At 41.3% G+C, this 69,300-nt stretch overlaps 1 pseudogene across 1 annotated transcript; it reads right to left on the bottom strand.

Moving 5' to 3' along the window:
- Nucleotides 1-21,902: 21,902 nt before the first annotated feature.
- Nucleotides 21,903-49,124, bottom strand: LOC308280710 (LON peptidase N-terminal domain and RING finger protein 1-like; annotated as a pseudogene). The gene is made up of 13 exons: nt 48,398-49,124; nt 41,310-41,431; nt 40,215-40,337; nt 35,337-35,522; nt 28,179-28,405; nt 27,943-28,012; nt 27,691-27,805; nt 27,397-27,518; nt 27,095-27,253; nt 26,337-26,499; nt 25,897-26,049; nt 23,701-23,860; nt 21,903-21,973 (listed from the first exon to the last, which is right to left on the bottom strand). The product of its transcript is annotated as an LON peptidase N-terminal domain and RING finger protein 1-like (transcript).
- Nucleotides 49,125-69,300: the final 20,176 nt, after the last annotated feature.

The following is a 69,300-nucleotide window of genomic DNA, read 5'->3' as shown; positions in this document are numbered from 1 at the left end:
CATGCCATGATCGCCTAAACTCCTCTGTCTGCCTCTATTTGTGTCTGTCTGTCTGTTCCTTCACACCCTCCCCTCCTCCCCCCTCGAAGTATTGACTTTGACCAGGCCTTCCATGACCCCGGACTCTTCTCTTTGTCAATTCTTTGATGTATTTTGTCACCTCTAATTATCCCCCCCCCATTTCTTTTTCTCCATACTATGCAGTGGTGGAAAAAGTACTCACATATTTTACTTAAGTAAAAGTATCAATACTGCAATATAGAAATACTCGTAAAAGTCCAGAATTCAAAGTATGAAAGTGTTGGCATCAAAATGTACTTCAAGTATCAAAAGTAAAAGTACAAAATGTTTGAAAATAGCTCGTAGCTTGTAGATCTGCTTTTTTCAAATAGCCAAGGTATAAAATAGGGCTAAAGTGGTTTATGTATGTTTTTTAATATTATAATTTATACCTGCAAAGTAACTAGTAACTAAAGTTTTCAAATAAATGTAGTGAAGTAAAAGTGCAATATTTGGATCCGAGATGTAGTGGAGTAGAAGTAAAAGTATTGGAAATACTCAAGTAAAGTACAAATATCTCAAAATTGTACTTAAGTACATTACTTAAGTAAATGTACTTAGTTACTTTACACCACTGATACTATGTTCCGGTCACCATGACTTTTCATCCTTGTTCTCTCTCTCTCTCTCAGTTTGACTCTAACGGTGATGGAAAGATCACGCTAGAGGAGATGAAGGAGGCCATGAAGACACTCCTAGGGGAGAAACTGAAGAAAGGCGAGTTGGAGGAGGTCCACGCCGACATGGACTTCAATAAGGACGGCACCATCGACTTTGACGGTGAGCACACTGGGATAATGACCAAGAGAAGTGGTGAGGGGTGTCGCACCAAATTCTGGGCCCTGGGTAGGCCTACTTTAAAGAGGTGGTGCCATGATTCCCCCCCCCCTATAAAACATGATTATCAGGTATTATTATTAGGGCTGGGATGCGATTAAAATTTTTAATCTAATTAATTACAGGCTCTGTGATTAATTAATCGCAATTAATCACATTTTAATCGCACATCGATATTTGACCTGAGAAGCATTTTTTTTCAAGTAAAACACATTTTGTTGTACGAGTGAATCAACGAGTGAGTTTTTTAAATCTAAATTTCGCATCCACTGGGCCAAGCAAAGCACTCTGATCGGCTACTTCTTCCTTTGAGTTTGTTGTCTCTTCTTGGTTAGTGCATCGCTATGATCAGTATGCCCGAAACTGAAGGTTCTGTGGTGCAAAAACTAAGTGCGATTAAAATGAGTTAATTTTTTTAATCGCGTTAATTTTCTGTAATTAATTAATCGCAATTAATCAGTTAAAGTCCCAGCCTTAATTATTATTATACCAGGAGGAAGATTTTTTCCAAAAAAGTATACAGAAAGAGTTAGAATTGGGTTTTTATGTGGACACCCCCCCAGTTCATTAAGTATGCATGGATGGCATGGTGGGTGGTGACCCAGCTGATATAGCCACAACCCACAGTGTTGGGTGAATGGTAAATAGGGGAGGAGTTGATTCTGTGATGTCATCTTATCTGTGTTTTTTAACTGACACTTTTCACCACAAGGTGGCAGCCTCCAAGAGAAAACAAACAAATACTAAGAGAATAATCATTTCTAAAAAAAAAAACACATAAGGGGGTCTAATGAAGTACTTTCAACCTCCTAGACACATGAAAAACAGAAAAAGTACAAAACTATGGCACCACCTCTTTAACTATTGAAAAATAGCAGATATACAAGCTCATGCAAGCTTGTAGATCTGCTATTTTTCAGTATAAAATAATTAAGGCCCCTCCACCTTGGGCCCTAGTAACTCAGTCCCACTTTCGCCCCCTTGTGACGCCCAAGGTGATAAGCAAAGGGCACATCGTAGGGCAAAGCTGATCTACAAGCTCACAAGGCGGCATCATGCGACGCATTGTGAGCTTGTAGTTCTGCAATTTTTTGCATGTTTACAGAATTCTTTACCATAATGATGCCAGGTTGTAAGTGGATAAACGTTATTTATCCAGGTTATCCACAGACCACAAAAGCAGTTTTTCAGCAACGCCCTGATTCAAAATCTATACAGTATACAGTTAGACATATTCAAACCTGGGAGCTGCCAAGTACAAGATAGATAGATATAGATAGATAGATAGATAGATAGATAGATAGATAGATAGATAGATAGATAGATAGATAGATAGATACCTTTATTATCCCACGGGGGAAATTCAGTTGCCCAGAGGCAGCACAGCAGTTAAGGTTACAAGTTACAGAGAAGTAAGAAAAAGAAAAAGAGTACTTTAGTGTACAGTCCAAAGAGCAAGCACAAAAAAAGATAAATAAAACATAAATTGTCGAAAGCTATTGCATAAAAAAAGAAGAATATATACATAAAGTGACCACGAAACATTCAATGCTCATAAGTGACACATCACACACACAAAAAATCTATACTCAAAGCATAACTTAACAAACAGTGCCAAACAAATAAAAGTGCACTGTGCACATAACAGTCACTGCTAGTCAATGCAGTCATGCAACACAAGTATCACACCGCCATATCAACACCGCAATAGTACACAGTACAACCGACACAACCCAATAGTGCAGGTTCAGAAAATAAGTATCCAAAGTCAGTGCAAATAAGTCAAGAATATATATATATAAAAAAATGTATGCAATAATGGGAGCCACAGCAAGACGCCACAGCAACCCTCTCAGGGAAAAGTATGTTAGAGGTCAGAGTCAGTACAACTTTTGTTCCAGTAGTGCACGGTAACAGTTGTCCTAGGTAATCCTATTAGGCCTAGGCAAGCGACCATCATGAGTCTCGTTGTATTGCTTGAGAGCAACCGGCACAAAGGACTTTCCAAGTCTTTCGCACCTCCGTCCTGGGTAGCGGAAACGGTTGTTTCCTCTCATACTCCAGTAACCAAAGATCTCAGGGTGGAGGGGATGGGAGGAGTTCTCCAAGATGGCGACCAGCTTCCTAGCTGTACGCACCCTGGCTATTTCCTCCACCCCCTGTAAGGAGGACCCAACGACAGAGCCCGCCTTCCTCACCAGTCTGTTGAGGTTGGCAGTGTCACCCGCTCACCCAGCAAGATATTCCAAAAAAGAGAACACTAGCCATAACTGACTGGTAGAACATCTGAAGCATCTTGTTGCACACGCCAAACAATCTCAGTGTCTCAACGTCTTATACCGTTGGCCACTGAACAATTAAATGTAGTAGTTGGGGTTAAGTGCCTTGCTCAAGGACACAACACCGGCAGGTATTGAGGGGTAGGTGAATGTTGCTTATTCACTTCCCCAACCTGATATTTTCCTGCCTGTCTGGATGTTTGAACCGGCCATCTTCTGGCAACAAGGACACTCCTTTGAATGTCAGGCCACCACTAACGCAACTGTTACTAACTTCTTCAGTCAACAAACTTGAAGACAGAGAGGCTATAGATATAGGTATAGAGTATAGGTATAGATATTTTCATTACAGAGAGATATAAAGTCATTTGCTGACAAATAGTCTCTAAATGAAAAGCCAGTCAAAAGTCAGTCAAGGTAAATATGTTAAGTATCTTAAGTTATCTTAAGATAGACAAAATATGAGTGAATGTGAGGGGACAGGGAGAAATAGCGAGAGTAGAGGTGTGGAGATGCTGGGGCCGGGATGTATGACAGAGAGCTGGATCCTTCTGCATGTGTCAAAGAGGGTGTGAATACAGAGTGGAGGAGTGAGAACAGACAGAAGGGGCCAGGCATACCCTGAATGATTTTTTAATGGATGAATGAATGAGAGGGGACAGGAGGAGAGATAATTGCGTTAACCACATAAACCCTGGTATTGTCCTTATTCTGGGGTGACATTCAGCAAAAAATCTGATCTAGAAGCTCACAATGTGTTGCGTTGTGTTGCGATGCGAGCTTGTAGATTGGCTATTTTTGGCCAGGATATTTCGTGTACAGGGGGGAAAAGGAAGGAACTGTTTATAGAGCCTGGCTGGGGGACTCCTGCCAACTAGGTATATAAGAGTTTAAGTGGTCCAGTAAGACGAGCAGTTGAAGAGTGCTGAAGAAAAGGTCAACAAATGTCATTGGAGAATGAGTTGGGTTGATAGACAGAACAGGAGACACCGAGGGATGATATGAAGCAAAAAAGGTGCAAGATGGGATGGGATGTCAAGGTGGGTTTGAAGGGCCAATCCAATCAGCAGCACATTAAGGCAATCAATACACATGCCTGGACGCCCGAGGCATGACACCCACCGCTGGACGGTTCAAGGACGTCCGTCGTTTTACAGAAATTAAACTAACACATATAACCACAGGGAGGACATTAATAATTCATCAGCACATGCATAGTGGGACAGATGACTGCATGCCAACACACATACAGTACACACGCGCGCACGCACGTGCGGCCGCGCGCAATCATGCCCACCCGCACGAGTGGCAGAATGGGGCAGTGATTACAGGCAGCAGACCATCGAGGGCTGAATGATGTGATCCTGTAAACTCTGGAGATCTGATCCTCTTCGCCTTGTCCCATTGATCCAATCCATTACAATTATCAGAAACACACAAATGGGCGTGCCAGTTTGAGCAGGGATCAATAAGCCTATGCCCCACATTATCTCCAATTAGCCCCCAGGGCTACACAGCTGGCTTATCCATCTAGCTTAGCTGCACGGCTGGAATGCCAAACACTGCTCCACATGGCTAACAGGCATTCAACTGAAGCCAGCAGATAAGCGAGGAAACGGAACCTTTGTGAAAGATATTCAATCACAAGCTCAACATCAAGGATTCCTATGATATGAGGCTGGTTGGTTTATCTCTTGTTAACCTGGATATGTGCAGCAGTGCTTTGAGGAGAGTGGGTTAGTGTGGAATTAAGTTTTAGAGCTGGATCAATCAATGGCTTCACTCCTACAGCCGCAGGCGTCTTTCACAGCAGTTTCACTGTTATCTCAGGGAAAAGAATGGGGAATGAAACAAGTGACTGACTGAATGGCCTTGATTAATCTGCCTCAAGCAACAAGCAGTTAGCACAGCAACGTTCTCATTGACTAGGAGATCAATAGCTATCTTTTATTTCTAGATAGGTAGGTCATCATACTAACTAACTTACTTTTTTTTTTTTTTTTTTTTGCTTTGAGAATCTGACTGTTTTGATTCAAGTATAGACAGATGTGCTCAACTCTGGCGATACTATCACAGCAGTGTGTGTGTATGTAGGCCTACAGTACATTAAAAGGAAAGTAGCCTATATGTGGCCCATAGCAGGGCAGGAGCACACATCTCCTGTTTCTGTAGTGTGAGACAGCGCGGTATACAAGTACACCCCATGGACAGGATGCATGTATGTTGCAGGGACTTATATTACCCCCAGTCCAACCCTTGATGCTTAGTGACAAGCAGGGAAGCATTGGGTTCCATTCCATTTTTGAAAGACAGCGAGATCCATACATTTTACAGTCTTTGTTATGACCTGGTCCGGCGGCAGGGGGATTGACCCCTGACCTCCCAATCCCCGGGCGGACACTCTTAACCACGAGGCCACTGAGCTGAACATTAAGGAGTCGATAACTTTCAAAGTTGATTGAATTGAAAAATCTGTCATTTAATTATACACTTTTCTGTGCTTGTATTTATAGCCCACTCCCTTCTTGCATTTAGTTTTATTATCTTGGTATGAAAGAAAAGAGCATTGTAAAACGAGCTATATATATCAATGTGATCTTTATTGGTTCCGAGTGCAATAGAATTCAGGCAGGTTATGCCTATGTTAAATTAGGGATATTGGAATAATATGCTAAAATCTTAAATAATGGTTCAGCATTCGTCTCTGTCTCCCCCTACAGAGTTCATCATGATGCTGTCTACACGGTGACCTTATCATTCAAATACAATGGAGGAGCATACAGTATGTGTGTACATGTAGACTACTGTGATTCATTCATAAGCGAGTTGTCTTCTTGTTGTTCTGTGATACGGTACTTTGTGAAATGGCTGCATGTTTTAAGATAAGCTAAACAAACAGATGTGTTTATTTTTCGTAATAAAAGTGGTTGAGTAACTGCAGAGGGCAAAGGGTGAGTTATGAAACCTTTGTTACATACTTAGCAACAATGTGGAAGTACTGCCGCCCAGTGGTTACAAGCTGCACAGCAATGTCAGAACACACTGTTCTGAGGAGACTGGTGACATAATGTCATGTTACTTAACTCTTAACATTGCATTACTTAAACAATGAATACATTGAGACTTAAGTTGAAAAAGAGGATTTATTATTCAAAAATTGATAACTTAAAACATGTAGGCAAAAAGAGAAGCTCAAAAAAGTGTTTTTCTTTTCTTTTCTTTTTTTTACAAATGATTTACATGAAACAGCGTTTGTCATCGATTTGTCTTTTTTTTTTTTTTTACATTGAACAGTTTGTGCGCTGAACTAGGTGAACTGACTGAACGAACAAAACATACTCATTTCTATGGCAAGAGGAATGGTAACCAACCTAACGAGTTGTGCTGTTTAAATAAAATAATTCAAAAATGATATAAGGCAAAAATGACCCACTGGCTGTAGTGTCTTTGTTCTCCAAGTAGTGTACCTTCTAATGAAATATAGCAGAGTGGTTTCCTGAACTGATGTACAGTACAATAGTATATTAGTTATTTCCTTTTGATTTGTCATAGTATTGCAAGTTCCCCTTCGTTTATTATTTACACACAATTTATTGAGACAAAAAAAAGAAAAAGAAAAGAGAAAAATCTTAAATTACTTCTATTAACATTGGATTAAGAGCTAGCTGGAACTTTTGGCTTCAAACACAGATGGTTAATACATGTTTAGAGCTCTCTCAAATCTGTAATACCTGCATTTCCACTGCAAAAATCATCAAGCTTTAATGTACAATACCTTTTTAGAGGATCTACATTACAACAAAAAAAGGAAGTGTAAATTACAAGTCATGACCGGTTGTTAGCATCATCTCACATATTTTGAGGCCACTACTATTCCTTAAACAGTAGGTTCATTAGAGACACAATGGCTTCCATGAGGGTCTTCAACGTTTTTTCAGGCCAGGGACCCCTTAGCTGAGAGAGAGATGAAGCAGGGACCCCCACTACACATTGTATTAGTGTGTCGCAGATTCAACTTTTTCAAAGATTTCCAAGAGACTTGTTTACTATCAATGTACAAGCGCTGTTTGATTCATGTTAATGTGTATTTTCAGACAATTAAACCCTCAATACTACAGTACATGTACTTGATCTGCTCTCTGATGCGTCGTCCTATATCCTAAATAGTCCAGTTATGAGACGTTTACACAGGAGCACAGTTCAGCTATTAAACCTCAGCATAGTTTAATGATTACACAGGGTAGATTCCCCACATGAATATATATAAACATATGAACAGCAAATGCATGAAAGTAAACAGAATACAAGCCTGATATTTCACAACATAAAGTTGCATCCACAGCAAGCTAGAAGACAGCGTCCAACTGAAACCAACAAGTTTCAGCTGCACTCCGGAGAGATCTCTGAAGGACCCCTTATCTGCAACTCTATACATCATTCTACCAGCAGCGGCCCTCCTTTCTCTGATTGGCCAGCAGTGCTCAAGGAACACTCTAAAGAAAGATAGTTGTTTTAGCTTAAAGGAATAGTTCACACATTTTCACATTAATCCCTCCTTGATCACTCTTTAGTGATCACTCAGTTAAAGAAATGTTGAACACAGTTTTTAATCATTTCATGCAACATGCTGAGTTTTGAACAACAACAAATCAAGGTCCATTATTTATGAGCTAGGTGAGCAGAGGAAACCATTTTAGGCGAAACTCTTACACTAGGGGTTTTTTGTTTGTTTATTTCTTTTTCCCCTACCATTCGGACGCTGCTCACATTATTTGGACCATTATTGACATTCATGGAAATTCATACAACAAGCTTTACTGAATACAATGGCATAAAAATGTGTAACATTGAATATATTTCTTTATTGCAATTCTTCTGAGAGACGGGTCTTTTGCTGCGTCCCAGGAATTGATTCCGTACCCCGACAATCCAAATTTCACCCACTGCCAATTAATAGTTCACATGGCAATGAGATAAAAGGACTATCGGGAGGTTACTCTTCCAAGACACAGCCAGACTCGCCCCTCCTATTTGTATCCTTCACCCTCTATCGGACTTGATGGAGTGGTGATGCATGCGATCTTGAGGTCAAGTTGTGGGTCAAGGAATGCTCTAAAGGGGCCTTCTGTGTATAGCTATTCATTTAATCACATTCTGTGTGCCAAGGGAGTGTTGGGCGTAATGTGCCAAAAAATGTCTAAGGAGATAAGGATATCCCTGGGAAGATATCAGTTGTTTCTTGACATACATCTATCCCATAAAAATGTTGCATCTGTTTATTATACATAATTGTGTTATGCCCCTCCTAGATAAAAATGAACATGTGTAGAATTGTAAAGAGTGTTCGATCCCAAGTTTTGTTCAGTGAAATCTGGACTAAATGTCATGTGATGAGTGAGGGGTGTCACCATGTTAAACTACGGCAGTAGACTGTGCACTTGAACTATGAATATTTAATTCCAAAAAGCCTGTGTGTGAACATAGGGACACAGCTGTCTCTACTATCTACTGAGAATCAGGAGTAGAGATTTGACAGGAAAGCAGAACGTTAACCCCCTCCTTTTATGACTCACATAAAAGCGAATAACTAGACTTGTTATTCTTTACCCCAATTAAAATCTTATAGCTGGGGAATATACATATAATATATTTATACCTCCCTCCTTGACATGCCAGTAATGGCATGGCACATGTATAAATATAGTACTTAGTTTAAACCATAGGGCACACAGTTTTGTTCCTCTTGGCATCGAATAAACAACAACGGGGAAACACAGCAGCATATAACACTAAAGTACCGGGAGACACCGCACCATGGGTAAAATTACTGACAGGGTCACGAACACACCCATCAATAACAACATTATCAATTATTGTCCCCAATGTGAAAATAGTACAAATCCAAGTTTACTATAGGCAACCATCACAATGTTGCACCACAAACCTGGGACCCTTCAGGATTTATCCGTAAGCTGGAGGTCTTTTTTATGATTAGACCTGTAGGCCCGCTGTATTCTCTGAGAGACCCACCGCACACCCACACAACCAAGGCGTATATCCCTTATCAAATTGCACTTAAGTACTTTAACTTACGCTGTACACTTGAGTCCTCAGAGCGTACGTTACGCCTCAAGCAGTTGTTGGGACTTTTTTGGCTCCCAGAAAGAAGAATGGCACGGTGACCATAGCCAGACAACAGCAACCCCCACCAGCTTTTCTCCGCTCAACCAGAATAACGGCAGCATCAAACAGCCTGATAATTTGAATAATAGTTGGCTGCCAAGTGAAACTACAATTTGTACTGTTACACCTATCGGACAAAATACTAACAATAATTTAGAATAACCCAACATGGTGTGCGCCCACGTAATCCTCCAGATCTGCCTACAAATAAATTACTACAACTAGAATTATACCAGAGGTAGGCAACCTTAGAGCATGCTTTCATTACAGTTCCGGAATTGTTTTCTGAAAAAATAACTAACATAACTTACAGGAAATGGGTGTTGTCACTTGCCCTCATTGGCATCAACAACACAAGTATAAAAGACAGTTTCCCTAGACCCATTCTAGTGGCAAGCAATACAGTAAAGACCAGTGTTGCCAGATTCTGAGAGAAATAAGTAACAATGTGTACAAAAATAACACTAACGGGAGAAATCTCAGAGGTGTCAAAAGATAAACTGGAAATAAATATCACTCAAAGAACACAATAAAGTAACACTGGCATGGCAACGTTTTGACCGGGTACACTATACAAATCAGCGTATACAACACCCTTTCTTTCTTATAGAAATGCGTACAACAAAATACCGCACTTAAAACCTAGCAGATCACATAAATTTCTCAATACACGACCCTCCTTGTCAAGCAAAGTAAAATCAAACAATAAAAAATAACAAAGACCTTTCTAACTGTGGGTCATGACATTTCAGTTATATATAAAATAAACTTCCCCATTCAAACATCTTATTTTTTCCTCAGTATTGTTCATGTAACCTGGTGTGGTTCGGCTTATCCATTATAATTATAAATTCAAAATGATTTATCACACATTTTCCACCGCGGATCACTTCCTCATTTACTCAAAGCAGACCTGCAGAGGACTGGAGATGAGATTTATGGCTCTTTAAGTGAGCCAGAGCTCTGGGATCCGTTCCTTTCAAAGATCCGTTCAAAAGACACACTCATTCCAGTTATTTAGTTACTTTAGTTATTCACCTCTACATTGCAATAAAATAATGTTTGTACTTTTTCCACAACTACTCATTAGAAAAGAGTGGCCCCCTCTGCTGCGAACCAGATCCCATCACTCGCAAAAAAACCTTTCAGGAGCACGTGGTGAAATTTCCCGGGGGCATAGAATGTCAATAAAACCCTGACCTCTGTCCGGGGACTGGGGAGGGAGTTGGGTGGGTTATTGCTCCGAGTCTAATGATCATTATAACACTGTCCCGACATCAAAACATGAGAGATTTTTTACTATGGGGTGTCATTAAAACTTTGTTGACACGGCACATCTGAAAAAGAAAAAGATGGCCCTACTTTTTCAAAAAGGTTACAGACACCCTCCTTTATAAAATTCAATGAACTTAAATTCTCAACTGGGTTACAAAAACAAACAACAACAACAAAAAAATAAAACAATAATAATAATAATAAAACTTAAAACTATAAAAGAAATATCGTGTCATTGTCATTAGCAGATCTATGCATATACTGTAGTTGTAATCATCATAGGGAGAGAGAGCTTTTGCAACATCTACAGGGGGGGGGGGGGGGGGGGGGGGGGGTCATATAGCCTAAGAGTGGGCATTTTTACCATGTTCCCTCCAATGTCCGAGGCTGATTAAATGACACAAGCTGAAAAGTTGGGAGACAGCAAACCCATGGATAACTGTCCACTTAAGTTGAATAACTTCTACAAAACGGTTAGGGCTCATAAAAACACAAACAAAATGAAACAAAATACAACAATACAACTATTGCCAAACAAAAACAAACCAACCTAGTCATGTGGTCTAACCAGGAATGTGTATGGAGCTTACTCATGTCAAACACACAGGACATTTCACTATAAGCCCCTTGGCTTCTACACTTTTTTTTTTTTTTTTTTTTTATAGATATCCATTTGCATTTGTTATATTGTTGATGATGTACTGACATATTATCTTGTTTATTATTGCGACGTTATCTGCTTATTGTAAGTCGCTTTGGATTAAAAGCGTCTGCTAAATGCCTAAACTGTAAACTGTAAACTGTACACTCTTCTGCACCATAATGGTACATATAACCCCTCCGATTGCCCTGCCATGGACAAACACAAGTACATAGATGAAATAAAAATAACAATAAAACCTTGTATATGATAGTAAAGAACCACAGTAAGCAACATAGGTATAGCCCTACAATACAGTACAGTCACTGCTGCGCACAGGACTTGTCTTCATAGCAGTCGTAAGCGCGTCTCCCCTATTCTAACCTATCTGCCCGTACACTGTGGAATGCAGGAGATGTGTGCGGGAACACAAACAGGAAGGAAAAAATAAAAAAAATAAAATAAAAAGGTGATTGCCCTCAACAATACAGCTCTGTTTGCATCGTGGGATTTATATAACACTTGACTGACAATCAGATACACACAGTACAAAAAAAAAAAAAAAAAAAAGCATAGAATGTCACTAAATAACTCAATACAATACAGAATAATAAACCGGCATAAAGCCTTCAATCTAGGCTGGGGCCTTTACACGTTAAAAACTATATGTTGTTGAATCATATGAGTTATTTTCTCATCATTATGGGGAATGACACTACACATAACCTGAGCAAGTGGTTATAATGACGGGGGGGGGGGGGGAGGTCACTTATATAAGTACCACTACAAGATTTCAAAACACATAAAGCTCATTGGCTTGTTTGCATTGGGGTCCCTTTGTACTCAAATCATAAAATAAAATAAAATAAAATAAATAAATAAAATCTATTATTAACAAGGCCACACGCAGTATTGTGCTGAAAGTTTCCATGGCATTTCTACAAGCATTCTAACTCTTCTGCCTGCACTGTTAGCTGGAATTTAGGGAGTACACGCTTGTGTGGGGGAAATAAAAAGGGAGGGACAAGTCCCACAAACCAAGCACTGTGGGAAGCCCACTGACCATGAAGCGCTGAAGTAACAGAGTTCTGCACCTATGCACAGATTATTACTCTTACTTGTGTACATTTCCAAGACAAAATATTGTACTGGAGTAAATTTCTAGGAAGGCTGAAAAGTACTGAGTACATTTTGGTTAGCTGTTGTTTCCAAAAAGCAACAAGGCTTCTCAATCTAGTTCCAACTACCGGTATATATGTTTTTTAATAATATCAGACACATTCGTGCACTCAATTCCTCTATTGTTTTCAACATAACTATCAAATTACTTGTGGAGAGGGTTTTGCCCTACATCAATTTTGCTTCTGAATGATTTCATAAATTATTAGGTGGGACACCTAATAATTGCAGTCCCCAACAACACCCTCCATTCAATCTATAAGTATAACAGTACTGTTATGCTGTTTGAATTTCACTCAATCATACTCACATACAGGGTAGTTCCTTTCGTTAAGGAGAGGAATAGAGGAATGCAGAGGAGTCTTACTCTCTTATCTCACTCACACACACGTGCGCCATGTGCACACACACGCTCACACTGATGAATCTCTCTCTCTCTCCCTCTCTCTCTCTCTCTCTCTCTCTTCACTCACTCACTCTGCACACACTCAAACACAAATACACACTCTGTAGGCCTACACACACAAACATTTAACACTTAACAAGACTTTTACATGACAGAGACATGTATTGTGTGTTCACCGATCTTCGAGATTCACATGTGAATTTCAGTTCAGATACCCATTTCAACCATTTTCAAAACGCAACACAACAGATCCGGTGGCATTTGACCTTGTTCTGGATTAAAGCACCCTTTACTGCCTTTCTCTTTCTATATTAAAAAACATTCCATTACAGTCATGTTATAAGAGTATCTGTTCTTCAAAAAGTATGTTTGTTCTCACCATAAGGGTGGTGACGTAGAAATCCTACATAATTTCTCGCCTTTACGACTAGAACGCAGCGGAATTGAAGACTCACAAAAAATCTGTTCACTTTGCTTCAGATGCAATATAAAATGACACAAAAAGGTTCATTTACACACATGTTGCTGTAGCAAGGCAAAAAGATAGTTCGCCCTGCCCCCCTCACAATTCATTATTAAGTTACTAAAACTCTCCTTTTCTCCTGCGCTCATTAACTGCCAAAGACCTTATCTCTTACCACAGCAATAAAACAAAGGGTCCACTATGCCCTCCTTGCCTGTCCTCCCCTTCCACCAGCAGCTGTCTCAGGACCATGCACCTACGGTACAGTCTACAAGAAAAAAGGAAATCACACCCAATGTGACGTGAGCGGTGGTCGTGCCTGCATAACATCCTCAGACTTGGATCCAAGTCTAGGATGCACACACACACATTTTGCTATGGCAAAACGCTGAGGAAAAAAGCTACAGGCCACAGACATACACACAGCCACCCATTATGCCTAATGGCTGCTGTTGTACCAAACATGTGACTATGGGTGGCTGTCAAGGTGAGAATATTGGTCCCATTAGTCCGGCGGGGCAACAGTCCGACGGTGGTTAGGGTTATCGTTAGTGTTAGCGTTAGGGTTAGGTTCACAAAAAATGTAAACAATCTGGAATCATCTTGTGGTCCCTGGTTGGCACAAAATATTTTGAAAATATGCCTACATATCAATTTGGGAGTCCTGTACAGGGTTACCGGAAAAGTCCTCCTCCTCAGGACCTCCATTCACAGGTCCTACTGGTGACCACCCTAGTGGACACGAATGATGGAGGTGACCATCACTGTCAACATGCACTCAGCAAAGGCTGCATCTTGGGCAGCTGTGTGAAGTTTTTTCTTCTTTCGCTCTACTTCCTGTAGTTGTAAGAGTGCTATTTTATGCGTAATTTCCGTTGTGCTCTCTGATTTTGTGTTATTTTCCTTGATGTATCTGTTGTAGTGGTGAAGCACAACAGCTTGCCATTCAGCCTGGGGTTCGACACTTAGTCCAGCGACATCCGCTAGGGTGTCACATAATTTGTCAGGGAGGCCTGTAAGAACCATGTCACGAAAGATTTGAACATGGGTATCATCTCGGTCATAATGTGAGCACATTGTATGGAAGTAATGGCTCTGGGCACGCGTAATATAGTCGTGAATGTTCTCATCAGGTTTCATTTTAAGCGTACGCATTAAGGCCACATCCGTCTTCATGGGAAACTCTAAACGGAGTGCATCCCAAAATCGTGTGCAGACTTGGGCAAGCAAAGATGTGTCTGCTATCTGCATGGTTCCTGCAGTATTTTCAAATCGAGTTAACCACATAGTACCTTTGATTCGACCCAAAATGGCCCGAAGATCTCTCACTGCAACTTCCTCATGGGCTGTCAAGCGGTTTAATTCTGTTATCCACACATTAACACCACTAGACAGAGAGGGTAACTTGCACACGTAGGCTTCAAGATCTAGGAGTGACCATGGCTCATAAACCTGTCTGCCTATGTGATGGTCAAAGTTTACTGGAAACTGGCCACTGGGTACTTTGGTGTTTTCGTCAAAGGACAGTTTGTGCTCTGCATCACCATGGCTCAACATTGCTGGTATCTCATGCAAGCTGGACTGTGAGCTAAGGACAGATTTATGCCTTGGCATGCTTGGAATCTGCACACCAGAGCTGAACTCCTGCAGTATGTCAGCCTGTTGTGGTGATGTTATAGGGATTCTCAAGCCCTCAATCATATTCCCTGCAGCAGGAAGGCGAAGCAGATTTTGACACACTTCCTGCACCATGCTACTGGCTCGCTGCAAGATCTGTTGCTGTTCTAGAATGTGCTTGAACAGCTCAGGGATGGTTAACCCAACCGTAATGTGTGTGGTACTCACACTGTCACTGCCTATGTCCACCTCATTGTTTGTCACTTCGACAGGATTTGTAACAACAAAGTCCTGACACTGTAAGTTAGATTGTGCATCATCGAAAATAGCCATGGGTGTGCGAGGGGAAGCAGAAGCATAAGGCGGGGGAGGCGGACCCAGTTCAGACAGATCCTGATAAAGCACTTCACATGTCAGCTGTGCTTTAGATTTTTTCTCAGGAGAAGTCAATAACAGTCTTTGATAGAAAAGGTTGGAGACTTGATAGCGCTTCTCAACGTATTCCTCTGTACTGCTAGAAAATACAGTTTTCTTCGTTCCTTCTTTGGCAAACCGCCAACGCTCCTCCTCGAATTTATGTATTTGGCATATTTGATCTCTTGTGACAGGCCAATGGTGGGGGTCAGTCTGTACACAGCCACATTCACGAGGGTGTAAGGTTAAGATCAGAATTCCTTCATTCTTCCATTCTGTCAATAAGCGATTGGTCCAATGGAGAAGGGAAATAGCCTTTGTCCCATGTGTGGAGTCAATGCTCCTTCCATATAAAATGAACTGCTGTTCAAACGTAGTGGCCATGTTTAAGATTTCATCAAAAGTAGTGGCCATGTTGAAGATTTCAAAGGATTGGAGAGAGGTTCTTCCTGATTTTTTCCTAAGTGTCTGCTGTCTGTCAATCGTTTTTATTTCTTATTTTTTACAACTGCAAATCTCTTCCACCCCGTCAAAACCCTATGTTTGCCTGCTGTCACAGGACTTACGTCGCTACACGCCGCTAGCTCAAAATAAATTAATAAACAAATATTAATTTATTTCGGAGCGAATATGAGTTGTCAAACAACTTCGTCCTCAAATCCTACGATTTGTGGCATGTTTGACCTGTCATACCCACGGAAAACAGTATCAGTATTTCCCTACAAACCCCACCCCAATCACATCAGCTTTGTGTTTTGCGGCAAACCTGATAAAATATAATGACTCAAAAACGGACTGTACTAAGACACAAACGATTGAGAGCCATTTATGGAACCGTGTTTGCCACAGCCTATGAATTATAAGTGGGTGCGCCTACCCAGTCTATCCTATAGAATCTAACCCATAAACCTTTCCCTCGTCACTTACCCCTCAAAGGGACCACACCCTAAACTGGTTCTTTTCACAAGGACAGGAACTCAGCAGCACTCAACAGCAGCCATGTGCTTGTCTGAAAGTTGGAGGAAGGAAAACAAAAACATATACATATAGTATCAAAACCTGTCACTTATCTTTTTACTTCGAGGCTGAGCGACTAGCAGTCTCACCGTTCGTACTTCATCTCCAACGTAAAGAGCATTTAACATTTGTTTTTGATCGAGACTACAAGTCTCACCGCTGCCACCTCTCCAGCGTACAGAGCTATATTTTTTGATCGAGACGATAAATCTCACCGCTGCCACCTCTCCAGCGTACAGAGCTATATTTTTGATCGAGACAACAGTCTCACCGTTCGCACCTCTCCAACGTACAGAGCAATATTTTTTTTATCTCCTGTTGTTAACTATTATTAAAATCGATTCAAAAGAGCTAATAAACATACAGACAAAAGTCTCTCATACAGTTCTCAATATAATATGGTGCAAGGAGATTAAAAGACTTAAGTTTGCACAGAAATTATTCAAATGCTGTAAAAAAAATCTATACCACACCTTGTCTAAGCATTTAACTCAAATTTGACCTTTATCTCAGACTTCACCAGGCAAATCTACACCCTATGACCTCAAAGCATTACTGGTAAATGTGATCTCAAACGTCACCATCCAAATCCACACAAGAAATCAGATGCTGTTCATAATTCATGTCATTATCTCTACACTCTAAAAACAATACTATCATTGACCTAAATTTGGTATAATGCAGTTTTCGTACAATACTTTACATGGTACAATTAACTATACTAAGCATATAACATGCATTTTTTTTTCAGGGATCCCTAAATTGTACCATCAAATATTGCTAAAAAACCTGCGGATGGGTCCCCAATGGACCGAAAAGTCTCCTGGACTGGACGCCTGGACTCCAGACAGGATAGACGTCGAGGGTCACCAGCTGATGCGTCGTCCTATATCCTAAATAGTCCAGTTATGAGACGTTTACACAGGAGCACAGTTCAGCTATTAAACCTCAGCATAGTTTAATGATTACACAGGGTAGATTCCCCACATGAATATATATAAACATATGAACAGCAAATGCATGAAAGTAAACAGAATACAAGCCTGATATTTCACAACATAAAGTTGCATCCACAGCAAGCTAGAAGACAGCGTCCAACTGAAACCAACAAGTTTCAGCTGCACTCCGGAGAGATCTCTGAAGGACCCCTTATCTGCAACTCTATATATCATTCTACCAGCAGCGGCCCTCCTTTCTCTGATTGGCCAGCAGTGCTCAAGGAACACTCTAAAGAAAGATAGTTGTTTTAGCTTAAAGGAATAGTTCACACATTTTCACATTATCTCCCCCCATAATACAGTATCTGGCTTAAAGTCCTGTTCGCAATTTGGTGTTAGGGGAGTTTCTCACCTGAACTGAGTCAGTGGGTCCCTAGACATGAAAAATCACTGAGGTGCTCGTCCGCCATAGTGCCACGAATGGCGCAATGGCCAAATCAAATATGGCTGCCATCGGCTATGATGAAAATCCAACTTTTCTGTATATGCACATGTAATACCTCCATTTGGACTAATTGGGGTATGGGGAATTCATTTCTGATATTGTTTTGACCATTTTGGGTGATTTGGACCTCAAAAGGTCATGGTCAAGGTCATTTTGCTATTCCGAAGACCGTGGGCCATAACTTGGCCATTGTTAGGAGTAAAAACAGGTGCAGTAGGTCTAAATCAACTAATGCTGACATGTATAATTCATTTCTGACATTGTTTTGACCATTAAGGATCATCTTGTCTTTGAAATATCAATGTCAATGCCATTTTCCAAAAACGATTTTGTTCATTACTTGCACTTTTATAGTATTTTTTGTAAGTTTGTTACTATTTTATAGTAAGTTTGTTTTGTTTATAACAAAATACATACTAGTGAGAAATACAACAAGTAAACATCCACATTTAACTTTAAAGGGGGGTTTTAAATGGGTGTTTAAATGAGCAGATAAGACTATTTACGAATAAAAGTGACAAATAAAATTACACAACAAAATCACACACAACATTAAATAACAATTTACCTCAAAGTGCACCATATTGTGATTGTGTGCATGCAAGTTAGTATGAGGTGTTTTTACAGGATGGATTTGTCATTGTTCCATGGCAAAATATGATGCACAGAACTCCATCAGTGTCGAGTGTCTTGCTTCAGACATGGCAGGAGTGTACAAAGGTCAAAGTGCTCCTTCCATCCATCAGAGCTTGACATTGACTTTTTGAGGCAGTTGTCCTTTGGACAAGTATATTTCCCATTCACTTGTCCGGGGACAAAAGTCACTTGTCCGGATAAAAATGTCATACATTGAAATAATAACAAAAGGACGGCTAAAATGAACCCCCTTGCTCCCTCCACTCCATAGTATGGGCACTTGTCCCAGACAACAGGACAAGCCTTTATGTCATGTCCTGTTCCATGTTCCATTGGTTCTAGTCTTTCCTCAGGTTCCTTGGCTGTTGCAAGCAGGTGGCAAGAAATGCGCTAGAAAGGTGCCTTGTTGGTCTCAGCAGTTGTACTTCTCTGCTACCAATGCTGTGTCTTGTTCTGTCAAGGTCTTTGCCTCTCCAAAGTGTGTTAGATATTGTATTCAGTCAGAAGCCATAACTACATGTTTAATCCTCACCTGGCCCATGCAGTCATCTCCTGTATCCAAGGCATATGTGCCTTGATCACTGTCTTGGCTAGTGGTGCTCCAAGATCAGACTGCTTGATGCAGTAGAAGTGAGTCTCACCAGAGCCATACTGCTGCCAGATCTCCTTCATCCCCAGTGCTTGGAAATATGGGGTGTAATATAGCAGTAATGTGAAGGAGACAACAACTCTCTGGGGTCCGCTCATAGTTACGACATCTCATTATTCTGACCATTAGGTTAGTGAAGGTTAGGGATAGGCTTAGTTATAATGGAGGCTGAACATGCACCAGGTGTCAGCCTCCTCAATCCTATTCAAGATGTCTGGGATCTCTTCTCCACTAGCGACATCATCAACAGAGACAACAGAGCTGATAATGGTAAATGGACTGCATTTACAGTATATAGCGCTCTTCTCCAAAGCACTGTACAATGTATTTCACCTTTGCCCATTAACACACACATTCACACATACATTCACACCATGAAACCATGCAAGGTGCTCACCGGGAGCAGTTAGGGGTTCAGTGTCTTGCTTAAGGACACTTCGACAAATAAGCAGGAGGAGCCAGAAATCGACCCTGGAACCTTCAGATTCCAAGGCAGCCGTTCTACCTACATCGCCACAAGCTTGAATGGACACCATATTCCGAACACACAGCTGGAGAGCTGTGTGTTCTCCTCAGACACCCAGAATTTGTAAGTTGATGAGGGATGGGTGCGTCTGTTATCTCTGATGATGATGAGTGGCTCCCTGCAAAAGGGGCTGGAGGTGAAGAGATCCCAAAGATTGAACTAGATTGAGGAGGCTGTCACCAAGCTGCTGGTACATGTGGATTGTGGAGTCAACTGGCCCTATTATAACTAAACCTACCCATAACCGTAACCTAATGGAGGGAATAATGGGTCGCCAGGATTATGAGTGGACCCCAGAGAGTTGTCGTAGTGATACTTCCCAAGCACTGGGGATTAAGTAGATCTGGTAGCAGTATGGCACTAGGTGTGCAGCGGCACATGCTTCTACAGCATCAAGCAGTCTCTCATCTTGGAGCACCACTAGCCAAGACAGTGATCAGGGGACATATGCCTTGGAAACTGGAGATGACTGCATGGGCCAGGTGGGGACTAAGCATGCAGCTATGGCTTCTCACCAAATACAATATCTAACACACTTTGGAGAGGCAAAGACCTTGACAGAACACGACACAGCATTGGTAGCAGAGAAGTACAACTGCTGAGACCAACAAGGCACCTTTCTAGTGCATGTCTTGCCACCTGCTTGCAACAGCCAAGGAACCTGAGGAAAGACTAGAACCAATGGAACATGGATGGATGCAAGGAACACTTCGACTCTCGAGGATATGGCTGCCTTGCTGATGGATATCGGTGCATCATATTTTGCCATGGAACAATGACAAATACATCCTGTAAAAACACATCATACTAACCTGGATGCACACAATCACAATATGGTGCACTTTGAGGGAAATTGTTATTTAATTTTGTGTGTGCTTTTGTTGTGTGATTTTATTTGTCACTTTTATTCGTAAATAGTCTTATTTGCTCATTTAAACACCCATTTAAAACCCCCCTTTAAAGTTAAATGTGGATGTTTACTTGTTGTATTTCTCACTAGTATGTCTAGTAAACAAACTTACTATAAAATAGTGACAAACTTACAAAAAATACTATAAAAGTGCAAGTAATGAACAAAATCGTTTTTGAAAAATGGCATTGACATTGATATTTCAAAGACAAGATGATCCTTAATGGTCAAAACAATGTCAGAAATGAATTATACATGTCAGCATTAGTTGATTTAGACCTACTGCACCTGTATTTACTCCTAACAATGGCCAAGTTATGGCCCACGGTCTTCGGAATAGCAAAATGACCTTGACCATAACCTTTTGAGGTCCAAATCACCCAAAATGGTCAAAACAATATCAGAAATGAATTCCCCACACCACAATTAGTCCAAATAGAGGTATTACATGTGCATATACACCCAGAAACAGAAAAGTTGGATTTTCATCATAGCCGATGGCAGCCATATTTGATTTGGCCATTGCACCATTCGTGGCACTATGGCGGACGAGCACCTCTGTGATTTTTCATGTCTAGGGACCCACTGACTCAGTTCAGGTGAGAAACTCCCCTAACACCAAATTGCGAACAGGACTTTAAGCCAGATACTGTATTACCAAACTCTTTGCTGAAAATAGCCGATCTACAAGCTCACAGCGCCTCTCAGTGCAAGTTGTTGTGAACTTGTAGATCTGTTATTTTCAGCTAATGTTCGCCACAGAATAGGGATGCTAGGGTTTAAGTGTTCCATGTTAAAAAGTAACCTAGGGGTCCTGGACCCCCTGTTGAAGACCCCTAGCTTAAATGACATGACAGTTTGGAAGAAACTGAAAATGGAAAAGCATTGAGGACAATGAGGCCACTGTTGGGTGGCCTGGGTCATAGTGAATGTTTCACAGCATATAAGTGCTTGATGAAGAGGCTCAGTGCTCACTAGAGGAAGATTCATAATTTAGTTTTAGTTTTTTAGTTCTCCTGCCTGCCTATTATTTTGGAGTCCAGTCTTCAAACTCCCACTTCCTCAGCTTCAAATAGCCTTTTCAGTGTCCACCTTTCTAAGTCTTTCAGCAATCAGGAAGGATATCATTTCACGGACAGACTATTATCTCAAGTGGAGATGATACAAATAAACACGATCATAAATAAGTCATCTAAACTCTATAACATTGCTTTCCATAACCTGCCACAACTGAAGTGCCATATGCTGTACACCGTTATTCTTGCACATAATAGTCTGGTCATTTCCACCATCATCCACAACATGAACAAGACCAGGGGCCAATTTTATCTTTAGAGCAGACCTCACGTTGCTTACACTGAATCAAACTTAAGCCTGGTCACAACCATGGCTGGTGTTGTTAGCGATGAGCATCCTTGTGTAAGCCCACACGACTGTGGCTAAGAAAAAGAAAGGCAATTTCACGTACATCGAGATACGAAGATGAATAAAGCTGTACAGCCGGCAAAGGAACACGCTGCCTGCAAAGCAGACAATGCTGTATTGTCATCCAACACAATTGCGATGACAGCTCTTAAATAAGTTCAAATAAATCACTCCTGAAGAATCTTGACGTCTCAATCATCTCCTCATTATTGTACATGTCCAATCGATTGCTTCTTTCCCTAATATCCTGTCTAGCACTTCTGCAGCAACACAGAACGAGCCTATACAGGAAATATTATTCAAATGGTTAATTTGATTTCATTTAGTTTAGAGATAGAATTATTAAAAACAAACAATAATAAATACAAATTAAGTGGGCCACCAATATCCCAGACTAGATGGCCATACAGAATTAGGACAGACCTTATGTAACTACAGTCATTGACACACTGCAACCCAAACTGATTCAGAATCGGATATGTGCCTTGTCAACCATGATAACATGAGCCAATTTCAATTAAAATTTAAGTTAAATTAATCCAATTGCAGTTAGATGAGTGTTGAAAAAGTAAAAATAAATAAAAAATAAAATACAAATCACGCATTTTGACATGCACAAACAAAGCAACAGTTTTCTTTTTTTTTTATCAGAATACAATACTGCAGTTATGTTAAAAGCAAGTCCAGGACTGCAAGTGCCAGATCCAAACATCACCTTATGTAGGCGGGATTTGCCATTCCAACATGGGTGCAAGCTACTGAAATCAACCATAATAGTATAAAACGATTTAGACTTTTCACTGGCTGCTGACTAGGTATAAGATTTACTTCATGTCCAGTATTATTAGTAAGAAGACCTTATCCTGAATGGTGAAACCGGCACAATTACTGCATTAGTAAGCCCCCCCCCATCCCGGGAATAAGTACAGGAGATATGGATCATTAAAATCCATTTTTGTACAACAGCAGCCCGTTTCACAGACACAAGAAGCCAAACGACTTGTATTCAAGCTGCTTCTGAACTAAGAACAGGTGTCACTTTGTTCCCTGAGGCGTTTCTTTCATCTCCCTGGTTTCTGTTCTGTGTTGTTGAACATCAGCTGCAACGTTGCCATTTCAGCGTTTTTCTCTGATCTTGCATTGGATGTCTTTACAACATAAAAAGAATGTTTTATCTGTACCTTGGACAGCGCCGAGGAGAGAGCTCAGCAGAGCTGTTGGAAGCTGTAAAAAGGAGTGTTTCTGACGGAATTCGCCAGTAAAAACTCGGAAGTTGGCGAACATCTGAACCCATTAAGACCGGGAAGGCATCTGTGTCTTTTTAGATTTCAGCGTTGGCTAATAGCAGATATACAAGCTTGTACAAGATTGTACATCTGCTATTAAAAAATAAAATAAAAAAAGACGGTTGGCTTAACGTCGTCGCAAAGTTCTGAAGCTCTGGGATGCTGGCCGGGAGGGAAGAGAGAGGAAGGAGGAAGCCCTTAGTCGTCGGGGATGCTTTGCAGGTAGGTGAGGATGGGAAGCGCTCACTATCCCGACTATCCGCTGTTCCGACATGGTCGGCAGGTTAGTTACTTAGCGTCGGCAGGTTAGTTACTTAGCGTAAGGCAGGTTAGTTACTTAGCGTAAGGCAGGTTAGTTACTTAGCGTCGGCAGGTTAGTTACTGAGGTAAGGTTTACTGAGGTTAGGTTTAGGGTTGGGGGTAGAGTTAGGGTTATAGTTTTAGTGTCGGAATACCGGACCGTCGGAACTCTGATGCGGACCAGGTGAGGATGTGCTGGATCTTGACCAGCCGCTCTCTCAGGGACGTCATGGAGAGGACAGACAGCTGGTAGCGCGGGTCAATAGGCAGGACGGCCAGGAGCCACCAGCAGCATGCTGGGCCATTAGGAGTGGCCTGGAGGAGAGGAGGAAACAGTGTGAGACGGATGGATGGATGGATGCTTCCACACAGCTCAGGTCAGGCACGAGCACACATAGACATCAAAGGCACCCTGTAGACAATATGCCTTCCGGTAGGTTCCAAGATTTCTAGCGGAAGTCTGCGTTTAACGGACATTACGTCATGCGGTGCGGGTCTGTTTACATTCCCCAGCGAAAAAACTAAAATAGATTGTAGCTCTTAACTCGCTCTTAATAGGTGTAACATTGCTTGAATCAATGTTTTTGTTTGTATATTGTTTATTGCGAGCGCAACCGACGGAGCAGGAGACATAGACCAGAGTTTTTCGTGCAGGGAATACGTTTGCAGGAACACCGCACTGTGAAAAAAATACAGCTTCCGGGAAAATTCAGCCCCACCTCCTAGACTGGTTTCTGCCTTCTATTGTCACCAGGCTGTTCTCTTCGCAGATGAGTAAGCCTGGCTACGCGAGGCTACATCAAAGGGGGCTTGAGCCACTGCCCTTTTACCCGTCTGTAAAAGAAGTGCCCTCTACAGACCATGAATGCAGTTTTTACTATGGCGAAAATGCAAATGCCCCCTTTCCGTGACATACCTGAAGGCAGCAGTCAAGAGAATTGCCTTGTCCAAACTCTATCAAGTACCGAAAATAGCCGACCTCTTGGAGGTCTGCTATTTTCGATATTTTCACCAAAAGGCCCTTTTAGAAGTTTCAGCCCCTGCCTCTCTAACATTCTCTGCATTTCCCTGGCTCAGGTCTTTAGAAGCTACACAATGTCACCTTTTTCGTGAATACAATGTAATGAGCAATGTAATGAGTAAGTTAATACAACATAACTTGTACAATTGGTAGAGTTGTTCCGATACCAGTATCGGAAAAGCTGATGGTAGCGTCTAAAATGCTGGTACCGGTATTGGAGAGCATGGCAGTCTATGCCAAACCACATAATTTACCACATAATAGGATCAAAACCATTCAATCAATATCATTTAATGCTGGAGCAAGCATTATCAATAATGGCATAGCAAATAAAGGACCACTTCACTTATTTTCAACCTATCTTCATATAATTGGTCCTCACTAATGCCCAATGTAAGTTGGTACCATTTCTGTCCATTCAGTCTGTGTCGAAGAGAGCTGTGGACCGTTCAGAAACCTGCCTACCAGTGACATCATTGGTTCCTTCCAATTACATCACTGGTAGGCAGGTTTCTGAAGAGTTTTTGGTTTGGTCATTTCAAACCAGATTATTATTATTTTAATTTTTTACCAATACAATAACAATGGCTTCTATGCGTCAGTGACGATCTCAGTGTGGCGTGGCATTTACATTCACAATGGTAAATGGTGTGTTTAAATAGCGGCTTTATCCAAGGTGCTTTACAGAGATTGTGCGTTACATTAACCCATTCATACACACATTCATACACCATGCAAGGCACCAACCTATTCATCTGGAGGGGTTCAGAGTCTTGCTCAAGGACACTATGAGTAACTTTGGGGGAGCCCGGGATCGAACTGGGAACCTTCCGGTTGCCAAGCTCTACCCCTAAGCATGTATGTACTACATGCACGCTTGGCATGCTGTGTTGTAGTTTGGGTTTCTCATTATGACACTTTGAGCTTTGAGCTTCATGTAATACTTCAGGGGCTAAATGTCTAGAAGAGCTGGGAGAACATGTCCAACCACCACAGTTCTGTTAGTCGTATGGTTTTTAACAGTCTATTCCTAAATAGACCGCAGCACACCTCTCTGCAGAGCTTAGGCAAATTACAGTAAAATTTCTCTCTCTCCCCCACTAGCTCTCTCGCTCCCCCTACTGCTTGGCAGAATAACTTCCTTTGTCTTACAACAATATTGTAGCATTTTTTATCAAATATAAATGTGTCCAAAAAGCGACAGTGGGCCTTGCAGGGTTAAACACCGCTAAATACCGTAGAAACCGTACACCGCAGTATTTTGTTCCATACCATTTCATAGTGCAAAATCTCATATCGTGGCATCCCTAGTGTACAGTACAGTGCGTACCTGGATGTCGTCTTCCCTCTCTGGCATGGGTCCAAAGTGCTGCAGGATCTGCTTATGGAAGCGGACCTTGAGGTTCTGGAACCAGGTGCGGGCCTGCTCATACACCGCGTCATGCAGCTCCTGCAGTTCCAACAGCTCCTCCTCATCCTCCACCTGATTGGCCCGTCAACATCATTTCAAAGAGTTACTATCAGAATGATTTATTGGATGAGTGGTTCTCAAACTTTTACATTTCAACGGCCGCCCACAACTCTGAGAGCGTGCGAATCGAAGGGCCCATTTGGTTCACTCTCAAGAGTTACAAACCTGTAGAGGTGAAACCCTGAGGTTCCCTGGAACCCACTTAGAGGTATAAACCAGGCAACAACCGCTCCACAAATACAATGCAACGTGTATAAGTAAGTACGGTATGCTGTTTTCGGTGCGGGACACATCCTTACCCGTGTATCCTGCAGGTGCGCTATGTCAGCGATGCTGTAGCCATCCCTCATTCCTCGGGACACAACCTGGAAGCGCTTCCCTCCGACAGTGTCGACTATTGACCGCCCATCAGGGAGGAAGTGCACTGACCGAATGATTAACATGCAACCGTGATCCACAAACCTGGAAACAGAGATCAGTTCAGTTAGAATAGTGTGGAGACGTGGTGGCAGTTTGTCACACTGGAACCGAGATGTATGACTAATTAGCTGGACAATTCTATATTACTGTGGCTAAATGAATAGGATCTCCGAAAAGAGAGGGGGAGAGAGGGTGTGTGTATTCATTTACATTTTTAATTATGATACTTTGGGTTCCATGACAATGCTAAAAAGGTTCAAAGTTTAAGTAGTGATTTTACAGTCAAATGCTGCAAGGTCACGCAAAGGTTCACATGCAAAGCAAATAAATAATGTGTTGTCATAAGTTTTTTTCTTGTTATTCAGTGAAAAAACGGGACAGCAATTATAAATAACTTTTGGAAAGGGTTGGGGATATTACATCATACTTTTTCTAATGTTTGTCCAAAGCTTCATTCAGCTCACCACAAAACCTAACATATTGATTTTGAAATCCTGTTGGTTATGATTGCTACAGTTAAGCTCTTTCTCACTTTATCTCGTTCTGCAGAACAGAAACGTGCTGTGTGTGTGTGTGTGTGTGTGTGTGTGTGTGTGTGTGTGTGTGTGTGTGTGTGTGTGTGTGTGTGCGTGCGTACCCTTTCTCTGGATCGCTGATGCACATCCCAAACTGCCGTGTGCCCGTGTCCATGCACCGGCGAATCATCAGGCGGTAGCGCGGCTCAAAGACGTGCAGTGGGCAAGGCACGGTGGGGTACGCCATAGTACACACAAAGATAGGCACATTCTTCGTCAAACTATACCAAGTGAGGAGCAGAGACGGAGACAGAAGTTACGTTTGAACCCTGAATGAAAATAAGATTTCAATCAGAGAGAGAGAGAGAGAGAGAGAGAGAGAGAGAGAGAGAGAGAGAGAGAGAGAGAGAATAAGATCACTCACTCTGAAAGCTCCTGTTTCTCTTCCTGGTGAATCTTAGTCCTCTGTTCATGCTCCCGTCTCAGATATTGCTTGATAAGTTTATCGAGGATGTGTGTTACCATGTACTTTCTGGATGCTAGATACTGTAGAGAACAAGATGCAGACAGGAGAAAAGTAGAAGAACTCAGTATCAGTTGAACCAAACACAACTCACTACATACAGTCTTCTGAGGTATATACAGTATTCTGAAGTGTTCCAGGTCTAAATGGGTTAGGAAAAATAAAATAATTGATTCCATGACTCCGGTCTCTTACTTCTTTGAGGCTGTCTTTGCAGAGGGGACATTGGGGTGTATGGTCCAAGCAGCGTTCCAGACAGCTCTTGCAGAAGGTGTGGCCACATGGCGTCGTCACTGGCTCATAGAACAACCTGGAATGTTGAGAAAGTCAGTACCGTAGGCTGGTAAAAAACTAAACATTGCTTTGCTTTTGCATATTATAGATCCATGGGGGACTAAGTATAAATTTGTTAAACATCAATTTAAGTGAGTGAGTACATGTTCTTACCTCATGCAGAGGGAGCACTCCAAATCATTGGCATTCAACATGTCCTTGGGAACTGTTCTACACGTTTTGGCTATAGCAGCAGGTTGGCAGGAAGCACCGGCTACCCCACAGGTGGGAGGTGAGGGGACAACGGGGGAGGGTGAAGGTGCAGAAGGTTTAACATCATAGACAGACATTACCATCTCTAGGTAACAGCACAATTTATTTTGGTTGTTTAGGTCTGAGAACCGCTGGACTAAGAGAACGCAGCAGGAACCGGGTTAGGGTTAGGGGGTGTCGTGGGTGAAGACTTACCTCCCGAGTCTGACACGGAGAGCTTCCTCTTCAGCAGACTCCCCTTTTCCTGATCTCCAAGCTGAGGGGCGGAGCAGACTCTCTTCAGTCCCTCCTCCCCACCGCTGAAGCCGTGGGTTCGTAGCGAATGAGCTCGGCTCAGTGCCGGACACTCCAGGCTCTCAGACCGTCCAGATCTCTGAGAAAACAAGAAATGGAGAGAAAGAAAGATGGTTGATTATCACACTATTATAAACACAACTAGAAAAATATTGTTCCTTCGAAACAATTGTGGGCTCGCTTCAAGCCGGAAAACAATGGCTATAAAAGCACAAAATGTCAAGATCGCAGGCAGTGCTCTCTTTGACGTTACTGACGTCAAAGATTGGTCCATTTTGTTCCAAAAATGTGTTGTGCAAAAGTTGACCCGCTGGTGGCGCTATAACAGGCCAATGTGAGAAGGTTGGTATCTGTTCCTTGACCTATTGGGAATGTGCTTGCAAGATTTCACGCACATCCCAGGCTGTGTTCATGATTTGAGGTGTTTTTGGCTTTGGCCACTTTATCGCTGCTTGCAGCTATATTTATTATTATTATTTTATTATTTTATTGTATGCACTTCATAGGCATGTTAGATAAAGGTCCTTAGATTGCGTGTAGAATGTTTCATGCAAATTGCTAAAAAGAAATCCTAGAATAAAAACGGTTTTAAGCGTTTCACAAACTGCTCAAAATGATATAGCGCCCCCCTTTGGCCAATTGGGGTATGATTGGTTTTAGTGATATTTGGAATAACACTCTACATCTTTGCCAAATGCCATGAACATGCTACGTTGTATGTATGATTTAGAGGCAGAAGAATAATTTGCATAAAAATGCAATATTCATTGAATTATTTAAAAAAGCATGTTTCAATTTTAAAGAAATCCGATCTGACAGATCTTTAGATATCGGTCCAAAGTTCCCGTAAAAAAAGTTTTTTGCACGTGACGCGAAAATTTCAGAATAAAAGCGGGTTTACGCGTTTTACAAACTGCTCAAATTGGCGGAAAATCTAAGGGCGGAGCTTACTTAACAACGACACAGATGTCTTCCGCTTGAGTCAAAGCACGCGTGTAACAAGTTGCATGTCTTCAAACGAAACGAGTCAAGACTTATGCCCGTTTGAAGTTTGAATTTTCAAACGCTTCGTATAGCGCCCCCCTTTGGCCAATTGGAATAAGATTGGTTTCAGTGATATTTGGACTAACCCTCTACATGTTTGCCAAATGCCATGAAAGTAACACTTTGCATGTTTGATTTAGAGGCAGAATAATAATTTGCATAAAACCGCAATATGAATTGAATTATTAAAAATTAATGGTTTAACGTACAAACTTCTCACCACATAGACTGTATAGGTATTGGTCCAAAGTTCATGTGAAAAAAGTTTTGTGCACTTGACGCGAAAATCCCAGGAGGAGATAGATTTTTACTGTTTTTCATATAATTCCGAATTGTGGGAGACCTAAAGGTCAGAGGTCAAAAGTTAGAGGGTAAAAGTTGTTCGGCATGAGGAGACGCATAAGTGTATACAGGTTTCATGGCTGTATGTATAACACAGCATGAGCTATACCTGTTCAAAGTTCGCACTTTCAAAGGCTTCCTGCAGCGCCACCATTTGGCCGATTGCTGTAAAAAGTAATAGCACACGTCGCCACAGTAAGCTGAACACATTGATGTTTTTATTTTCATTTTCTCACTAAGTATGTAGGAGTAGAAAGGAACCGAAGTTTTTTTGATACTTGATATGCTTAGTATAGAAACTAGAAAAGCAGTTCCTGCAGAAACTGCGTGGGCTCGCTCGAAACTGTTATGAAGTAATAGTAGAAAATGCATTTAAGCGCAAGGGTGTAAAAAAAAGTTTTTTTGAAAAAAAAAATTTTGGGAAAAAAATATTTTTTTTTGAAAAAAAAAAGTTTATTGAATTGAAAAAAAAAATTTTTTTTTGAAAAAAAAAGTTTTTTGAAAAAAAAGTTTTTTGAAAAAAAAAAGTTTTTTGAAAATTGAAAATTGGTATGGAACTGCCGATGGAATTAGATCTACAAATCATGAGGATGTGACTGGTTTTAGAATTAGATCTACAAATCATGTGGATGAGACAGGTGATGGATTTAGAGCTACAAATTATGGTATGGAACTGCCGATTGAATTAGATCTACAAATCATGGGGATGGGACTGGTTTTAGAATTAGATCTACAAATCATGTGGATGTGACTGGTTTTAGAATTAGATCTACAAATCATGTGGATGAGCTACAAATTATGGTATGGAACTGCCGATGGAATTAGATCTACAAATTAGATCTACAAATCATGGGGATGGGACTGGTTTTAGAATTAGATCTACAAATCATGTGGATGTGACAGGTGATGGATTTAGAGCGAAAAATTATGGTATGGAACTGCCGATGGAATTAGATCTACAAATCATGGGTATGGGACTGGTTTTAGAATTAGATCTACAAATCATGTGGATGTGACTGGTTTTAGAATTAGATCTACAAATCATGTGGATGAGACAGGTGATGGATTTAGAGCTACAAATTATGGTATGGAACTGCCGATTGAAATAGATCTACAAATCATGGGGATGGGACTGGTTTTAGAATTAGATCTACAAATCATGTGGATGTGACTGGTTTTAGAATTAGATCTACAAATCTTGTGGATGTGACAGGTGATGGATTTAGAGCTACAAATTATGGTATGGAACTGCCGTTTGAATTAGATCTACAAATCATGGGGATGGGACTGGTTTTAGAATTAGATCTACAAATCATGTGGATGTGACTGGTTTTAGAATTAGATCTACAAATCATGTGGATGAGCTACAAATTATGGTATGGAACTGCCGATGGAATTAGATCTACAAATTAGATCTACAAATCATGGGGATGGGACTGGTTTTAGAATTAGATCTACAAATCATGTGGATGTGACAGGTGATGGATTTAGAGCGAAAAATTATGGTATGGAACTGCCGATGGAATTAGATCTACAAATCATGGGTATGGGACTGGTTTTAGAATTAGATCTACAAATCATGTGGATGTGACTGGTTTTAGAATTAGATCTACAAATCATGTGGATGAGACAGGTGATGGATTTAGAGCTACAAATTATGGTATGGAACTGCCGATTGAAATAGATCTACAAATCATGGGGATGGGACTGGTTTTAGAATTAGATCTACAAATCATGTGGATGTGACTGGTTTTAGAATTAGATCTACAAATCATGTGGATGTGACAGGTGATGGATTTAGAGCTACAAATTATGGTATGGAACTGCCGATGGAATTAGATTTAAAAATCATGGGGATGGGACTGGTTTTAGAATTAGATCTACAAATCATGTGGATGTGACAGGTGATGGATTTAGAGCTACAAATTATGGTTTGGAACTGCCGATGGAATTAGATCTAAAAATCATTGGGATGGGACTGGTTTTAGAATTAGATCTACCAATCATGTGGAAGTGACTGTGTGTGTGTGTGTGTGTGTGTGTGTGTGTGTGTGTGTGTGTGTGTGTGTGTGTGTGTGTGTGTGTGTGTGTGTGTGTGTGTGTGTGTGCGTGTGAGTATGCATGTGTATGTGTGCATACATGCGTGTGTGCGACCGTGCGTCCATGTGTTCCCTGGACCACACTTTGAGAACCAGATAAATAGCCGATCTACAAGCTCACAAAGTTACACAGTGCAACTTATTGTGAGCTTGTAAATCATGTGAGACCACTGACTCAGCACTGTAATTAAAGTTAACTAGAAAATATTGTTCCTTCGAAACAATTGTGGGCTCGCTTCAAGCCAGAAAACAATGGCTATAAATGTACAAAATGTCAAGATCGCAGGCAGTGCTCTCTTTGACGTTACTGACGTCAAAGATTGGTCCATTTTGTTCCAAAAATGTGTTGTGCAAAAGTTGACCCGCTGGTGGCGCTATAACAGGCCAATGTGAGAAGGTTGGTATCTGTTCCTTGACCTATTGGGAATGTGCTTGCAAGATTTCACGCACATCCCAGGCTGTGTTCATGATTTGAGGTGTTTTTGGCTTTGGACACTTTATCGCTGCTTGCAGCTATATTTATTATTATTATTTTATAATTTTTTTGTGTGCACTTCATAGGCATGTTAGATAAAGGTCCTTAGATTGCGTGTAGAATGTTTCATGCAAATTGCAAAAAAAATCCTAGAATAAAAACGGGTTTAAGCGTTTTACAAACTGCTCAAAATTATATAGCGCCCCCCTTTGGCCATTTGGGGTAAGATTGGTTTCAGTGATATTTGAACTAACCCTCTACACTATTTTGTCATGAAAATGTGACTTTGCTTGTATGTTTTAGAGGCAGAAGAATAATTTGCATAAAAATGCAATATTGTTTGAATTATTTAAAAAAGCATGTTTCAATGTTAAAGAAATCCGATCTGACAGATCTTTAGATATCGGTCCAAAGTTCACGTAAAAAAAGTTTTGTGCACGTGACGCGAAAATTCCAGAATAAAAGCGGGTTTACGCGTTTTACAAACTGCTCAAAATGGCGGAAAATTGAAGGGCGGAGCTTACTTAACAACGACACAGATGTCTTCCGCTTGAGTCAAAGCACGCGTGTAACAAGTTGCATGTCTTCAAACGAAACGAGTCATGACTTATGCCTGTTTGAAGTTTGAATTTTCAGACGCTTCGTATAGCGCCCCCCTTTGGCTGATTGGAATAAAATTGGTTTCAGTGATACTTTGACTAACCCTCCACATCTTTGCCAAATGCCATGAACGTGTAACTTTGCATGTATGATTTAGAGGCCGAAGAATAATTTGCATAAAACCGCAATATTGATTGAATTATTAAAAAATTATATTTCACTTTAAAAAAAATCTGGTTGATCAATCTGACCGTATTGGTCCAAAGTTCATTTGACAAAGATTTTGTGCACTTGACGCGAAAATCCCAGGAGGAGATAGATTTTTACTGTTTTTCATATAATTCTGAATTGTGGGAGACCTAAAGGTCAAAGGTCAAAGGTAAAAGTTGTTCGGCATGAGGAGACGCATAAGTGTATACAGGTTTCATGGCTGTACCTCAAACACAGCATGAGCTATACCTGTTCAAAGTTCGCACTTTCGAAGGCTTCCTACAGCGCCACCATTTGGCCGATTGCTGTAAAAAGTAATAGCACACTTCGCCACAGTAAGCTGAACACATTGATGTTTTTATTTTCATTTTCTCACTAAGTATGTAGGAGTAGAAAGGAACCGAAAATCCCGTCTACTTACTAGATAAATAAATAAATAAATAATGACAATATCTAAAGTGTGCTCGCCAGGTACTGGCGAGCCCACAATAAGGAGCACCTTTGCTTCTGAGCTGTAGAACTGTTTGTTCAAGATATGGGCCATATCCATTGGTTTGAATAGGGAGCGCAAGTGTACGAACTGATCGCTCTCCCGGAAACACGAAAAGTTGAAAACACATAGTCTTTGCTCGGGGAGTGGCTCGGTGAGTGGCTCTACGAACATTGCGATTCTGATGTTAAAAGGATCAATAATGTGCGCATGAGAGCAAGCTAGAAATGTTTGGGGGAAAATAAAGAAAAATCTGAAAACCAGAAAAAAATGACTGGAGGCGAATGGGGGGTCTGAGCCGCGACCCGGCACTCAGAGGGCCATAGATGAAATTCTGTAAGTCTCTGTTTTATTTTAGTCGCACTTTACGAAACACGACGAGCGTGGCTACAAACGTGCCAAAAAACATGCATAAATTTTGAATATTTTGGCCGTGAGGACAATACATTCACAGTAAATCTGGGAACAACAAAAAATCTCCTCCACTCTAGCCACACTCTAGGAATGGTTTTCCCGCCAAAAATACCCCCAAAATACCCCAAACCACTCTACCTTTGGACTGCGATTGTGGAAGAACGGTATGACGTTTTCGAATACCGTTTGAACCATGAAGAAGTCCAAAGGCGTGTGAGCGTTTTTCAAGTTTGAATCGCGTTCCTACGTAAAAGTATGCCAGAGTAATGAGGCTATAAAGTTTTGTGAAAAAGTGAAAATTTGAAAGTCAGATCCCATTCATTCTCTATGGGATGAAAGATTTATGAATAAAGTTAAATATATCAAACAGTATAAACTTTTACAAAATTTCTAAAACAACAATGAAACTTCAAACCTCGCTGAACATTTCAAAGTTGGAATGAGGTTTTTATGTGAAAGTATGAAAGAGATATAAGAGCACAAAGAATGTGCGCCAGAAAAGTGGGCACTTTTCTACATAGACTCCCACTATAAGGAGGAAAAATAAATGTTTAAAAGTTAAATATCTCCAAAAATATGAAATATTTTGAAAAGAAAAATATAAGCACACATCACTGTAGAAAGCTGAACATGTTGAAGTTGGAACGAAGTTTCTAGCACAAAGTGTGAGGGAGTTGAAAGCGGACGAAGAAAGGGTACGGAACCTTGGAAGTTAGAAATAAATAAATATAAACTGGGGTATAACAAGCTGGACTCGCCTTCAGCGAGCCCACAATAATGACAATATCTAAAGTGTGCTCGCCTTATAGGCGAGCCCACAATTATTCCAGTTTCCATTTTTTTAATTGTTTCATTTAGACAGGACAGTAGAGACAGGAAGCCACGGACATAAGCAACAGAGCCAGCCAGAATCTATGTGTTCAACGTAGCATCCAGTCATGTACAGAGACCTGGAACGCACTCTTACGCATTATTACTTTAACCATTATAGATCTGTAGAATCGTGAACATTTGCAGAAGTCTTTGAATATTTTGACCCGATTCTATAAAGGTCTTCTAAATCCTTCTTCTAAATCAGTGGTTCTCAAACCTTTTCATGTCAAGGACCCCCAAAATTACATGTATTTGGCCACGGAGCCCCATCTCAAAATATCTTGTTCCAGGGACCCCCCAGAAGCAAATATTTGAGTTACAAATGTTCGCTTTTAAAAAGATATATGAAGATTTGCAAAGAAAAAGAAATAGCAGATCTAGAAAGTTCGCGAGCTTGTATATATACTAGTTAATAGTTCCAGGTCTAAATGGGTTAAAGTCTCAGTAGACCTACCTTGTGGTTGTCAGGAGAGTGATGTGCCGAGGCAGCACGCACTTGATTCTGGTGTTGGACTGAGTTCTCAGCCTGAGCATCAACCACAAGGGTTTTACTCCGCAGGTGAGGAGAGGTGCTCTGTGCCGTTTCCCTCAGGCCAACTTTGACATTCTCCCCCGCAGGAGACAGCCGGTCAAACAGTATCTGTAAAGAACACTTTGTTAGACCTATATACAGTATATGTTTTCCAGTGCTGGGGCAATCTCCAAATGTATTAATTGCAGGTCAACACTGTCGTCAGAGAGAAATTCAACTCAGAAAGTCAATCCTGGATTATTCCGCAAACCTTTCTAAGGCGCTGTAAAAAAAAAAAAAAAAAGCATTTTCAGAAAATTCAGATATGCCATCCGTTTAGACGACAACGGCGATTTCGGGGGTTGAAAACGCAACAAAGTGAAACCTCCTTCTAGGGTGGAAATCTTTGAAGACGCTCTACCTCACGCCTCCATCTGAACAGGAGAAACGCAGGAAACGTCAAAACGCGTGATGTCATGGCTCAGGTGCAGACTATGTGCAGCCACGCCAAAGAGATTCTATAATAAGAGACGGCAGTCCTTAAATATATGGAATCACCACTAGATGGCGCAGCTGTAGTGCTGCCGCCATCTTGGAATGATGGCTCTTCTCTTAAATTAATCAAAACAATTAAATTGGGTGTGAATAACGTTTTCCAAAGCTGTCTTGGTCACCCAACAAAGTGAAAATCACCATTGATATTACATATTATCATAGACTGCTAAACAGATCAATAGAAGCATAGAATAGTATTTTTTTCAGTTATAAGAAATAGTAATAATTTGGTATGAATAATACATTTCGGATTGTTCTAATTGGTCTAATGTTAATTTATTTTATCTGTTTGACATTAGTCTGGCTTTTGTGGACAATAATTTATCATGTGGGCCTACATTAGGTCTATATAATGTTTTATGTTTTTTTCATTCATAATCTCTTAGGAACAGATTCAGTGCTGCCAAAAAGCAGCAGAGGGCAGAGTTTCCCCCCCTTTTATAATGATGCGTTTTAATCATTTCTATTTGGTATTAACACATCATATTTATGTGTGCCTGCACGCAAACATGCATTAGCATACCCTGAAATGTTATTATTAGTAAGTCATTTCTGTTTTGATCCATTGATAAATATTATAAATAAAATAGTAAATCATTATAGTAGTATGCATATATAGGCTATAATACCTTTTTTGCTGTTCAACACAGACCAGTTATATAGAATCATTAAATATATCATAGTAGAACAGAATAAAAGCAAGTTTTTGATTGTACAGCATGACTTTATTATGTTTTTTTTAACCACAGGAAGTCGTCATCATTCCAAGATGGCGGAGCAACATGGGCTCTGCTTGTTGTAATGGGATGTATAGGGAGTGCCGTCTCTTATTATAGAATCTCTTTGGCCACGCTACCATGGTGAATGTAAACAAGGAAGTACAATTTCAGATAGACAAAGCACACTGACTCGTCTATCTGTGCGTCAGTGCCACCTAGCGACATGGCATGCACATAACATAATTTTCAATGCTGATGCGTTTCCATATAGACGCAGAATAACAAGTGAGAACGCAACAAGATTTTGCTGTTTTCTCTAGAGAGTGTTGTCGAGTAAACGTGGCCTAACTGCTAGAAAGAATATACACTGCCTAAATGGCACACCAATTCATGTATAAATGTCACAACAACACAAGTAAAGGCTAAGCAGCATTAGCAAGTATAAAAAAAATGGTTGTGGCTGAAACACAATATTACAACAGTGTTAACAGTGTTGAAGGTACATGCTGCCGATTGAACAGAGATCTTCAGTGTTTCACTTATGTAACATTTGAACATGTACTGCACAAATTGGATTAACTGCGAGCAGAGTCACAAGATCCACTAGCAGTTCCTGGTTAAGATGACGTTCATGCTTATCTGAAACATGTTCCTAGCTAACATGCAACCATAGAAGAAAACTGGCCACTACAAAATCTTATTCAATGCCCAAATAAAATTCTTTAAGCTTGCTCCCCACAACAGTCTAGTACAGACTACAACAGACTGGCAGTCGATTCATTGATGTCAGTTGAAAGGTGTGAAACAAAGTTTCTGAATGCACCTGAGAGCCAACATCGACAGGCGGCTACCATGGTGCTAAAAAATAGCCAATGGCTTGAAGTATTTTTTCAACAACATGTGCATAGCATACGTAAATCATTTCAGAAATTATAAAGATAACTACTGCACAGCAGGGTGCCTAGGGCAAACACCAGCTGACAGCTGATGTTTACTTTGAATGAGACGAGCCACATGCGTGTGCGCACCGGCCCACGCTTTGTGCCCGCATTTACCATGGAAATGCGCTCTATTCAGACAAAATACATTAACGGCGAGCGCATACTTCTGTATTGCATTTTAGAAAGGGTCTTGGGTCCGCTACCCCTCCAAGCAGCCAACCAGAGAGCTCTACCTCCTCTCCGCCAACCTGACGGCAAGCTTGTCGGCTTTCGACGCTTCCCTACAACTTTCGTACCCACCACCCATTCAACAGCAGATTTAACAGTGTACCCACCACCCATTCAACAGCAGATTTAACAGTGTGAGTGTACCCACCGATCCACTAGCAGTTGCTTATCTGAAACATTTTCCTAGCCAAGATGCAACCAGAGAAGAAAACTTGCAAATACAAAATATTATTCAATGTGTTATCAAAATATATAAAAAATATTTTATTCTCTATTTCTGCTGCTTTAACCCTCTAAGGCCCACGGTTGTAATATTACAACGTTTGTATTTTATCCAAAAAAAGGTTTAAATCATTTTATTTTAGCTCCCCCTACCACCTAAACACCACCATTGGATTCTATTGTTTAGTATTACAATGCCATTGGCCACAATATTTGCATATAAATACCCCCCACAGGGGCTGACATTCACACCCGCCACACCCGCTGAAATTCCAGAGTTTTGACGAACAACATCTCACTTTTTCATGGAAGCTATACCTCAAAAAAACATAAGTAAAATGCCTGTACTATTTTTTTGGTGATCATTAGAATGTCTAGAACATGTACATATGTTATTATTTTGAAAAATATCCCCCATATGTAAATTAGAGCACGATTTATGATTTTTGATTTATGGCTATAAAATCTTACACAAACATTTTTTTGAAAAAAACATTACATTTTCCTCTTAATAGGACTCCTACAACATCATCTGATTTTTTTCATTTTTTTATTTCAAGTATTTCTTAATGCGGGCCTTAGAGGGTTAAAATTATTTCATTAACCCATTTAGGACTGAGGCCGATTCTAAAAACACCTTCTAAATCATGACCCAAGTTTTCTGAGAAACTTTATGTTGCCACACATACTGTAGTAACCCCAAAAGGGGTAAAAACACCAAAAGGGGTGCCTGCCCAAAATGGATTAAATGAACATGTACATATGTGTTGGCAAAAATTGGCGCCATTTATTTTTGGATAAATGGCCACTGTTGCGCAGCCTAGACACACACACACATTTTGATATTTTATTCTTCATTATCACTGCTTTTCCTTACTCATGTGGTCATGAAACATGTTCTACAAGTAAAGAAAATATAATTTGTACACAAATTGAGGATACAAGGATTGTGCAGCACACCAACGTAAAACAACACAATTGCTATGTCGTCACTTTAATTATTCAATTTAGCTATAAGTGTAAGGCCAGCGTGAGATCAGGCCTCGTGGCATCCTGATGGCCATCCTATGGTGCAAGACAGACTGATTCCATTACTTTTAAGAAACAGTTCTGGCATGACAGCATATGCTAACTACTGTGTAACTATGACGACAGGCAATCGGTTCCCTTTCTGGATACAAAGCAGCAGTCTTGTATGGTTCAGGCTCAAGAAAGAACCAACAGAGAGGCACTTCAAAGATCCCTACCATCATATAAAATGGATTAAGAAAGCTCAGGTGAACTGAATAACCTCTGTGCAGCAGTGTGTCAGAGTTATCTGTGCTTTAGTGCTGCACAGATAGCCATATCCACATACAGTAATAGTTAAATAACACTTGGCTTAAAAGGTAATGGAAGCTCATTCTTCCACCTAAATAAGATTCTTTAAGCTTGCTCCCCACACAACAGTCTAGTACAGACTACTACAGACTGGCAGTCGATTCATTGATGTCAGTTGAAAGGTGTGAAACAAAGTTGCTGAATGCACCTGAGAGCCAACATCGACAGGCGGCTACCAAGGTGCTAAAAATAGCCAATGGCTTGAAGTATTTTTTCAACAACATGTGCATAGCATACGTAAATCATTTCAGAAATTATAAAGAAGATAACTACTGCCTAGGGCAAACACCAGCTGACAGCTGATGTTACTTTGAATGAGACGAGCCACTTGCGTGTGCGCACCGCCCCACGCTTTGTGCCCGCATTTACCATGGAAATGCGCTCTATTCAGACAAAATACATTAAAGGCGAGTGCATACTTCTGTATTGCATTTTAGAAAGGGTCTTCGGCCCGCTACCCCTCCTAGCAGCCAACCAGAGAGCTCTACCTCGTCTCCGCATTCAACAGCAGATTTCAATAGCTTTCCAAGACGTGTCTGCCACTGAGGTTGGTGCAGTAGGGATACCTTTAAACTTTCAAAACAATTCCTTTAAAGACGTAACCCTCTATACTTGTTAACAAATACTAAGTTGACTGGGGTTTGCTCTGTACTTGGTCCAGTCTTTTTGGCTGAAAATAGACAATCTACAAGCTCACACAATGCGTCATCGTCTATTATCAGAGAATGGTCCCGCAGAATAGGGATGCTAGGACTCAAGTAGTTCAATTTCCTCACCATTTGAACCTGTCGTCTAGCATGGGGGAAGTCCTTGTCTACAGCCAGGCAGTGGAGGAAGACCTGGAGAGACTCATCCACTCGGCCCATCGTCTGGAGAACAATAGCCTTCTGATATAAACCCTGAAAGTGAGAGAATACACAGAGAGAGAAAGTACTTTTTGTTTAACTGGGTAAGCTTGATCTGCATCAGCTCAAAATATATTTTCAACTATTCAAATTTAGTTTTGGAACATACCTGTGAAATACATTTAAATTCATGTATTTTGGCATGGCTTTGGCTGTTCCCAACTTCCTACTTATTATAACATAGCTACTCAATAAACAGGTCAGATGGGTTTATCTGCCCCAGTCAGTTTGAGCTAACGTCTGCATTTAGAGTCAAGCTGAATCCCTTGGAGAGGATCAGACAGAAAGCCATGGATGAAATAGTTCTCTCTATAACTGGCTTGTGCAATTGTTTGTTCCCAATAAGCTTAAATAGGTCACTGTATCAAACATAGCTGAAAATAGAAATATAACATACAAGATGGAGTTTATGCAGTTGGATGTTACATTTAAGCCTGTGTTCCCGATTCTGGAAACTAGGAGCCATGTTCTTGTTAGTGTGGTTGCCTGACAGGGCAACACATTATAGTTCTAGGGAAACATTATAGACTTCTAAGGTAACCTGTAACTGTTTATAGACTTTTTTCCCGTTGCCATTGGAAATGGCAGGGTAACTCCTCAAAAATGACATAACTTTCATCATCAATGACGTAACTTTATTGATTACTAGGGTAACTTTTCTGCTGCTATTGGAAATTGATGGAATCAATGGGAATGGGAATCAATAGGAAATCAATGGGAGAGGGAATCAGTAGGGCATTAATGGGAGTGGGAATCAATAATCAATAGGGAATCAATTGGTCGAGCTTCACATGACAGTTAGCTTACTGCAGAATATAGTCACGTCAGCAACCACACTTGCAATTACCTATTCAACTAATACTAGTATACTGATACCAGCCAGACCATCTACAGCTACACCAAGCTACTTATTGGGGCTTTGGGGCATCAATGCAATGCCATAGTGTCTCTGCTCCAGTGACCTACCTCCGCAGACTGTCTAGACGAGAGATAAACTTCTGTGTCCTCCAGAGCCAGACGGTACTGTCTCAGAGCCATGTACGCTTCTGCACGAGATAACCGTGCCACTGCCGCAGGCCCTGGCTCTGCTGGGAGATAGGAAAGAGATGCTAAAAGTTAGACTTTTTATTCAACATTGAAAATGAAAAGGAGTGTTTTAGTGCAGTGGTTCGCAAACTTTTTCTCGTCAAGGACTTCTAAATTGATATGTATTTGGCCATGGACCCCCTTCTGAGCCAGGGAGAACATTTGTGTAAAGGAATTCGTAATCTTTCAAGATCCTAAAGAAATAGCAGATGTACAAGCAAGCTTGCAGTGTGGCATATTATGAATACACATTTTATGTGAATTAAATGCTTTTGGGATAATATAAAACGTATGAGAAAGAATGAAATGCTTTTGGGATAATATAAAAAGTAACATTTTGAATATTGTTATTACATATAATGATGTTATTATCATTTGCCAGAGAAAATCTAGTCCTTTTGTGCTTGCAATTGTTAATGAGGAGGGGCAATCAACAACCATGATGCAACCTTTTGATGCAATCTAGACAGTTATCAACTGTTGCCCCAAGGTCATGTATTAAGACAAATGCATGACACAAACAACCTAAATGTCTAAAACCCTTTTTTTGTGGTTGCTGTACTTATCTGCAACATTAGAGATAAAACTAGGGATGCCCCGATCAGGTTTTTTTTGCTCCCAATCCGATACCGATCAAATATTATTGCTTAGGGTTAGGGTTAGGGTTAGGGTTCGATCCCGATCTTTCCCGATCCGATCTTTTGGCAAGGCATTAAGAAAAAAAAATCTATTCATTCTATCACTTAGTGCAGCACTGAATCAACAAATTAAAAACAAAGCTTATGAGTAGTGTATAGTGATATAGGCCTACTAGTGCAGTGTTTCTCAATCATTGTGCAGCGGACCTTTGGTGTGGCCTTTGAAATTTGGCAGTGAAGTCACGATTTAAGGACTTTTAAAACCTGTTTAATATCTCAAAAAATAAAATAAAATAGACCATTACAGCATCAAAAATAATCAACAAACTATATAAAAACTGGTAAAACATTGGCCATTTTTAAAGTTGAAACAAAATAAGTTAAGAACCAATTAACCAGTCTGCTTGAAAAGTATGCATCTGTAGCAGCTAGTTGACAGTGCAGAGAGACATAATTGCCTTCCTTTGATCCATTAACAAGGGGCCATTAGTCTGTCTCATTTCTCCAAAAGCCCTTGAATATGATTGAAAATGATTAAGGATTACTGTGATTATGGTAAGCTTACATTTCATATCGCATTCACCTTACCTGTAACGTTCAGTACTCCCCGAAAATATTATTTTGAAAAAAAAAAAAAAAAAAAAAAAATCGATATTTTTTTCCCGATCTCTGATCTTATAAAAACGGCCATATCGGCGGCCGATCCGATCACGTGATCGGGCAACACTAGATAAAACCCAATGTCAATGCTGCTGGCATAACTCTCCCAATCTTGTCAGTATTACCTAAATCCTTTGCAAATTATTGCAAAGGCTTTCCTCAAGGTGCCAGACATGCCACTTTAACATTCTTTCAAAACAAGTATGGATTGCTGCAGTCAAGGTCATGAAAACGACTCGACAAAATTAGTTCAACTGACTTGATGATTCATTGTCATACAAATAATTGCGATTAACGACTATGTAATAATAGTGACAGGCCTAGATTGTAAATTTATCTGCATTACACAAGGCATGTGCAATGCATGAGAGTCAGAGAGTGCATGAAGAAGTGATGCTCTGTCACATATTCCACTGACCTAATTCCAAAGTTGTCCTGTACCGAGATAAGAGCACATACTGTGTAGAACGGTTGTTACTTGTTGTATAAGTGTCAGCAATTCGCACGATGCGAGGTGAACTGTTTGCAGGCTAGTCTTCCATATGCTAATCTTGTGTAGGCCATGGTCAAAGTCATTACATGACATGGACCCCCTGAACTAGGCTAGAGGCGCGGTGGACACTCTTCATGCATACCTAAGCATGCCTCCAAAAGGTACAGGTGCAAGGCTTTAGGTCCTCCTGATGAATTGACTTTTACTGTATAATTAAGTTACACTTTTAAGAAGTATAATAGATAGATACTCATTCTACATCACCCACAATGAATTGGCATCCAATTACACCTACTGAGCTGTATGTCAACCATTGAGCGATGATCAGCACGTGAATTGTGTGTATGTAGACAAAGACTAAACGTGCCATTGGCAACTGCGGTGTACTGCAGTATGTGTGTAGGGTTGGGATCCTTTAGGATTTTAACGAGTACCTTAACGAATCCCTCTTAACGGTCTGATTCCTTAACCATTCCCCTTAACGACGCCTATAGGGCAGTGGTTTTCAACCCATTTCATATCAAGGTCCATTAATTATTCTGCATTTGAGCCACAGACCACCATTTGATGACATTTAGCCTCTCAGACCCAAAACTTTAGGATATTCTGTTGCCGTTGAATAACATTTTGTCCACTGTATTGATGAGGTGCCATAGGAGCGATAACAAGCAAAGTTAAACGTTGATCAAAATAACAATTCTTCTACAATAATGTAACTCTTGAGAAGCTGAAAGCGTAAAATGAAACTACATGGACCCATTTGGTTTCATTTTACACTCCAAGAGTTAAAGATCTATAAGGGTCCATTTGGTTATCAACTCTCCATCATTTACATGGGGATCAACAGGAATACCTTCAAGTTCACTGCTATATGGGATTCCAAATGGACCCTCAAGTTACAGGTCTGTAACCTTGTATTTAGTGTAGCTTTATTTTTATTCTAGATAAACAATTCATGCTATAAATAGTAAGTCCATTGAGTTCAATAGGGGAGTGGGATTGGTTGAGCTTCACAGGACAATTTGGCTATCCAGACAACCACACTCGCAATTTCCCAGAATTGCCTTCTTTCTAGTTTAAGATATTTTCTGGGGCTTTTCTGACTTTCTTCATTGTACAGTCGGTAGAAAGGAAACAGGGAAAGAGATTGGGATTGACACGCAGCAAAGGTCGCCAGGATCGGGACTCGAACGCGCGGCACACTGTCAGGCATCAGAGCCTAGTGGCATGCACCTGGACCACTAGGCCAGCGTGCGCCCCACTGGTCTGTAACTCTGAGAGTGTACAAATGGAACCAACTTTGGTTCCATTTGTACACTCGTAAGAGTTATGGTAGTCCTTGAAATGTTAAAGTTTGAGTTTTGTATTAGGCTACATGTGTGTAACTAGGAGGGATATGTGAAAAGACTTGTTTCATATACTTAGTGAATTAAAGTTTTATATACTTAGTGAGTGAATTCATGTTTCATATACTTACTTAGTGAATTAATGTTTCATATACTTGGTGTACATGAAAAAATCACACCCGTGTGAAGTGGAGCTGTGTGTGTGTGTGTGTGTGTGTGTGTGTGTGTGTGTGTGTGTGTGTGTGTGTGTGTGTGTGTGTGTGTGTGTAGATCATGTGTACCGATTTTTGTGACATTTGAAGAAAATATGTAGGAAAAGGAGCAAAAAGTGTGTTTTGGAGAAAATTCAAGATGGCGGAAAATCTATCCTGGCGCAAATGGGCGTGGCCTATATGGGGAGATGCGTCTTGACCCAAGGAATCCAGGGAAAAAAAGAATTTTAATTTTCCGATCCACGGTTCAAGAGTTACAGGGCAAAACGTAAAGTGGGCCGTTATAGCGCCACCATGAGGCCAAGTGATGTAATTATTTTTCGATTCATTCTTAAAATCATTATGAATCTCCTCTCCGAGGTTTGAAACTGTAGCTCCTATGGTTTACGAGAGAAAAATACTTGAAAGTGATTTCTTGCATTGTCCCATTATAAGTCAATGGGGACAATTAAGCGTAGTTTTTTGCCGATTACGTCGGCATGGTAAGGCGGATCGGAACGAAAGGTAATAGAACACCATTCCCGGCCGAGCCGCACATTTTGATGTATATATTGCGCGAGTGGCGTAAATGGTGCGGCACTAGTTACGCGCCGAAGTCAGGCTACATACACACAGACACACACACAGACAGACAGACAGACACACACAGACCTAGCCATAAATTATAACTTCCAGCAGAGGGTGCTAATATTCGGACGTTTTGTCTCTCCTGGAGTTATAACGCAGAGTCAAATAGCTCTCGCTGGTTGAGCCTCCACGTCCCTAATCGCCTCAAAACATGTTTAAATCATGAAGTTGCTCACCTCATCGTCGAAACAGCTTTATATCTACCTATGAGCCCACTCGTTGGCATGTGTTAGTCCATATGTTTCTAATAAATTAATGTTTACTAAAACTTCACCGAGTCTCATCGCTTTCCTTGTTTTTGAACCGCTTGGGTAAAAATGGCCGAACATATCACGTGACGTTGATCGCCGTTGCGATTCGCTCATACTAGGACATGACGTTTTATTGTATGCGGAAGTATTCCAACGTTCTGTAGTTCTGAAGCGTTCTGAAGGCGGAAGGATTCCGACGAGGAAACGCGAGTCTCGGAGAAGTTTTAGTAAACATTAATTTATTAGAAACATATGGACTAACACATGCCAACGAGTGGGCTCATAGGTAGATATAAAGCTGTTTCGACGATGAGGTGAGCAACTTCATGATTTAAACATGTTTTGAGGCGATTAGGGACGTGGAGGCTCAACCAGCGAGAGCTATTTGACTCTGCGTTATAACTCCAGGAGAGACAAAACGTCCGAATATTAGCACCCTCTGCTGGAAGTTATAATTTATGGCTAACACAGACCCACACAGCCACGTATAGGGAGCCTGTGTTTCACACAGCTCCAAAAAAAAGAAAAGGCTAGCCTCTAGAGGCCATACAGAGAAGTCAGTGCCACACCTGCTGCTCAGTTTTATAACAATGTTATAACTGGTTTATTCTGGAAAGATGAATCCGATGCACAATGTTGTCTGCACCTACATCCTCCATGCCCTGCACGCTAGGCTGTTACAAAAGCCCGTTTGCATTTGCATGCATGAATGCATCATGTTATGCAGACCAGGTCCAGTCCTACACTCTTGAACCCGTTGAACCTGCTGCCTAAAGAGGCACAATTAACAGACCCAACCGTGGCACTGTGGATGCACAGAATTGTGGATCACTAAAAGGTCTTGCAAACTACTAATAAATAAACCCGCTGCCCGACTGACCCCCAATAATAATAAGTTACAGAACATTCCCTGGTACAGTAAGTGTCACGACCTGCCTTACGGTGGGACTACACCAAAAAATGCGCTCATACGCGCGTACTGTCCGTGAAGACGCTCGCGTATGCGTAAACGCTCCAGGCTACACCAAGGAGGGGGTATATGTGACGCCGCTTTCACACCGGGAAATTACGCACGCCGTAAAAACGGACAGGAACGCAATTCTGTGCGTGAGCCGTGCGTACACCCTGCGCCACCCGTGCGCCAACCGTGCGCCAACTGTGCGCCTCGGCTCTGCGTGTGTAGGTGTGTCTATTGTGCGCGCTAGGCGCACTAGGCGGTGCTGTATGCAGATTATTCCACGTATAAAATGGTTGTTTGGTACTGTATCCTACATGTCATTATGGATCCCATGAAGAGGCATCTTTTGATCATTGAATAAAAAAAGCATGGACTATGCATTGACAATGAACTAGCAGTTTATGATATTGGCTCACAACTTGTGAGCTTGTAGGTAGGCTATTTCCACTATGAATGTTTGTATTAAGTATAAAAATGTCAAATATGTTAGTAATTTCTTTATATATTTATGTCATATCTGCCATGTGCAGCTTCAAAGCCTAACAAGCCAAACAGAAATGTAGCCTAATTGTCAACGACAGAAACACAATTAAATCTTTAATCAGAATCATTTGAGTGAAAATGTATAGGTGGAGTACAGCTAACTATATGTGTAGGTGGAGTAATCATTTAACTCTGGGAGAGTATACGTAACCAAATGGACCCATTGGGTACAACTCGAGACAGAACGGGTCAAACAATAACAGAAATATGTTGCAAGGTTGTTTTTTATTTTATTTTCTGTGAGCACTTTGATTATATAGGAACAATAATTTGTGCTCTTTCAATTCTACATTTTATTTTCAACATCTTTGCCGCAAAAAAAAATCAATGAACATGTTTTAGCCTACTTAAGTAAAAGTATCAATACTGCTATGTAGAAATACTATAGTCTGTTACAAGTAAGTCTTCTCTTTGAGATCCGTCATATTTGTGTCCAATAAACCGCACCTACACGCAAAGCAGCACTGATTTCATTGGTTTCAAGAGCTCACTCACGCTCAAGATTTGAATAAAGCTGCTCGAGTTGAGCTTTATTCAAATTCAATGCGTCCCTCCAGCCGCTCTGATGCGTGCGCTCAGCGTGCTGATCGCGTGCGCTCAGCGTGAAATCAGCGTGCGCTCAACGTGAAATCGACGCGAAATTGACGCATCGCGCAAGACAGAGCGTTTCGTGCGATACGCCCGCCTCCATTGAAGATGAATGGGATGCGTGCGTTCACACACGCAGCTCCTGCGTGGTGTGAAAGGGGCTTGAGGAAGACCAGATAGTCTGTGTACAAAACGCATACGCCTGCTTAAAAAATAGAACCGATCCTATTTTTAGGGAATGCGTATCCGTGGTTCGCGCTATCCGTACGCCTGGTGTAGCCGGCTGAATTAATATGTATTGGATCTATCCAAAACGCGCATGTGCGCGCGCGCCCCGCATACGCACGCACACGCACTGACGCGCGCGAAACGGCTTGGTGTAGTCCGGCCGTAAATGCAATGCGCGCGTACTGCGCATGTCACGCTCCTGCTAATTTCATAATGGGGTCGCATGAGAGAGTTACATGACTGACAACCAAGAGCTGCTGTAGTGTGAGATCTACTGCTACACAGCTGGCATTTTACATAATGTTGGTCAGTGGAACTGGAAATGTGAATATAGTGATGTAAAGCTGAACAAAAAAGCACATATCTAGCTTATAGACCTGTTCCTTTTGAAAAGTGACAACATGGTAGCCTATAGGCTACTTACCAGACGCTACAGCCTGCGACGCTAACGACACAGCCTTTTCGTGGTGTTTTCTTCTGGAGAACTCCTCTATTTCGCTAATAACTTTACACGCGTCCGTCTCGCTGGGGAACCATTTCTCCAACAGTCCACACAGCACCACGTTGACTCTAATAATGTCCTCCCCGGTGGTGGATGATGATGATGATGAGGATGCCGGTGGTGGTGATGTCTCCCCCACTGTCTCGTTGCACACCTTGCATCTGGACAACATCCTCCGTTCCAAACACCGCCTGCAGTACGAGTGTCCACAAGCCACGGTCACAGGATGGGCTAAAAAGCGACGACAACTCGGACAGTCAAACATATCATCATCATCTTTAGCACCCTCCAGGCTGGAGGAGAAGGCATGGCGAGGTGGACCAGCGCGCTGCTGCTGCTTCTTCTTGAAGTTGTGCAGGATGCAGTCCACTAAAGTGCTCAGGTGCTCCGGGCGGACGGAGCCGTAACGCATCGCCATCGAGAAGCAGTCGACGGCCTCTTTGAGGCGGTTTTCCGCCGCCAACGCGTCCGCCTTCTGCAGTATGAGTTTGTGGTGGTCGGCGTCATGGTGGTGGTGGTCCATGGCGTATGGCGGCGGCGGTCCGCCCCAGCAGCAGTCGCTTTCCGACGAATCGGTTTCAATGAAAAATCCGCCTCTTTTTTTATCCGGCGGCGCGTCCTTCTTCGGCTCAGGTCGTTGGAGAGACATAACGGCTGGCTGGGCTGCTACTATCTCAGCTTCACTTGTCCTCTGTGTGTCTGTCTAGACATTTGTATAGATGTTCTATGTGTGCGTTGACACAGACAGCAGCGGTATAGTGAGGGTTTACTGTAGCACAGTAGGACACCCATTCCAACCATACACCAACACGGAGCTTTGTCATCAGCGCGTCATAGCTGGGGGCGGAGTCAAGCGTGGGGGAAATATTTAACAACCCCCATTAGTAGAATGGGGTTTTCCGTGTTTTCAAATCCGACTTTTATCTGGTGGAAACCAGATCAGTAATCACCTCACTTTCTTTGACGACCATTGATTACCTCTTCTGGATAGGCTATTCATGTCACATGGTAGAGCTAAGGGCCAATCGCAGGACAGTACCCCAGGAGCGCCCTCCCAGACAATGGGGGCAGGACTCCAGGCTATGGGGGAAATTAGCAGTGTTGGAAAAAGTACTCAAATGTTTTACTTAAGTAAAAGTATCGTAAGAGTATCAATACTGCACTGTAGATGTACTCAGTTATAAGTAAAAGTCCAGAATTCTAAATGTACTTGAGTAAAAGTATGAAAGTATTGTCATCAAAATGTACTTAAAGTAGCAAAAGTACAGATGCGACACGTTGTGAGCTTGTAGATCGGCTATTTTCAAAAAGCCTAGGTATGAATTAGGACGGCCGAGTGAGACACACGATCTAATTAGCTGCTACAGCTCTCAGCTGCGAGTGCGCACTGCCTGTGCAAGTGTGTATGCTTCTACTTGTCGGGTGTCACGCAGCCAATATCAAAGGATGCGCGCTGCCCGGTGCCTGGCTGTCTGACCTGAGAATGAACTGGGATGATGGGTCAGTCCACTTAATGAGCTTGAGTGTTTGACACGGGGGGAGACTGGTGATACCCCCGTTACCTTGGAATAGTCCAAAATGTAGCTGAAATCTGATTGGCTCGAGGGGTTCCACCCAATCATATTACAGGTTTTGCAGCTGATCTACAAGCTCATAACGTGTCAAATCAGTGATCCGATATGGGCTTGTAGATCAGGGGATCAGGTGCACCATGTGGGTGAGCAAGCAACAGAACATCTTCTTCCTGGCTTTCTTCTTTCTTATCCAACATCATTATTAAAGCATAGGTAACTTTTCAAGCACAAACTAGTGACACATGATAGCACTTTATGAATGTCATGTGTGGGCTCCCAAATCAATATGAAGAATGGTTTGGTGTGTTGCAACAATGTGTCTAGTTATCTAAAGTATGGAAATTAGTCATATGATTATGTCATGCAAAAATAATCTAAAAGCTAGCAAGTCAAAAAGTCTAGATTTACTTCCATTATAGCAATGATGCTCCCCTCAAATCCCCCAAACCAGGACACCAGAGTTAAAGTGGTTAAGTGTTATGCATCTTGCCTGGTGCTCATTGGGGCTTAAATGACATGTATAACAATATGTAGGCATCACAATATTATTGTTTCAGAAATTCAGTCCTAGTTCTCAAAATGTTCACAGGATCATAGATGTAGTTAAAAACTCTGAATTGCTGTTGAAACAAGAATTTCCTGTAATGCCAATCTCATATAGCCTATAGATCTAGCCTGTTTGTACAGTAGATGTATTATCAGACAGAACGCTTAATTGTTTTCAATACTTTAGCTAACTAAACAAAGTTCTGATTGCATGCACTCATTTTTGTATGTAATCATGTTCATTCTTCACCCATTCATAATAGCCCTACTGCTTCTTTTTTCCTTTCTATTTCCTATTCCATTTCTATGTACACATGCTTGACTCTTATTGCACATTTGCTTGAGCACTGCTGCTATTGATTAGTGATTGTAATTCTGCACAACATCTCCACATATTTAAGCTGCTATTTTTAAGGTAGTGTTTGATTGTTACTGTTTTGGCTCAAGTCAGAGTAGACTATGTTGTCTCATTCACTTGCTGGTGATGATGGTGGTCTGCATGTTTTATTTGCTCATTTATCCATAGGACTGTTGTGGATTATACTGTACTAGCCCTTACCCGTTCAAAGATATGAGCTCCGAAATGATGTGCAGTGTGTGGGTTATGGGATGTGTGCATATGAGGGATGGAAAGTAACTTTAACTGGTGCTGGCATGATTAGGGTGACCATATTCTGAATCCCCAAAAAGAGGACACTCTACCCGGCATACCACACGCACGCACGCACTCACGTTCGCACGCACGCACGCACGCACACATATATATTAGCCCAAAATAATCATATTTAAACAAGAGACCCCTCCACCCTTACGAGCACAAACACTACAGTTGAGGCATTACATTTTGTATAATTCTATTCTATTGAGAAAATAGCAGATCTACATGCTTGGTAGATCGGCTATTTTCACAATTTCTGCCTCTAATATTTGTTTAATTTGCCATTTTAGAGGTACTCATACTGTTGAGTGAGAAAACAATGTTGCACATCAAGTTAATCATCTGGGGACCCCTCAAAATAATTTGGAGACCCCCCCTGGGTCCCGACCCACAGGTTGAGAACCACTGCCCTATACCACTAATATTATTAGTTATGTATTTATTTTTGAGGGGGTTCCAAATTGACCCTTTACAGATCCACTGATTTAAAGTGCTCTTGACTCCTGTATGAACGTTCAGCTTTGTATTACAAAGAAACTAAATAAAATATACGGTGGTTTCTTCAAACCACCGTATCTTCAGCTTTACAAGGTTGTAGCCTACAACAAAAACATATTCTGTCAATTTAGTTAGCAGAAGAGCTCTCACCTCGCACAGACTGTCTTGTACTTTGCAGTGTCTAAATACCTTTAGTTGTGATGGAATGGACACAGAAGTGCCAGCTTTTAATGCAGACTGCAGAGTGAACGCTCTGCTTCTCATTTGGTCACCAAGACGAAAACACTGGCACTTGTCGTGCATTTCATCAGTGTAAACCAGCATTAATTGCGTTTGCAGTGCTATCGTTCGGCTGAATCGGCTCTGCGCAGCGCAAGCTGCCGAGCTCTGCTCTGAGTCTGGTCTGAACAGCGACGCATCTGAACGAGGGAGGGAGGGAGGGATCGCAGCGGAGACAGCAGAGTAGTATGAATAATACACGTTCCGGGGTTAAGGGGTGGAAATCCGTCTTTCACGCTGTGTTTACAAACGAACCACTGAACGTGCATTGTAAATGCCCATGATTTAACGCTGATATGCGCGAAACCCCGGACATTTGAAGGAATCTATAAAACCCCCCCGGACAGGCCGGACAGCCCCCTAAAAGAGGACATGTCCGGGCAAAAGAGGACGTATGGTCACCCTAGGCATGATAATATGTAGGAGCATCAATGTAAGAAATACCCGTTTAATGGCTACAGAGATACTGTGTACCGACCTGCATGATTTTTGGACAACATCTGTAAACCGCCCACACACACACACACACACACACACACACACACACACACACACACACACACACACACACACACACACACACAGAGAGAGCTGGTTAAACATGTTGCCTCAAGCTAGATGCAGAATAGATATGCCTCATGCTAGATGCAGAATAGATAGATACACCATAAAAATGCTAATATACAGCATATGATTTGTGAAAGTGACAAATGGGCTTCACAGTTATGTCAGGTGTGTTCATATGCTAATGGTGATGCGATTTCAGATCAATTGCTCCAGCCATTGAGGAGAAACGCTGTGACAGACACTCACTCAGACATTCGGAAAATTATAGTATAGATTGAAAGTGCATATCTGTGCATGTATGTGATTATGTAGTGATCTTGGTTAGATCAAGCTAGAATTCATCTAAACACTACAGTGTAGTGTATAGTAAGTACTATTGCAATTTGTTTTAGGTTTTTTCATATAATGACTGGACTATTAGCTGTGTACAGCAGATGCTCCGCAAGCTTCGTAGCCGACATTAAAGAGTACACTTTCTTTTGTAATAGACTTTTTTTTACACTGTAAAAACTTTTTCTTTTGTAATACACTATTTTAGTGAAAAATAAAAACTACAAAAAGGAGAAAATGACAGGATGAGCATATAAGGAGGGGAGGAGGTAGAAAAGACCACTGGCCACTATTTCTGACATGGCTGCAAGCACTATAGCACAATATATTACCACAGGTCTACTACTAAATTCAGTTTTAAATAATTGTAGTTCACCACACCATTCCACCAGATTTTATATTGACTGTGTCAATTCTTGTTTAATAGTATAGCGATGTTTTAATTAATTGCAATGTCTTACATTGATTCCTTGGTTGCCAATGGACAAAAAATGATGCATTTAAAATTAAACAGCTTTGGGATTAAATATTGTCTGATATTATTAAGGACAGGTCGCATCATCAAAGACCATGGGTTATTTTTATGATAAATTAAACTTATCGTATCAAAAAACGAAAAGCATTAATTAATCAATGATGGTTATAGAGCACATTAAATGAATTCCAGTTGTCTACAGCCATTAACAGCTTGTTATCATGCAAGGATTTACACACTGACACAACGCAACACAACACAATCCTATCCTAAATAGTTTCAAACCTGCAGAAAATACTTTTAAACTGGCGTCGATCCTGCCATATATTCAAAGATCAGGTCTCTATCCTACTTGAACTCACTACGATGTGTTCTATAAACAACATTGACGACTTAACGACTGTTGTTTTTGGATATTAGAGTAAGTTTAATTGATCATATATTGTAATTGTGTCTCTACCAGGTGAAAGACATAATGTAAACAGGTTTTGTAGCATAGAGGGAAGAGGGGGACCACGGGTGCTTATATTGTGCAACTCGACACATGCACGGGGGATAATCTGAGTCTGATTATAAACCACTTAATTACATTGATTCCTTACTGCAAATGCCTGGACAAAAAACTATCTGCAATAGCATCGGGATTAATTGTTGTCCTTATAGGACTGGTCGGATCAATGCCATGGTTATCTGACTGATTTAATCACCTGGTAAGAGACACACTTTCACATTTTCATGAACATGATCAATTACACTAATCACAATATCAAAAAACAAAGACCATTAATTCAGCAATGATGTTCATGGAACACGTACGGGAAGGACACAGGAGGAGGATGCCATTGTAAGTGTATTAGGCAATGGGAATGGATTTAGACCATATTCACGTTTCAAATCGACGACTAATGGGCCTGGCTGTTGGATTTATATTGTGGCACGTTTAATTGATCATATCTCATATTAATATTAGTGTCTCTACCAGGATTGAAATGAACACTGGATGTGCAAACATGTTTTTTTTGTAACACAGGGAGTAGAGTAGATGGAGAGAAAAACAGATCTCCGATCTCATCTCATGGTTGTGTAACTTGGATAGCCTACAGAAACAACAGATCTCCATCTGTCAGTGCTTGTGTAATTTGCGGGGAATATATTAATCTGACTCTGATTACAAACCACTTGAACTCCGACTTCTATATCCTATATGCCAGGGAGAAGATAACCGGGGTCCTAGCTTGTTGATTTTTGGCACGGCATAGATTCGCAAAAATAGATTTGGTGTAGTAGACTGAATATGTGGTCAACGTATAAAGAGTAAAATTGGGTCCCGTTTTATTCCAGAGGTTTTGATGAGGCAGGAGTAGTAGTTTAGACGAGGTGGCGAGGTACAGTTATAGCTCCGTGCTGCACAGCGGTGCGTTCAATCAATCAATCAGTCATCCATAATAGGCTTGTTATCTTAATAATAAGTGAACTTTACGACGGCGAGTGAACGATTGCGTTCCAGAAGTCCTTCTGATGGATTTTTCTTGGCTGTCGAGTGTTTTATCGTCCCAAAAAATCGCTCTGAACGTGATTAAAACGATAGTGTACTGTTTACGCTGTATTAACTCAATGGGGAAAGGCGGTTTGTTTTCCCCCACGCTCAAAGCGGATGTGACGTTTATGGGCGTTCCTTTCTAGCTCCGTGTTGGTGTATTACATAAAAAAAAACATGGCGTCAGGTCACGTGATTACCCGGAGCGGCGCCTTGATTGGACAACACGTCTCGATTACAAAACGTTGAGGTGGAAAGTTTCATAACTACCGTACAGTACGTAAACGGCGTAGGACGGAGCGCTCTGATGATGCTGGGTCAGACTCAGGACCCATTTGTGGGTCGGGGTTTGCCCAGAACTCATGTGCAATTCCAAATAATGCGTCGTGGACACATTCTTATGGGTCCTTTAATTTTTGGTTTCCTCCATTTTGTTTTTAATTAGTGGCCAAGGCCACGAAGTGGCAAATGGCCACTCATTGATATTGGACTTCATCATTAGTGGCCAAGGCCACGAAGTGGCAAAAGGCCACTCATTGTTATTGGACTTCATCATTACTATTATTAGTGGCCAAGGCCACGAAGTGGCAAAAGGCCACTCATTGTTATTGGACTTCATCATTACTATTATTATTATTATTCTTCCGCCACTTTTGCTCTAGCGGCTAGACCGTGCAGTCGCTTTTTACGAAACTCGGCAGTATGGCAGAGGACTATGCCAAACGGCTAAAACGCGAAGCTCGCAACAATCGGCCAAAGGGTGGCGCTGTAGGAAGCCTTGGAAAGTGCAAACTTTGAACTGGTGTAGCTCATGCCCTGTTTCAGGTACAGCAATGAAACCTGTATACACTTATGCGTCTCCTCATGCCGAACAACTTTTACGCTCTGACTTTTGACCTCTGACCTTTACCTCTCCCACAATTTTGAATTATATGAAAAACAGTAAAAATGTATCTCCTCCTGGGATTTCCGCGTAACGTGCGCGAAACTTTTTTTACATGAACTTTGGACCAATACGGTCTGAAAACTTAGCCGGATTTTCTTTAAAGCGAAACATTATTTTTTAATAATTAACCGTATAATGCAGTTTCATGCAAATTATTCTTCTGCCTCTAAATCATACATGCAAAGTGACACGTTCATGGCAGTATGGCAGAGGACTATGCCAAACGGCTAAAACGCGAAGCTCGCAACAATCGGCCAAAGGGTGGCGCTGTAGGAAGCCTTCGAAAGTGCAAACTTTGAACTGGTGTAGCTCATGCCCTGTTTCAGGTACAGCAATGAAACCTGTATACACGTATGCGTCTCCTCATGCCGAACAACTTTTACACTCTGACTTTTGACCTCTGACCTTTACCTCTCCCACAATTTTGAATTATATGAAAAACAGTAAAAATGTATCTCCTCCTGGGATTTTCGCGTAACGTGCGCGAAACTTTTTTTACATGAACTTTGGACCAATACGGTCTGAGAACTTAGGCGGATTTTCTTTAAAGCGAAACATTATTTTTTAATAATTCACTCAATGTTGCAGTTATATGCAAATTATTCTTCTGCCTCTAAATCATACATGCAAAGTGACACGTTCATGGCATTTGGCAAATATGTAGAGGGTTATTCCAAATATCACTGAAAGCAATCTTACTCCAATTGGCCAAAGGGGGGCGCTATACGAAGCGTTTGAAAACTCAAACTTTAAAGGGGCATAAGTCATGCCTCGTTTCGTTTGAAGACATGCAACTTGCTTACACGCGTGCCTTGACTCAAGCGGAAGACATCTGTGTCTTTGTTAAGTAAGCTCCGCCCTTAGATTTTCCGCAATTTTGAGCAGTTTGTAAAACACTTAAACCCGCTTTTATTCCGGAACTTTCGCGTCACGTGCACAGAACTTTTTTTACATGAACTTTGGACCAATATCTAAAGATCTGTCAGATCGTTTTTTTTTTTTAATTGAAACATGCTTTATTAATAATTCATGGAAACAAAAGCTGTCAGACAGCTAAAAAGGCATGCACATCCTGAGCCATGTAGGCTGGGTGCTGGACTAAAGTTAGTTAACAAATAAAAGAAAGAAAGAGTCCGCACACCAAATTGGATGTTCCCAATACTTTAGTAGTTACTCAGGTGACGTTTCGAGCCTGGTGGCTCTTCTTCAGACCTGGTCTGGTCTGAAGAAGAGCCACCAGGCTCGAAACGTCACCTGAGTAACTACTAAAGTATTGGGAACATCCAATTTATTAATAATTCAATCAACATTGCAAGTTTTATGCAAATTATTCTTCTGCCTCTAAAACATACATGCAAAGTAAAATGTTCATGATGAACTACCGTAGAGGGTAAGTCCAAATATCACTGAAACCAAAAAGAATCATATTTGAACTGGGGACCCCCCACCCTGACGTGAGTAGGGTTTTCCCATGATCTGGGCCTTAGGCTAGATGCAGAATAGAGCTGGGACGTTCGCGAACGAATCGAATCTTTTGAACGGCTCTTTGAAGTGAACGTTGGGATCCGGTTCGCGCAGTAGAGAGCCGTTCATTTGGGGGGAGACCCCCTCCCCCCAATTCAACATCTCCTTGCTACTCCACTGAGTACTGACTGAGTACAGTGAGTGAGTGAGAGAGAGAGAGAGAACAAGTGGAGGAGCGAGTTCATTGTTGCCTGCTTGTTTTTTTTTGGTGTTTTATGAATAACAAAAGTCAAGGTAGCTTAATTTACACACACATTTTATGAAAAGGGTAAATACTAAATTGTGATCTCAACTGTCAGCAGAGGAATGTGGTGCCACCTTGTGGATTCATGTTTAAACAAATTCTTCTTAAAAATATATAAATATACAAGGAGCCAAATGAGCCAGTCTTTTGAACGGCTCTTTTCAGTGAGCCAGATCGATGGTACTGTCTCACTTCAAAGAGCCATAAATCCCACCTCTAATGCAGAATGGTTAGGCACAGGTGTGTGTGTGTGTGTGTGTGTGTGTGTGTGTGTGTGTGTGTGTGTGTGTGTGTGTGTGTGTGTGTGTGTGTGTGTGTGTGTGTGCGTGCGTGCGTGCGTGCGTGCGTGCGTGCGTGCGTGCATGTGAACTGAATTTAACTGATGGCTTAGTTTGGTTTTCAGAAAAACTACATTTCCCAGAATGCAGCAGCTAAGATGGCTGCTTGTTGCAATCAGTTTGATTTGTCAGCACCTGGCCGCAACACAGCTTCTCCGAGTCAGGCAATCCAAATGTTTTTGCTCTTAACCACCGAGCTCTGCTTCACTGTGTAGCTGGCTCTCGAAGGGACTCTTCCATCGAGCAGTAAGCAAAACTCCACTATGTTCTCCTCTGTCGCACATTTGCTCTGTATTTTGCCACATTGCTAATGGTGGTTCTATCTGTTCCCATTGTAGGCAAATTAGGAGCTGCATCTGAGTCTTGGAAGAGAAATGGCATGTGTTAATGGAAGCAACGGCATACTGTGAAACATATGTTTCGAATGTAACCCCTGTTTGTTAAGTTCTGGAAAGAAGCATATTTTGAGTTAAAAGCCCCGGTTTTGGGAAGAACTTTATTTCATGTTTTAGGGGAACGCCCCATTGAATAAAACAACGCTTATTGCGTTTTCACCTTGAGAACTGTTTCCGTGTGCTGGTTTGGGTTCAGACTTCACAATACTTAATGTTTAAAAACTTTATTTGAAGACGTTTACTACTTGAATTATTTAAGCCTGAAAATGGCTAGGTTGTTAACCCTCTGTTTTGAAGGTTTACAACCTGATGACCAACTCTTCAACAAAGACAACTAGGGATGTCCCGATACCACTTTTTTGCTGACCGAGTACGAGTACAAGTACTTCATGTTGAGTACTCGCCGATACCGAGTACCGATACGAGTACAATTAATAATACAAAATGTATTTAAATTACGCTTTTTTTCCCTTTTTTTTTTCAACACGTGTTCCCAGGGGCGTCAATTGGGTATGGCAATACCCTGGGTCCAGGGGGGAAGATAAAAAGTTAGTTCTGAATATGAATCCATGAATGTCTCTTTGTCTATCTGTGCGGGTTATTATGTTGGTAAATTACAGTAAATAAATGCAAACTTAACAAAATGGTCACTTTAACAAGGTATTATAATTATATTTAAGGTATATATAATGATATATTATAATGTACTTCTTCTTAAAATAAATGTATCATGCCTGTTGCTAAGGTATGGCAACATGACTGGTGTCACCAGTCATGTTGCCATACCTTATCTTTTTCTGAACTGACGCCACTGCGTGTTCCTCCATCCACACACAGTGCAGGTCCGTCCATGCTAATAGGCTAGCTCCGGTGGAATAGGTCTTTTAAACTCTATAAAGGGAACTAGAAATGCTATCCTTAGATGGACAACAAGTGTTGTCCATATCTACGACTCCTATGGACTTTATTTGGAAATATCGTTTGTTGTTGTTTTATGGAGCGACGTTCAGCAACGTGAGACGTGAGTTACGCACGCACGCACACACACACACACACACACACACACACACACACACACACACACACACACACACACACACACACACACACACACAGAGAAAGGGTAGGCGGCCGCAGAACCCCCTCTTGATATTTTATTAGTGCATTGTTTGCACTCTGCTTTGGTGTTGTCATCCTCACAAAGAAGTGCACTCATTGCCAAGGGTGTCGCACCAAATTCTGGGCCCTGGATTCACTGCTGGCCCCCCATGAATGTTCTTCATGGGGTATTTAAAAAATAGCAGATCTGCAAGCTTGCAGTGCGGCACTGTGAGCTTGCATATCTGTTATTTTTCAATAGCAAAAGTATAAAATAATTAAGGCCCTGGCTTCCACCTTGAGCCCTAGTAACTCAGTCCCACTTTTCTCCCCCTTGTGACGCCCCTGCTCGGTATCGGCCGCTGCCGTGAGAAGTATCTGGCGAGTACGAGTACAGCAAAATAGGGTTGTATCGGGGCGAGTACCGATACCGCGAGTACCGATACCGCATCCCTAAAGACAACTAATGAAAAAGTTGGAAAATAAAGATATTGAGTTAAAACCTTGAGGAGTTCTTTGGAACTATTTTATGTCTGTTGCATATAGTCTTTTGCATAGATGTTGTGTAGAGGTCAATTTGTGCTTTTACCAATAACTATGCCGATTAGTGTAAAATCGGCAGAGTCTCTGTCATTTATAGCGCCACCAGAAGGCCGAAAACGCATTCTTCAATATTACAGATTTTATCCGATAATCACACAAATGGGCACACAGTATCTCTACAGTGATGTAATCATGACGGATTTGTCCAATATCATATTCTATCTAATTGGATAACATTGAATTCCAAGGTTTGCAGGATTGCTCCTTTTTGAACAAAATGTCTCAAACGCAGCCTGCTATTTGTGTGAGATTCTGCACGCACATTCCCACTAGGCCAAGGAACAGATGCCACCCTTCTCACATTGGCCTGTTATAGCGCCACCAGCGGGTCAATTTTTGCAAAACCCATTTTTGGAACAAAATGCCTCAAATCCCGCATGCAGCGTCCGATTGCCGTGAAAGGCCAAAGAACACGTGGTACCCTTTTCACTTTGGCCTATTATAGAGTCACCACTAGGCCAAAAAAAAAAACACCTGACCTGCCGGAGACCTGTTCGGAAGAACACTGCTTCTAGTTTTTCTTTGATTTCTTCTTTGCTTTCCCTTGATGCCTTTTTGCTTTCCTGCTATTTATGCCTTGGCCACTTTATCGCTGCTTGCAGCTATATTTATTATTAGTGGCCAAGGCCACGAAGTGGCAAATGGCCACTTATTGATATTGGACTTCAGCACTATTCTTCCGCCACTTTTTCTCTAGCGGCTAGACCGTGCAGTCGCTTTTTACGAAACTCGGCAGTATGGCAGAGGACTATGCCAAACGGCTAAAACGCGAAGCTCGCAACAATCGGCCAAAGGGTGGCGCTGTAGGAAGCCTTTGAAGAATGCCAACTTTGAACTGGTGTAGCTCATGCCCTGTTTCAGGTACAGCAATGAAACCTGTATACCCTTATGCGTCTCCTCATGCCGAACAACTTTTACGCTCTGACTTTTGACCTCTGACCTTTACTTCTCCCACAATTTTGAATTATATGAAAAACAGTCAAAATCTATCTCCTCCTGGGATTTTCGCATCACGTGCGCGAAACTTTTTTTACATGAACTTTGGACCAATACGGTCATCACACAGTGGCCGGATTTCTTTTAAAGCGAAACATTATTTTTTAATAATTCACTGTATAATGCAGTTTCATGCAAATTATTCTTCTGCCTCTAAAGCATACATGCAAAGTGACACGTTCATGGCATTTGGCAAATATGTAGAGGGTTAGTCCAAATATCACTGAAAGCAATCTTACTCCAATTGGCCAAAGGGGGGTGCTATACGAAGCGTTTGAAAACTCAAACTTTAAAGGGGCATAAGTCATGCCTCGTTTCGTTTGAAGACATGCAACTTGCTTACACACGTGCCTTGACTCAAGCAGAAGACATCTGTGTCTTTGTTAAGTAAGCTCCGCCCTTTGATTTTCCGCCATTTTGAGCAGTTTGTAAAACGCTTAAACCCGCTTTTATTCCGGAATTTTCGCATCACGTGCATGGAACTTTTTTTACATTAACTTTGGACCAATATCTAAAGATCTGTCAGATCGGATTTTTTAAAATTGAAACATGCTTTTTTAATAATTCAATCAATATTGCAAGTTTTATGCAAATTATTCTTCTGCCTCTAAAACATACATGCAAAGTAAAATTTCATGATGAACTACTATAGAGGGTTAGTCCAAATATCACTGAAACCAATCTTACCCAAATTGGCCAAAGGGGGGCGCTATATCATTTTGAAAGAAGGCGTCAAGTACATTACATGAAACTTTTTATTTTTTCTTTTATTTATTTATTTAAATGACAGGTCCATTATGTGTGACTGCCGTAGTGTAGTGGTCAGTGCCTGTGCCTGATATTCAGATGGTTGTGAGTTTGAACCCCACGTTGGGTTGAGTTGATGTTAACATTCTGGATGCCCATGGCATGTGTGTATGTCAAACTCTTTAATGTTGACACGTCTGATCTAACTCCAGATCACGTTCATGTTTAAAATGAGCCCTTCTCTACCGGCCGTTTTTTTCTGTTCTGAGTAAAAGAAAATATGATCACTCGAAAATGTCAGAAATACTCAGATTACATTTACTCAGATTGATTTCACCCCAAGCCTCCAAAATATAAAAAAGAAATCAATAAAATCAAGGCACTCAGCCTACATAAAACCTTTTTTTTTTTAAACAAACATGGTTAACAGATCCTGTGGCTGCCTAGTGTAGTGGTCAGGGCATATGCCTTACATGCAGAAGCTCGTTGGATCGAATCCCACCTGGGGTTTGTATAAGCATAAAACCATGACATTTGGTAGACTTTACAGTTTGGTTCCTTGAACAATGTCTGATATGGAGCCTTCCTAAAAATGTCCCCCAACCCCCCTTGATGCGTATTTTAATATCCGCCATTACTAAATAATGTATTTTGCTTCATAAATCCTGAAACCTGAAACAAGCATTATAATACAAACTGTCATGTCTACACCTATGTTGTGATTTCCAAGGATTGCAATGATACCATGTACCAGCTCAGTGGCCTAGTGATTTGAGTGTCTGCCCTGGGACTGGGAGATCTGGGTTCAAACCCGGGTCGCGTCATACCAAAGATTCTAAAAAATTGGACCCAGTTCCTCCCTGCTTGAAACTCAGCATCTAGGGTTGGATTGGGGGTAACTCCCTGCGACATACTAGCGTCATGTCCAGGGGGTGTACTTGTACAATAAGTTACCTTACGCTACAGAAACAGGAGATAGGCTCCTGCCCTATGAGATTCATAGCCTGGCCGATTCATAATGGTCTTCATAGCTCAGCAAGGCTTACTATGTACATCATCAAACTGTCCAGGTGCATAGTATCACAGTTTTTTTTATGTCTGTTGCATATAGGCCTACAGTCTTTTGCATACATGTTGTGTAGAGGCCAATTTGTGCTTTTACCTATAACCACCGATTAGTGTAAAACTTTGTATGCATGAAACTTTTTTTTTTTTTTTTTCTTCTTTTTTTTAAATGACAGGTCCATTAAGTGTGACTGCCGTAGTGTAGTGGTCAGTGCCTGTGCCTGATATACGGATGGTTGTGAGTTCAAACCCCACGTTGGGTTGAGTTGATGTTAACATCCTGGATGCCCATGGCATGTGCGTATGTCAAACTATTTAATGTTGACACGTCTGATCTAACTCCAGATCACGTTCATGTTTAAAATGAGCCCTTCTCTACCGGCCGTTTTTTTTTTCTGTTCTGAGTAAAAGAAAATATGATCACTCGAAAATGTCAGAAATACTCAGATTACATTTACTCAGATTGATTTCACCCCAAGCCTCCAACATATAAAAAAGAAATCAATAAAATCAAGGCACTCAGCCTACATAAAACTTTTTTTTTTAAACAAACATGGTTAATAGATCCTGTGGTTGCCTAGTGTAGTGGTCAGGGCATATGCCTTTCATGCAGAAGGTCGTTGGATCGAATCCCGCTTGGGATTTATATAAGCATAAAACCATGACATTTGGTAGACATTACAGTTTGGTTCCTTGAACAATGTCTGATATGGAGCCTTCCTAAAATGTCCCCCAACCCCCCTTGATGCGTATTTTAATATCCGCCATTACTAAATAATGTATTTTGCATCATATCATAAATCCTGAAACAAGCATTATAATACAAACTGTCATGTCTACACCTATGTTGTGATTTCCAAGGATTGCAATGATATCATGTACCAGCTCAGTGGCCTACTGGTTTGAGTGTCTGCCCTGAGACTAGGAGTTCCGGGTTCAAACCTGGGTCGCGTCATACCAAAGATTCTAAAAAATGGGACCCAGTGCCTCCCTGCTTGAAACTCAGCATCAAGGGTTGGATTGGGGGTAACTCCCTGCGACATACTAGCGTCATGTCCAGGGGGTGTACTTGTACATCAAGCTTCCTTATGCTACAGGTGCACCTGGTTCGAATGATATCAACGCACTTAATGCGAAATATTCACGTGCTTTCAGACTCTTCAATGCAGAAAGTATCCAGGATACTTGGATATCCAGTATGCCAATGCAGAGATATTAGTAGTAAAATGTCGACATCTAGTGGTCAACCTCAGAGGAGCGCAAAAATAAAACCTGAGGTGAAGCCCAGCCTCGAACCAGATGCCAAATATGCTCTGTTCCCCGGTGTAACGCTCCACGCCACAGACCCCGACGGAGCGGCGCGGTATTGGGCGCCGATGACCCCCGTGAGTCGCCACCGAGGCGAGCGCTAGCGAGCCGAGTTGCCGCGACGAGCGGTGGGAACGGCGCCAAATCCCACTCAGCCGCGTTACCGAGTTATGTGCCGTTATGGACAGAATAGTAAATATTCAGTCCCTCACTATCCACGCCTACCCCACTATCCACGTCATAGATAAATGCACAAAAAAGGAGTCACTTCATCCGTTCATTAGCTCAGTCAGTAGAGCACGGATGCAACAAACCCACGGTTTGGGTTCGATTCCCCTGAGGGGAATAATATTCAAGGCGAGAGATATCGGCGCATGCGTACTTCAAAGTGCACGGAGAACAGGAAGGCAAGGCTTACTATGTACATCATCAAACTGTCCAGGTGCATAGTATCACAGTTTTTTTTATGTCTGTTGCATATAGGCCTACAGTCTTTTGCATACATGTTGTGTAGAGGCCAATTTGTGCTTTTACCTATAACCACCGATTAGTGTAAAACTTTGTATGCACACTTCCCAGAGGCCAAGGAAAAACCTGTGCCCTGCATTTTTCACATCTGCCATTTATAGCGCCACCAGAAGGCCGACTTACAGTATGTAAAACACATTCTTCGATATTACTCCTTCAGATTTTATCCGAAAATCACAATCAGTACACAGTATCTCTACAGTGATGTAATCATGACGGATTTGTCAGATATCATATTCTATCTAATTGGCTAACATTGAATTCCAAGGTTTGCAGGATTGCTCCTTTTTGAACAAAATGTCTCAAACGCAGCCTGCTATGTGTGTGAGATTTTGCACACACATTCCCACTAGGCCAAGGAACAGATGCCACCCTTCTCACATTGGCCTGTTATAGCGCCACCAGCGGGTCAATTTTTGCAAAACACATTTTTGGAACAAAATGCTTCAAATCCCGCATGCAGCGTCCGATTGCCGTGAAAGGCCCAAGAACACGTGGCACCCTTTTCACTTTGGCCTAGTCACCACTAGGCCAAAAAAAACCTACCTGACCTGCCGGAGTCCTGTTCAGAAGAACACTGCTTCTAGTTTTTCTTTGATATTCTTCTTTGCTTTCCCTTGATGCCTTTTTACTTTCCTGCTTTTTATGCCTTGGCCACTTTATCGCTGCTTGCAGCTATATTTATTATTAGTGGCCAAGGCCACGAAGTGGCAATGCCTTGGCCACTCATTGTTATTGGACTTCATCTCCTTCTTCCGCCACTTTTTCTCTAGCGGCTAGACCGTGCAGTCGCTTTTTACGAAACTCGGCAGTATGGCAGAGGACTATGCCAAACGGCTAAAACGCGAAGCTCGCAACAATCGGCCAAAGGGTGGCGCTGTAGGAAGCCTTCGAAAGTGCAAACTTTGAACTGGTGTAGCTCATGCCCTGTTTCAGGTACAGCAATGAAACCTGTATACACTTATGCGTCTCCTCATGCCGAACAACTTTTACGCTCTGACTTTTGACCTCTGACCTTTACCTCTCCCACAATTTTGAATTCTATGAAAAACAGTAAAAATGTATCTCCTCCTGGGATTTTCGCGTAACGTGCGCGAAACTTTTTTTACATGAACTTTGGACCAATACGGTCTGAAAAGTTAGCCGGATTTTCTTTAAAGCGAAACATTATTTTTTAATAATTAACCGTATAATGCAGTTTCATGCAAATTATTCTTCTGCCTCTAAATCATACTGCAAAGTGACACGTTCATGGCAGTATGGCAGAGGACCATGCCAAACGGCTAAAACGCGAAGCTCGCAACAATCGGCCAAAGGGTGGCGCTGTAGGAAGCCTTCGAAAGTGCAAACTTTGAACTGGTGTAGCTCATGCCCTGTTTCAGGTACAGCAATGGAACCTGTATACACTTATGCGTCTCCTCATGCCGAACAACTTATACGCTCTGACTTTTGACCTCTGACCTTTACTTCTCCCACAATTTTGAATTATATGAAAAACAGTAAAAATGTATCTCCTCCTGGGATTTTCGCGTAATGTGCGCGAAACTTTTTTTACATGAACTTTGGACCAATACGGTCTGAAAACTTAGGCGGATTTTCTTTAAAGCGAAACATTATTTTTTAATAATTCACTCAATGTTGCAGTTATATGCAAATTATTCTTCTGCCTCTAAATCATACATGCAAAGTGACACGTTCATGGCATTTGGCAAATATGTAGAGGATTAGTCCAAATATCACTGAAAGCAATCTTACTCCAATTGGCCAAAGGGGGGCGCTATACGAAGCGTTTGAAAACTCAAACTTTAAAGGGGCATAAGTCATGCCTCGTTTCGTTTGAAGACATGCAACTTGCTTACACGCGTGCCTTGACTCAAGCTGAAGACATCTGTGTCTTTGTTAAGTAAGCTCCGCCCTTCGATTTTCCGCCTTTTGGAGCAGTTCGTAAAACACTTAAACCCGCTTTTATTCCGGAACTTTCGCGTCATGTGCACGGAACTTTTTTTACATGAACTTTGGACCAATATCTAAAGATCTGTCAGATCGGATTTTTTAAACATTGAAACATGCTTTTTTAATAGTTCAATCAACATTGCAAGTTGTATGCAAATTATTCTTCTGCCTCTAAAACATACATGCAAAGTAACATTTTCATGATGAACTACCGTAGAGGGTAAGTCCAAATATCACTGAAACCAAAAAGAATCATATTTGAACTGGGGACCCCCCACCCTGACGTGAGTAGGGTTTTCCCATGATCTGGTCCTTAGGCTAGATGCAGAATAGAGCTGGGACGTTCGCGAACGAATCAAATCTTTTGAACGGCTCTTTGAAGTGAACGTTGGGATCTGGTTCGCGCAGTAGAGAGCCGTTCATTTGGGGGGGAGACCCCCTCCCCCCAATTCAACATCTCCTTGCTACTCCACTGAGTACTGACTGAGTACAGTGAGTGAGTGAGAGAGAGAGAACAAGTGGAGGAGCGAGTTCATTGTTGCATGCTTGTTTTTTTTAGGTGTTTTATGAATAACAAAAGTCAAGGTAGCTTAATTTACACACACATTTTATGATCGATGGTACTGTCTCACTTCAAATAGTCATAAATCCCACCTCTAATGCAGAATGGTTAGGCACAGGTGTGTGTGTGTGTGTGTGTGTGTGTGTGTGTGTGTGTGTGTGTGTGTGTGTGTGTGTGTGTGTGTGTGTGTGCGTGCGTGCGTGCGTGCGTGCGTGCGTGCGCGCGCGCGTGCGTGCGTTATTCTTCTGCCTCTAAAACATACATTCAAAGTCACATTTAAATCACACTTTGCAATAATGTAGGCTAGTGCACTGTGCACTTGTGCACTTGTAACCCACGGTTCAGCGGGAATTACAGTCATTTTATTTTATTTTTCAAATGGAATATATTCTTATTTTTCGCATGCAATGTTTTGACCACGGTCCCTGAGTCACAGCTGCAGAGCATTCGTAATCACCACACCCTGTATAAAGCCAGTCTTTTTTCAGTTTGTTCAGTAACCTCATTGGAGCTGCTGCAGGTTTGTACACATTTCATTTCAAGACTATTCCAATTTCTAACAGCATTACTCCATTTATATTTAACCCACACTATATTGCTTTTAGATCCACCTGACCAACTCTGATATTGACACTGAGGCTGCGTGACTAAGATAATTGGTAAGTGAACATGTGGCTCGGAAATGTTTGTTTCTGGTTTTGGGATTGGAATGTAAAAAGATTCATTTCGGTAATGTAATTATTGCTTGTAGATAAGCAGATTTGTCGACTTTATTTAGTTTTAAGCTTGTAGATCGGCTGATTAGTTGATTTTTTTAGTTTTTTTGCCTGTGAACTGAATCTTAATTGTTTGGTTTTCAGAAAAACTACATTTCCCAGAATGCAGCAGCTAAGATGGTTGCTTGTTGGGCGTCGGCCGATTGAATCCATCTGAACAGTTTGAACAAAACACTGCTGAGTTGAGTGTGTGCTGCTCTGTTAACCGGTAAGACTGTTTGCTTGTATTTTGTATGGTCTCTTTTACCGTTTTACTGTGTTATTTTGGTTCTATCGTTTACAGTGAGAATGTGTTATATATTGTCAGGAGTGTGCAGTTGTGGATTATTGCCTGTGTCCACTATTGTTTGGGGTGTGGCCTCATCTCTTTCTTCAATGTAAGCATTTAACTAAAGAGATGTGAGTATTATTGCGACTGTTAGGTCGCAGTTACTATCGAAACCTCCACCGGCTGTCACTCTGTCCGTGTGACATCATACTTTTGCCCTATTCATATCTCCGTTACCATTGCCCCTATCCATGCCAAACTTTGCACACACTCCTTGGCTGCCTGATTTCTCACATGGCCCTCCAGCGCCACCATGAGGCCGATTCTTGCAAAACATTTGCGAACACTGCTCCTACAGATTTTGGCCTAAAATCACACAAATTGATTGTCAAATCACAACCTCTGTCCCTGATTTCACACATGCCCCTCTCTAGCGCCACCATCAGACAGATTTTTGCAAAACACATTTTACAACACTGCTCCTACAGATTTTGGCCTAAAATCACGCAAATTGGATGGCAAATCACAACCTCCAAATCAGCAGATCTGTTGACTTTATTTTGTTTTAACCTTGTAGATCGGCTGATTAGTTGATTTTTCTTATTTTTTTTATCCAGGCCCTGTTTTTTGCATGTGAACTGAATCTAACTGATGGCTTTGCTTGGTTTTCAGAAAAAACTACATTTCCCAGAATGCAGCAGCTAAGATGGCTGCTTGTTGCAATCAGTTTGATTTGTCAGCACCTGGCCGCAACACAGCTTCTCCGAGTCAGGCAATCCAAATGTTTTTGCTCTTAACCACCGAGCTCTGCTTCACTGTGTAGCTGGCTCTCGAAGGGACTCTTCCATCGAGCAGTAAGCAAAACTCCACTATGTTCTCCTCTGTCGCACATTTGCTCTGTATTTTGCCACATTGCTAATGGTGGTTCTATCTGTTCCCATTGTAGGCAAATTAGGAGCTGCATCTGAGTCTTGGAAGAGAAATGGCATGTGTTAATGGAAGCAACAGCA

Source organism: Nannobrachium achirus (genome assembly GCF_963921795.1).
Source record: "Nannobrachium achirus genome assembly, contig: SCAFFOLD_291, whole genome shotgun sequence".
NCBI lineage: Eukaryota > Metazoa > Chordata > Actinopteri > Myctophiformes > Myctophidae > Nannobrachium > Nannobrachium achirus.
Note: the sequence above shows the minus strand (reverse complement) of the source record. Positions and strands in the feature narration are given on the sequence as shown.